General features: G+C 35.3%; 1 protein-coding gene across 1 annotated transcript; it reads left to right on the top strand.

Moving 5' to 3' along the window:
• Positions 1-31,238: 31,238 nt before the first annotated feature.
• LOC131061551 (MADS-box protein GGM13) lies at positions 31,239-45,622 on the top strand. The gene is made up of 8 exons (XM_057995284.1): positions 31,239-31,384; positions 44,199-44,265; positions 44,355-44,416; positions 44,498-44,597; positions 44,750-44,791; positions 44,883-44,927; positions 45,023-45,291; positions 45,586-45,622. The coding sequence occupies exons 1-8, from the start codon at positions 31,239-31,241 to the stop codon at positions 45,620-45,622; spliced, it is 768 nt and encodes a 255-aa protein (XP_057851267.1).
• Positions 45,623-72,089: the final 26,467 nt, after the last annotated feature.

Genomic DNA, 72,089 nt, shown 5'->3' with positions numbered 1-72,089 from the left:
GGTTGTGAACTACAAGCCACAAGAAAAAGTTGCATTTGGGCCAAGAAAACTTATTCCAAACCTGCTTCCACCAACAAACCTCAATATCGCCAAACAACTATTTGTTAAGCTACAAGTACCCTGCAGAAATAGAGTATCTACCAGACGGCTCACTACTCCAGGCCAGGACATCAGGTCCCCCCAAGAACTACACACCCTAGAAGCTAGAATTTGAGTCAACTTAGTTTGATCCCTCTCTGACCCACCCAATGGCCAATCAAAATAATCCTTCCATCTATAACCAACAACCAGACCAAAATGTTGGGCAATCTTATAGTACACAACTTTATCCCACCCAGCTGCAATAAAGCAGTCACAAAGATCTTGAAAATGTGATTACATGGAAAGAAGAGGGGGGTTACCATCCCAAGAATCCATCCAAAAGAGAGCTTCGTAGCCCCTGTGGAAAATCCAAATAAGACCTCTCTTAACCAGTTGAGCACTAGTCTTCAAAGTATTCCAAACCATAGATCTTTCACAGTGCTCCAAATGATACCAAGAAACATCAAAATAGTCAACTCCTAGTAAATACTTATGCATAAGAATACAGGCCATGCTCCAAAGAATACCAAGAAACATCGAAATAGTCAATTCTTAGTAAATACTTATGCATAAGAATACGGGCCCAAAGCTAATATTGATTGGTACACCAACATCAATATAACTTAGTTGCAAGAGCCTGCCCACTCAAGATAGAAGATAGAAGCCAAGACACAGACAAGTTCCCAGTTAATTGGGCTCTATTTGGAGTTTTGTAGAGTACCACTCCAAAGAAAATAGCGCGAGAAGGCTTTGAATTCCCTAAGAAAATACACAGGAGCTCTAAGGACCATGTTTTTTTTGTAAATAGGAAGGGCCTGGCCTGAATCACCGATTGATGAAGGGTCACTTGAGTAGCAATAGAAAGCCACTGATGGGTCCAATTATTCTTCCAATGTAACTTATCTAGAAAGTCCTACCAAAATAGCCTAGGTTGTCTTCCAATAGTAATAGGAATGCCCAGATAACGCATGGGGAGAGATCCAATTTAAAATCAAAGTGTGATAGCAATCCTCCTTTGGATAGGCTCTGGAGTATTAAAAAATAGATTGAAGATTTATGCTCATTGAATTTCTGACCTGAAGTGGCCAAATATATATCCGGAATTATCCTAAAGGTCTCAGCTTCATGTAGTCTCGCAATCCCCATAAGTGCAGTATCATCCATACACTGGAGATGAGAAAGCTTGGGCACCCCATTACTCCAACTCCAACCCTAAATATGATCTCAGGAAACTTGAGATTTAATCAATCTACAAAGGCCCTTAACCATAATTAAAAACAAATAGGGAGAAAGGGGATCCCCTTGATGAAGACCCCTAGAGGCTCCATTAAATAACTTAGAAGACTCCCCATTTAGAATAACAGAAAAAGAGGAAGACATGACACAACTCATAGTCTAGCTAACCCACTCTAGGCTAAAGCTAAAGGTAAGGAGAACCTTCCACAAAAAGTGCCACTGAACTCAATCATATGCTTTAGCCGTATCCAGTTTGATGAAAATAGATCTCACCCTGGAAATTCCCATAGAGTGAATGGCTTTAGAAGCAACAACTGCCCCATCCAGGATTTGTCTTCCAACTACAAAACCCCCTTGCTCATTTGAGATCACAGTTCCTAGCCATGGTTTAAGGCTCTCCCCATTCAATTTAGTAATAATTTTGTAGACCGCATTACATAGAGATATAGGCCGAAAGAAGTCTAACAGATTAGCCCCTTCTTTTTTAGGAATAAGAACAAGAAAATTAGAATTGAGGGCCCGAAGAATTTGTTTGCTAACAAAAGATTCCTGAACCACCTCTAACAAATCCAGATTAATAATATCCCAAAACTTAAAAATAATTCCACAAGAAATCCATCAGGGCCTGGACCCTTACCCTTATGCATCCCAAAAACAACCTCCTCCAATTCAAACATCGATACTAAATTCATGAGAGAAGAATTCATCACCTTGGTAACTAGAGAGGGAATACAAGCAAGGATCATGTTCTCCTCGTCCTCAGCAAGAGGTGAATAATCTAAAAAGAGAGCGGAATAGTATCGGGTAGCTTCATGAGACATATCATGCAGAGATGTCAACTGAATTCCATCTTAAGTAACCAAAGTAGATATGTATTTCTTGTTCTGACAGGCTTGCACAGACCTATGGAAAAATGTAGTATTCCTATCTCTTTCCTAAAGCCAGACAACCCTATCCTTTTGCTTCCAAAACATCTCCTCCCTAAGTTCCCATTCCTCTAGTTCTCTGACTGCATGAGACTCCTCTTTGTTGAAATCCTCTGAGAACACAAGATCTCAAATTTGACGAGTGACAGCAGCCAAACGATCATGAGCCTGCCTCTTCATAGCATAAAGATTACCAAAGCATTACCTATTCCATTTTTTAAGTTGTCATTTAACATATTGTAATTTCTTGACAAAAGAAAACATAGTAGTACCATAAGTTGGCCCACCATCTCCCCACAACTAGGCCATTAAATCTCAGAGGGAAGAGTCTCGAAGCCACATTAACTAAAACTTAAAGGGAGGATTATTAGGAATTGCAACTAAAGTAGTTGAAAATTTAATAGGCCAATGATTTGAACCCCTCTAATTGATAATTTTAGAAGTAGGACTCAAGCTACCTCCCACCCAAAATAGAAGACTAGAAATCTATCTAAGCATTCTGAGATAGCATCTTCTCCCCCCCTTCTATTATTCCATGTAAAAATCCCATTAGTTGGCTTGATATAAATTAAATGCAGGAGGTCCACATTCTCTCAAAAAATCTCAGAAGAAGGACCCAAACAAGTGAGCCCCCCCCCCCTTTTCTCTTCCACGCTTAGAACTGAATTAAAATCACCCATAAATACCCAAGGAAGGAAAGGAGCACCTGCTCTAATAGAACGGATATGAGACCAAAGCTTGATTTTTCTATAAAAGTCAATCGAAGCATACACATTAGTAACTAGAACCGTTTCTCCAGTCTCCAAGCTAGAGGCAACCATGGAGAGAGCAGAAGGGCTAGAAATCCACCAAAGAGGAACAATCTTCATCAGATCCCAAAAGAGATCCAAACCTCTAGAAATACCCAGGGAGACAATACATTGGCACTGCCCATGACACCAAATACTAGAAGCACAAAGAAACATAGAATCAATTGAGAGCTTAGTCTCCTGAATACAAAATATAGATGGAGAGTGAACTTCCACCAACTCATGAATAGCCTTTTTCTTGGGGTGCTATTCAATCCCCTGACATTCCATGAGAGAATAATCATTGAGAAGAGTAGGAGAAGTGAGCCTTGATGGGCTTAACAAGCCCAAAATCCACCAACAGCTCCCCAACTAGTTTAATCTTCTCTTGATCCTTCTTGTGACCCTCTTTTGAGGAAGTATCAAAAGAGACCTTCTTGAGGGGCCTCTGTTGTAGACCCAAAGTCTGAGAAGACACTTTACCTCTTCCAGATGCTTGCACTTCCTTAACCAAATCTACCAAAACAATATCATCCTATGAATTTGTGGGCTCACCTAAAGCCCCTAAGTAAGGACTTGTAGGAGACTTACCCTAATGTTGCCCAACACCCTGACTTGAGATAGAAAGTTCCTATTGCATAACCTCCCCATCCATACCAATCACACTAGAGGAGATCTCAATCGTAATCCCTCCCTCTAAGGTCATAGAATCCAATGCCTCAAATTGGTTAAAACCCTCATTAGCATGCCTATCTCTGTAGGGTCTGTTTTGCCCTCGACCCTTAGCCAAAGATTTAACAGGCAAAAAACCATCCTTATCAAGGCCATTTGTTTGCATTGGGGCAGAGGAAGAAGGAGACCCACCATGACCACTAGCAGAGCCTCTAGTCCCCTTATTAACTCATGAGCGTTGACATTGAAGATGCCCATACTCATGACATATCTGACAATGGAAAGGGGGAGATTTATAATCCAATTGTTGCACCCACTTAAATGAACCTAAGCAGATTTCCATAGAATCTGGCAATGGATTATTTAAATCAATTTCAACACAAATTCAAGCAAAGGAAATTACCTTCTTCTTAAGAAATTATTGAGAAATCTGTATTGGCATCACAATCAAAGTTGCAATCTGATGCAAAATATCTTCCATCCAAAACTCTAAAGGGAGTCGTGGCAAGCAAACCCAAACAAGAACCTTTGAGGGTAATTCCTTGACAGAATTGAAACTTGCATGTCAAGGTTTAACAACACAAGCCCACATGATTATAAAAAATAAGGTCCCCCCTCAAAAACCTGGTTGTGATCAGACATGCAGGAGAACACCACCAAGGAGTAGTTGTTCACAGCAAGCGTAATCTCTATGTCACTCTCCAACTTCTATGAACAGAAAATCCAAGCTTCCAGAGCCGACAAAGAAATACAAATCCCAAGAAAATTATAAATCAGAGCATGCTTACTCCAATACTTAACATCCTCCATAACCAATTCAAGAGGAATGACAAGAACGGGATGATCTTGAGTCCTCTAAAAATAACCATTCACCTTATTCAACTTAGAGCTCGCCCCAATATAAAAGGAGTCAGACCTCAATGCATGCAAGCCTTTAGAAGATCCATGGGATGGAACATCTCTAGCAACCACCAAAGAATTAGATAACCCTAGCTCTGCCATCATGACAGAAATGAAAAAAGAACCCGCAATGAGGACTACCAAACGAGAAAGACCAGTACTCAAGAACACTAGCTTCAACAAACCCCTCCAAACCCCAACACCTCAGCAAACACCTTCAAAACTCCAACACACCTTGGAAAACATCAAACCCCCACCCTCGTTGCACCTACTATCGCACCCACACATGCTATAAATATAGACATCAGCAAGGGCACAATAGCCCTAGCCCAGAAGAGCACTGCAGACCATTGTGCATCCTCCTCTTCGATTTCATCCATTATTGGTTTATATTCAGTTTCTTGAAGTTTACTAATTACCATCTCATTATTTTTTTCAATTCAAAAAATACATATATTAAAATAGTACAAGCAAATTACATTTTATAATATTGAGATTTCTAAATGGCAAGTCATTGTTAAAGTAAGAACAATTCAAGGATGTTTCTCACTATCTTGATCTCAATAGAAACTAGAATAAATTAAATGACTATGATTTTCTTTGAAGTGACAAAACCTTTTATTCCTATTTAGTTTGATCATTATGAACAATTTGGAGGTCTAAAGATTTATGAGATGACAAAGACCTCAACTCGAAAGCAGGTCAATTTTGATTGTCCTTTGCCTTGCCCATTAGAATTTCAATAAGGCTTGGACTTTATATTTGGATAAATTTTTAAAGCATATTGCGATATAAAATGTGTCTTATCTTCTCTATTTCAATCTTTGTATAGGGCCAAGAAGATTAAGAAATTGAAGAATGATTTTTTAAAATCATGAGAAAAATTTAACTGGTTTTTTTTAATTCTAAATATATGCCATTTATGATTTGTAACACATCCACAAGAAGAATGCAACACTTGATTGACCACGCTGATCTCTAGGACCACGAGGGGTCAAAGTAACTTCCAAGTTGTCAATTTATAGTATAATAATACAACTTGTACACCTTTTATGTACCACTTATTCATAGTCCACCTATTAAAATCTTATTTAATGCATTCAGACAATTTTCATGTGACTAATAAAGCATAAGTTGTAGTGACAATTATGAAAACTCAAATTTTCTTCAAAACGAAGTGTTCTTTTCCAAGTAAGCAAATTATTTTATAAGATAATAAAATATTCAATAGTTATAGCTAGACATAAGACTTGCGAGGCATTAATCATCCATTCTTAATAATTCCCCACTTATTTTATGTATTATAAAAATTAAAGGGGGTTCTAATAAAATGAACTAAATCTAGTGATTGATATCCATAGCTATCTTGGACTGTCTAAAATTATTTACACAATTATTTGATCTATATTACCATAATAATTCTATTTTTTATTTATAAGTTAAGGTTGTGACAAGAATTATTAAGGAATATCATATTGTCTTTGGATAAATATATATCTAACTATGCTTGGGTTGTTTTACCTTATTTAATATTTTCTCCAAAGTAATTAACTTGTCACATTAATTCATCAATATGTTTGTTATGGATTATAACTTGGCTACAAATGTATGACTATTTAGATTGGCCCAAGTTGATTCTCCTACTTTCTTTCTTGCTTGGTTATCAAAAATTACACTAGTCCATATTGGGCATACACTTACCTATTGTCAAGTTACTATAAAATTTAAGGATACAAGGTATCCCATTACTCAAAATCGATTCATTGATTACTGGGATACTTATATTTTTTAATACATATTCATTTTAACCATACACTAAAATAAACATTCGTCAATAAAAAAATTTCAAAAATATATATTTAGTTATTATTTCTCAAAGGTATTACATTATTTTTATGCTTTAGACATTTTCGGCATCCAAAGGGAAAGTATCTTAAATTTTTCATGGTTTTATTTTCATTACTCTCTGCTTGTGGTTATTGAACTACCAAAGGAATTTTTTGCTAAGAAACATCTCCTATTGTTTCAATATTCACACATGTATCTTTTGAGTCCATCCTAGTTTCAATTTGTAAATGGATTCACCTAAATTCATCGTGATCTAATAGAGTAAGTTAATTAATTTAATTAAAATGGTAGTAGTTAATTTCTTTTAGTTTGCATAGTTCAAAGTATAAGAGAAAGATATGATCATAGTTAATAAGAATAATCATCATAGATAGAGAAGTTCATGAAAATATTCTTAATAAAGACATGAATGACTTATACATGTGGGGATTGAATGGAGAAGGTTCCAAAGATATATAAAAAATATATTCGTACCTAATTGTTCAAGTGTAAGAAAATAATAATAATCTAGTAGTCAGACTGTTAATAGGCCAACTCGGGTTCATTCAGGACAAGGGAAGGAGAAGATGGTTGAATGGTCAAAACTGCCAGAAGGATAGCACAAATTAAATTTTGATGGTGCCTCAAAGGGAAACCCGAGCTCATTGGGAGTTGGTTGGGTGGCGAGGGATTGGGAAGGCAATATGCTTGCCTTGGGCGTGAGTAAACTTCCAGAGGGAATGAACAATGAGGTTGAAGCTCAAGAGGAAATTCAGGCTCTCAAAGCCGGAAAACAATTGGGGTTGTCAAAAATTCAACTTGAAGGAGACTCTCAAATTATAACTAATGCTATAAAAAATGGAGAAATAAATGTATGGCACCTAATATATATATATATATATATATATATATATATATATATATATATATCTTGTTAAAGAAATTATTTTCACCTTTGATGACTTCCAAATTACTCATGTTGTACGCTCAGAGAATGAGGTAGCTGACTCTCTTTCCAAGTGGGTGACCTCATCTAATGATGAGGCAGGGGAGCACATTTTTTAGGATTTTCAAGATTTTGTGCTCAATCCTTGGGAGGGTACAAACGCTTCCATTTGAAGGCATAATCAGTACAAGGATAGGTCCTTAGATGATGTGGTGAGGATTTAAAGGAGAGTATGTGCTACCTAGAGTTAAATGTGTTGGAAGTTGATGTGAGAGACAAGCGGCATTTGATGTGCATAATGGAGGCAACCTTTATGCTCTACACACCAAAATAGCAATTGGTCTTGCTAGTGAAAACCCTAGAGAAAAGGTTCAAATCGATATTTAAATATGAGGAGAAATCCTTTTTGTCAGCCATGGAGACACTCTTGGGGAAAGACTTCATCCAGACAAAGCATAGACATAGAACGAATGTGGATATCATTGTAATGGTTGTGTCTTGGGTGTGGCTTGGGGCTTGGAGATTGGCCGCAAGGATGAAATTGAATGGGTGATGAAAGTATTTGTGGGGGAGGATTGTGTTATGGTCTCCAGTCATTGCTTGCAAGAGCCATCATGAGAATCGGTTTTGACATCAAAGATGAGGAGCAAAAGGTGGAAAAAGATAGGGTTCATTTGTTTATGCCCTTCATCAGATTGAAAATTGGGGAGGATAAAGACTGGAGGCAGATAGAATCGACGATTGGGTGGAAGTTGTTGGTGAAGTTCTTGCATGCGGAAGAAGAGGAGAATGCTAGTGTAAAGTGGAAAATTGGGAGCTTAGCCAATTCGCCACTTGAAAGAAGAGGGAATTAACTAAGCTCAATTTTCACTTGGGAAGCACTTTACATTTAAAAGAGGGGAAATGAATCTACTAGATACAATTCTAAATGATGCAAGGATTGAATACTAAGTAGATTGATTGAGTTTGGAATATGGTTGACCCTCTTTTGTAAGTTGAACAAGTGTTAGAAATGAAGACAAAGTATGCAAAAATGGTGAGCTACAGATTCAAGATTCGCCCATGCACCTGGATCTGAGAAATTTGAGATGATTTGGAGCTACTCTGCAAAATCCAGCAAAAGTTGCAGGGACTGTATGTCCAAACAGGGGCACCCTCCTATCGGTCCTCCGAACTTTCTGAGCATCGAAAAGCATTTTTTTGTCTCTACAAATAAAGCTTAATTCCAGAAGTACAACTACACACCTACTTCCTACACACATAAAGAAGAAGAAAAGGGGTTGGGAATAGGGTTTGCCTAAGTCAAACCCCGGTTTGGAATCAACCTTGAATGAAATACTACAAATGCTTGAAATAAATAATGGAAAGTATACCTTCAGATCTACAATAGATGATAATGATGCTTTGCTTCTTAGATGTAATGACATATGTTGTATGAAATGGCATGAGCATGACAAAACCCTAACACACACACACATGCTTGCAAATGAATGGTGTCATGTTGCTCCAATGGATAGATGAAGAGTATGCAATCTTAAGGAATGAAACATGCTTGATGTAATCTCATTTCCTTATGATCGCTATCATGCATGTTCTTGCCTTATGATGATCGTGGATTAATTGATTGGCAAATGAAAGGGAAAAATCTCCTTATATACTTGCCTATTGTCAAATATTTAATTTTTCAACAGAGGCCGACATAGTGGATTTAGTTCCCACTCAGAATTGAAATAGGTTCAAGGGAGAAGGGCCTCAAGATAGGTCCTACCTAGGGAGGACCAGGGCGTGGCACCCTGATCCTACCCTAGTTTGGGCCAGGATCAAAGGGCTATGCAAGTTGTAAAGTGAAAAATGAAGTTTGGTTGCATAAAAGAGGCATAAACAGGTCCCGATCAAGCATGGGGAAAGAGATCGATAAGGTGGGGGCCCAAAATGTGGTCAAAATTGAAAGGGGTGCAATTTTAGGATGCTACATTTAGCCCCCACTTTAGCGGGAGTATCATCTTATGCAAATACTCACTGTAAAGTAGAAGAAGATGAGGAACGCGGAGCAAAATCACAAAAAGTATAAGATATCACTAATTTCAAGGAACTAAGCCCCCAATCTTAGGATCTTAACTCACTCAAACATATGCAAGGGAACACAAAACAAGACAAAAACCAAAGAGAAATAAAGACCCAAAAGTTGAAGACCAAAAACAAGACCTCAAGTCAACTAGCCGAAGAGACCTCGATATCAAAATGTCTCAACAACTAATATAATTATTGAAAATGCCATCTCATGAACACAATAATCACATAAAAGAGCAAAGTAAGCATCATCCATGAACTATCAATAGCAAAACTATGAGTTCATGAGAGGAAGAAGAGGGAGCATGAATACCCGCTAGATGCATTTATCCAGGTGATCCATGAGAAGAATTATGAGAGAGGACATGGAATACTCATCCCTAGATGTTTTTATCTAGGTGATCCATGGTGAGAAAGGACATGTGTAAATCACCCCTAGATATTTTTATCTAGGTGATCCATGGTGAGAAAGGACATGGACAACTCACCCCTAGATATATTTATCTAAGTAATCCTTGTGGGGAGGAGAGTAAGAATAGTCTAGCTATTTTTAGCTAGTTCCACCCATCCTCATGCATGTGTGCAAGTGATGTTTGGTTTCAAGTGTATAGCACCTTGTTTGAGAGTCTTTCCTCTATTTTTGAGTGTGCCTCAACCTGTTTAAGACATGTAATGTAAATGCAAATGCCAAGGGGTGATTGTGTGTCTACAAATGTTTAAATTCCAAGTGGCAAAGATACGTGTCTGGTTTCGAGGCCATCCCGTTTAAGACTTTGTTGTTTTTCAGTGATGTGTTAACCCCATCTAAGACATATATCAATTGATGTGTCTGGTTTCGAGTGTGAAGCATCTTGCTCTAAGAGTTTTTACTCTAGTTCTGAGAATGAAATCCGTTTAAGACATGCAAAAATGATATGCAAGAGAAAAGTGCAATATGATACAAAGGGAGCATTGTGGGTGCCCCCCCTTAAGATATCAACATAGTTTTATGTTGATATCTTAAGGAAGCTAGAGACAAGGATACCTTACCTTCAACACCAAGGAGATATCCTTTAGGAAACAATATCATAAATCCAAGCTAGAGAGCGAATACTCTTCAAGAAAGGATAAGATAGTTGAAAAAGAGATATCTTGCAACAAGTGTAAAGGGGATCCTTGGAGGAGAAGAGATATTTTCTCAAAATACATCTACCTCCAAGAGGGGCTATCTTGAACATCTTCTACCAAAAGAAGGGAAGGAGAACAATAATTCTTACCTTCCTCCTTTTTCTAGGTGAAAGGGATTCTTGATGAAGGATGACACACTTTTGACCCAATGTGAGGGGTAGGTTTATGATAGATATATATTTCTAAGTGGAGAAGGGGTTGTAGCCGAGGACTTACACCTCATGTATAAGAGAGAATCCTTGAGCAAACAATAACTTTACACAAGGAATGGCACCCAATCATGAACAAACACCACTCCACAAAGGAAAAGTATATCGTTAGAGAGGAGAGAGAGAGGAGGAGAAATAAATCATTTCCCCACCCAAGTGTAACGACAATGAGAAGAATTATGCAATTTTCGAAGGAGAGATTAGGCATAAGGAAATCCATAATAAACTTACATGAATGAATATCCAATGCAAGAAAAGACATTAGTTTATGTAAAATGCATCTCAAAAGAAGTGGTAATCTTCAAAGAGAGCGAGAGAAAGAAAGATCACACATTCCATTGAGGGATTATTCATGAGAGACATGTCATTGCAAGAAAGGATATCAATACATGAAAAATACAAACTCTAAAGGGAATAGTGATATATTAGATAGAAAGAGAGAGGTAGACAAAGTCATCCTTACCCCCCAAGCAAGAGGACAAAGAGGAAAATTATGCATCTTCCAAAGAGAGGTTATTCATAAAAGACAGGCCATCTCAAGCAAAGAAAGGATATCAATACATGAGAGACATGTCATTGCAAGAAAGGATATCAATACATGAAAAATACAAACTCTAAAGGGAATAGTGATATATTAGATAGAAAGAGAGAGGTAGACAAAGTCATCCTTACCCCCCAAGCAAGAGGACAAAGAGGAAAATTATGCATCTTCCAAAGAGAGGTTATTCATAAAAGACAGGCCATCTCAAGCAAAGAATAGGCCCTAACCAAGGAGAAAACTCTATGCAAGAAAAGGACATCAAGTGATATAACACAACACAAAAGAAGGGGTAATTTTCTATGAGAAAGGAAAGGGAAGAAGAAGGTTCACAAAAGTTCTCTAAGGAGAGATTATTCATAATAGATGCACCATACCAAGTAAGGAATAGGTCTTATCCAAGGAACAAACATGTGCTCGCATGAAGGATAATTCCATGCAAGAAAGGACATCAATTCATGAATAATAAAATCTTAAAGAAAATACTGAAACCTTTAGGAAGAGGAGAAAAGGGGAGGAGATCATGTTGCTACCCCAAGATATTTGAAATTAAAAAAGCACCACCTCTGATGACAAAGAACCACCAATTAAGTTAACTACTTGTGTCATAAGGTGAGGAACAACATGAGGGGGGAAAGGAGTGCTAAGGCACTACCTTTTCACCTAGAAAGAGAGCAAGATCTATTGAAAGACATATATGAGAACAATTGTATTTCTTTTGAACAAATTCCTTAAATGCTTTACACTTTCCAAGAAAATGATAACCACCATGATGAAAAAGAAAATATCCATTTCCTTCTTTATGTTTATTACTAAGATTCACAAAAGGAAAGACAACAATCTTATCATACTTCAATTTCCAAAATATTCTAGTTGCTAATCTTTCTTGATCATTAATAAATGTGGCTTCATTCTTTCGAGATTGAGGATAATAGTTATTATTAGAAGAAGGATTGTCTTCTATGATTTTAACTTTACTAATATATCTATAAGTTGTTTTATTGAATTTTGAAAATCGGGACAATCATCGGCATGGTGATCATGGGTTTGATGAAATGAACAAAAAGGAGTTTTTGAAGAAGATCTTTTACGATCACTAATGGCTTGTTGTCTTGCAAGATAATTTTTGAAGTCTTGAATCCTAAGGATTTATTCCATAGAAGATTTATTATCATTTCCTAGGCCTTCTGTGGTGATTTGTGAAGGAGGATTTATAGGGACTCGAATTCCTTATTCAAATTTTCCAAGTCCTTGTCCTCTAAAAGCTTGTTTTGATATTATGTTAAAGCCACTCCTATAAGAATATTTTAATTGAGAATGCGGGGGAACATTATAATAAATTTCTTTGAAGTTTGTAGTGTAAGGATGTTTAGAAGGGATTAAAGGATTAGTAGATGAAAAAGGAATATCTTGTAAAGGAGAATTTTCCTTTCTTTCATCATGTATATCCTTTTTGGTAGAATGGTAAGGAAGATCCTTATCATCTAAGGCCTCACCTTTGCTTAATGTTATGTGGGGAGAGAGATCATGAATTAAATGCATGACATCATCTTCTCTACAAATTTTTTGATGTTTAAGATAGGCTCTAGGAGAATAAGGAGGATCTAGAGATATGGAAGAACTAGTATTTTGACCTTGCCCCCCCTGCCCAAGGGTTTGTGTACTAGAAGAAGATGGGGCCATGTTTCTCTTCAATGCTTGTTCTCCATTTTGATAGGAGTATTATCTATTTCTTCATTTTCACTAGATACCCTAGGAGAGGTACAAGTATTAGGTTTCTCATTGTCAACTCTAGGATTAGGATCTACAAAAGATTTTAGGTGATCTATGTATGAAATGCATTTGTCCAAAAACATCGCCATAACACAAAATACATGAAAAATGAAAGCTTTGAGATCTAATTTATGAAAAGGAATCAACTTGGAAATTCGAAAAATGCAATATGTCCAAGTGCTATGAATGAATAGAAGTAACATGAAGTGAAAGAAACCATTATCCAACACATGATTATAATAAATATACATAAAAAGCAATGTAATCATATGTGAAATAGAAAATAGATCAAATCCATTAATTGCTATAAGTAATATTGAAATTTAAGTTCAAGCAAATTATTTTAAATAAATTAAGATTTTATAAATAAACCATTTAATTTATTTAAATTGATGAGATTCAAATGTGAAAATGAGAATTTGAATGTTGAAATTTGGAAATTAGAATTTGAATAATTCAAAACTTTAGAAAAATGATTATTCACTTTTTGAAAAATTATACAACCTTCTAGGAATTTGAAATTTATAATAAGGGTCTTGAAAATAACCTCTTAATTTAAATTTAAAATACCTACTAGAATATTTGAATTTAATTATAAAATTAGGGCTTTCTTAAATAACCTCTTAATTCTTTAAAATTTAAATTTGAAATTGTCCACAAGAGAATTGAATTTAAAATTAGGGTCTTGTAGAAAGAACCACTTAATTTAAAATTTAAATTTGAAAATAGATCTAAGATTGGAATTTGGAATTTGAAAAATGGAAAATGCACAAGATTAATTTAAATTTACAAATTAGGGTTTGTTTAATTAACCACTTAATTTTAAAATTAAAATTTGAAATTTGATCCAAGGTTGCAATTTTGAATTTTAATTTTAATTAGCAACCAAATTTGAAGACGGAAATTCAAAATTTAAACAACCCCACAAGCTCAATTTTTAGAAATTAGGGTTTTTGAAATTAACCACTTAATTTTAAAAATTGATTGTGAAATTTGACTTGTAGATGAAAATTTGAATTTGCAAATTGAATGAATGCTCAGATATGAAATAATTAATCCAAAATTATGCAAATCACGGGCTCAATTTTGAATTAAAAAATTAGGGCTTTAATGAAATCAACCTCTAAATTTTTAAAATTTGCAAAGAAATCAAACTTGTAAATGGAAATTTGAATTTTAAATTGCATACACTTAGATCTGAAAACAAAAATCAGAATTAATGGTGTAAGGAGTTGGGTTCACCAAAATGTAGAGTGGAAAATTAGGAGCTTAGCCAATTCACCACTTGAAAGAAGGGGGAATTACAATTGGGAGGGACTTTACATTGAAAAGAGGGGGAATGAATCTACTAGATCCAATCCTAAATGATGCAAGGACTAAATACTAAGTAGATTGATTGAGTTTGGAATATGGTTGACCCTCTTTTGTAAGTTGAATAAATGTTGGAAATGAAGACAAAGTATGTGAAAACAGCGAGCTACAAATTCGGGGTTCGGTCATGCACCTGGATCTGAGAAGTTTGAGATGATTCGGAGTTGCTCTGCGAAATCCAGCAAAAGTTGCAGGGACCATGTGTCTGGACAGGGGTACCCTCCTCTCGGTCCTCTGAACTTTCCACGCGTCGAAAAGGGTTTTTTTGTCTCTACGAATAAATTTTGAGGCCAAAAGTACAACTACGCACCTGCTTCCTACACTTAGAAAGAAGAAGAAAAGGGGTTGGGAATAGGGGTTTGCCTAAGTCAAACCCCGGTTTGGAATCAACCTTGAATGAAATACTGCAAATGCTTGAAATAAATTATGGAAAGGTATACCTTCAGATCTGCAATAGATGATAAATATGCTTTGCTTCTTAAATGAATCACATATGTTGTATGAAATGGCATGAATATGAAAAAACCCTAACACACACACACACATATTCTTGCAAATGAATGGTGTAATGTTGCTCCAATGGATAGATGAAGAGTATGCAGCCTTAAGGAATGAAGAATGTTTGATGTAGTCTCTTTGCCTTATGATTGTTATCATGTTCTTTCCTTATGATGATCATGGATTGATTGATTGGCAAATGAAAGGGAAAAATCTCCTTATATACTTGCCTATTGTCAAATATTTAATTTTTCGAAAGAGGCTGACATAGGGGATTTATTTCCTGCTCAAAATTGAAATAGGGCCAAGGGGGAAGGGTCTCAAGATAGGTCCTACCTAGGGAGGACTAGGGCGTGGTGCCCCGGTCCTACCCTAGCTTAGGCCAGGATCAAAGGGCTATGCAAGTTGTAAAGTGAAAAATGAAGTTTGGTTGCATAAAAGAGGCATAAACAAGTCTCGATCAAGCATGTGGAAAGAGAGCGGTAAGGTGAGGGCCCAAAATGCGGTCAAAATTGCAAGGGGTACAATTTTAGGACACTACGGTAAGAAGAGACTTGGGAAGTGGGTGGTGGGAGAAAAATGACCAAAGAGTGGAAAATTGGAAGTGTCAACAAGTGGTGACTTCTCTTTGGAGGAATTTTGGGTTGATGGTCCGATGGTAGGTTCGAGGGTTTGAAATTTTTGTCTGTAAATGTCTAATAGTATATCTTTCTGTCTATTTTAATATTTTGCATGCTCTTTGTCCAGATGTATAGTCGTTTAAGTTTGTGTTGTGAAGATGGTTTATATTTTTTTACTAAAAGTATGTAATAGGTGATGTTGAATATATGTAAGGAAGTTTGGGGGGTTTCTTGTTTTTGGGTTGCATTGGGGTTTAGGGTGGTCACTGGTTTTTGTAGATGGACCAGTGTATTTTGATGGACAACGATATCAATGTAAAAAAATTGTAATATTTTGTTTCATATATTAATAAAATATCATTATTACCGACCAAAAAAAAAGAATCCAGTAGCCATCTTCTATCTTTAATAAGTAAATAGTAACAATATAATTGATTTTACATTGGATAACAAAATCTAATGGAAAGGTTAATATTGATGAAAGTTTTAAATGTTCTTAGTTTTGAGGATGAAATGCACTATATATAATGCAAACATTTTTAGGCAAAGACTTTACATGTAATTGAATCATTGGATTGAGGATCAACTCCTAACCTTTTTATGGCAACTCTAACTAGAGGGGAGAAGACATAGAGTTAAACATGGTAAAAATAAAATTTAGAAATTAAACTGCAAAAAGAATAAAAGACAACAAGTCATGAATAGGCATTCATCCACTAGTTGACTAGAGCTTAAAAACAGACAATAAAATAACTTCACAAAATACTAGAATGCTTAAGATGGCCAACAATATATGTAACAAGGAGTCATAATTACCTGGATTAAGATCTTGATACATTGCATAGTGGAAAAATATTGAATTTAAATAAATAATGAATGAACAACATAAAAATATACATTAAGGATTCCTACATCCAAATAGTAGAGGGATGAAGAAATGAAAAGGGGAACACGTCTAAATAATTAGATGAACAAAGAAATAATATCATGTCTATAATCAAAGTGGACACAATTAATGGTGATGTAAATGGTAAAGAAAAACAAAACTTTTAAACTATCCACCATGATGTTTGAGATAAAAGAAGATATAACTACATATTGTTTAAAGCTACACAAAACAACAAGCTTCAATGATTTTTTTTTAGTTTTTGCTCAAAGATAAAAAAAAACCACAACACAAACCTATTGTAATAATCTAGCCTCCTAATATGTTTTATAAAATAGATCTATATTATCTATAGGAAGATATAGAAAATAGGGTTAAAAAAAGAAAAGAAAAGAAGGAGAAAAAGAATCTTATAGTAGATGTGTTTATATCCTTCACAGTTTTGTGTTGTAGTTACCTTTTGTGTTGTAGTTACCTAGTAAGAGACCTCTATAAAAAAATTTAGGTAGATAAATAAGATCAAAAAGTATGATATGAAGACATAGTCAACAAAATAAGTTTAATACAAGGTTTAAAAAAAATTATGACAAATGAAAACCTGGATGCAATAGAAGTGCATGAGGTAAGTACTAATTTGGATATTTCCCATTGTCCTTTTAAAGATAACTCATAGTATAAATATGTGTCAGTCTAACCCTAAATAATAAGAATACTTAAGTTATAGTCACAAGAATATGTGTCATTTCAAGGTGAATCATTGTGGTGAAACTACGATGAGATGTTTGTTATTTTTTTTAATTAAGAATAATCCTACCAAATAATTAGTGAGTGTCCCTAAGGGATTTGTGGTGGTAAGTTCATGGTTAAAACTACCAAACACAAAAATTTAAAATCATATTATTGGTGGCCAACAATAAACAAGGATTTGGAAATTATAATAAGGAGATATGATGTAGTCAAGATCGATTGTTCTATTGAATAAACTAATCGCACAACCAATACAATGATCAACAATAAAATAATATTCATAAAATAATATAAAAAAATCAAATTCTTATCATTTGGTTGACAAAATTTGTTACAAGAGTATAAATGGATCATTTTTTATCACAATCAACCTTTCTCAAACTTTCCAAGGGGCTCCTCAATGTGTATATCAGCATCATTTTATCCTTCAAGTAACCAAGAAGTTAAACCAATATTAAATCTAATGGTTATAGCAAATGAATTGTTCAAGAAATAAAAATTCCAATAGTATGGAGAATTTTCACAAACAATCGATTCAAAGAATAAATTCCACATGTTTAGTTGGTTGATGTGTTGGAGTGAGCTCCCAAGCCATGATCATGACTGCAAACTTCCACAGAAAGATACAAATAAATATTTCACCAAAAAATGAAATGATATATTGAGATGCTAAGATACTTTACAATGTACAATAACCTTGCTGAAAAAGGCAAGAGTGGAAGATGAGAGAACATAGGATGTGAGGGTGGGTAGAAGCCATCTACCCAAGTATAAATACTAAGTGTAGCTAAAACTATTAAATGCAATTGGTTACCTAAATTGGACTTAAGTAAATGTAAATAGGAAAAACTATTTACTCCAACACCCCCCTTAAGTGCAACTTAGGGAGAAAAATTATTATGCATGTGATGCAAGACTAATATGAGAATGCAATGAATGAGTCCTAGAAACGAAGGCCATGTTAGGTACCCATGCATGACTAATCATGGAACTAATCTCTCACAAACGGAGAAAAGGAGAAAAACTCATGGGGCAAAACTCCTCTCCAAGAAAGAGATAATACAAATATGATCAAGTGATGTATGGAGGTCTCAACATCAATACCCCCCAAGAACTGTATCCATCATGAAGATACAAATGATGCTCCCCCATAGGAGGGAAAGAGAGAGAGACTGTGTAGCTTCCCCTTTCTCCCTGCCTCCCCCTCTCCTCCCCATAACAAATGATCTCCTTCAAAATGGCAAGTGTCTAAAGATGATGCCATGCATACAAACAACTTGTCTCCCATAGGAAGAAACAAACCCATGTATAAATATAAGAATTCTTCCCAATCCCAAAGGGAAATAGTAGGAAGCTAAAGATGATGTCTCTAAATTGCTCATATCTCCTTGTCCATGTTGATGAAGTATCAATCCAATCAGGTACATGCCTAATCAATGAAGAAGTTGACAACCTATAACTGATGTGGAAATTGATGTAGATCAAGCTCCAAAGATGAAATCAAAACTGGATTAAGGAATCAAATAGATTTGTCCTCCATCAAATTTGAAAGATAAATTAGGTAAATTGACGTAATAAACGATGAAATCAATTGGATTAAGATGCTCCACTACAAAGGAAAATTAAGTGGATTGACCTGATCATGCGGAAAATTGGCCCTTGCTCACATACATGACCACCTGCTAAGAATGGGAAAAAGTTTTCTTAAAAAGAAAAATAGAACCTAGGGGCTAGCCCCTAAATTCCGATGTGCGGCGAGGGGTGCCACCAATGTGGTGTTGGAATATTGTTTAGTAATTCCTCCCAGTTGCATAGTTTTATGCTTTTAGTTTTTCAGCTTTATTTGGGATGATTATGCATAAAAGTTGTTTTAGTTTTTTAGTTTTAGTTTTTTGCTTTATTTCTAATAATACAAGTTTTCCAAAATCTAGATGTATCTAAAACCTCTATATAATGAGGCAGTTGTAATTCATTCTCCATCAGTTAGTCTGATCCTTGATCAGTTGATCAAGAAACTCATGTAATCTCTTGAATCAATAGAATAGTTTATTTGTGTTCCAATATTATATTTCTTTCATATAGATGGTAGGTTCGTGTGCCACCTCCACAGAACCATTCATCAAAGAAAACCACATCTACTCCACACACCACAAGGTCAACATAGTCCATACACCAAACAGCACATCACAACTGTGAGAGGATCGAGAGAATGAGCATGTGGTGAGCAAGGGTGAGATGGGCTATTTAAAGAGCAAAATATAACTATCTTCCCAAAGAAATGCCAACAAGCGCTATCCTTACACCCTAATTGGCAATAGAGAAATCAAAAGGCTCAAAGAAAGCTTTTGGTCGGGCTGAAAATCAAAGGCTCGTGCATGAGTTATCAAAAATTAATGGAAATATGATTTCTCAAAAAATACCACTTGAAGAGAATAAACTAGCACATGTGTAAGCATGAGAGTGTAGAGAGGGCACAGGGTGGAAAACTTGATATAAAGGAGAACAACTCAAATAAAGTCCTGGCACACTCCAATATGATGCGATTTGAAATGTCAAGAGCACCTCTGATACACGTAATGCAAATAAATCCACCAAATCACTACAAACTTCGATAATTACCTCTACCAAAAAATAAACGGCCAATATAATTTGCAAAAATATTGCACTACCAAAAATCAAAACTCTATTAATGTCATCCCACTACAAAATCAAAATAGATATATATTTTTTAAAGAAAAAAACTGTGATGGAGAAAACTTTGATGAAGCACGATTAATGCCTCAATATATAAACTAAGAGTGAAGTCTGAAATAGATGGTCATGATCCAAAGGAAATGGAAATGACGTGAATATATCATCGGTCTCCAACTCCTGGGACCCCAACAAAACTAGTGAAAAATATCAATGCTGGAAAGAGATGACTCTGTTATCATGTTGGAGTGATCACCATTGCAAACAACTTCCATAGAAAGAGAGATAAATATTTCAACAAAAAATGAAATGATATATTGAGATGTTTCGTTCACTTGACTTTACCTACAACTTCGCTATTGGTTAGTTGATTCCCACAAATGTAATAAAGCTATTTGAGATAGTTTACTAAACATAAAAGTTTAGTTCACTTGAGTTTAGTTGACCATCAAATTCTTTCAAATCGAATTGGCCATGCAATTCTCACATATTGGGTTGAATGAGTCAGAATCATTTGCGAAAATGTACTTTATAACTAGCTGAAAAGATGTTCTATTCAACTCTAGTCTCACAACCAATAACAATCAAAATATTGTAAAGCCATAACTTAGTCATTTTTAAGCCAATTTTAACCAAATGAGACCTACAGGTACCTATTAAGCTCCTCTACAAGATGACATCATTAGGTTGCTTAAAGTATTTTTGAAAATACTCTTGAAGCAACTAACTAAAATCAACACTACAAGAAGCTAAAGTCAACTATACTCAGAAATATTTTTGGTTGGTGTAGGATTGCTTGTGGAGTTGGATGCTCTAATGTCAAACGCACTGAATAAATGAAATGTTCCATAATTTTTTGACTTGTGAAAACTTTTCCAAGTCTACAATATTTATTTTTGGTGCAACCTAGGTGATGTTTTCATCCATGTATTAAATATTTATTTGGGACCACTTGTAAAGTTTTATGTAACTTTGGGTTTGATACTTTATGTGGGTTGCGTAGTGGAAAAGTATTTAATGTTTATAATCAAAAAATAAATGTGGGGTCAATGGTTTTGTGGACTCATGGCTTTGAGCACATAATTTTTCCTTATCACTTGGATGCATTTGTGTGAGCTTATGTCTATGTAAAATAAAACCACATGATTAGTGGTTTAAGGCTGCCTAGTTGGGGTTTTGACTTGGTTGTCATTATATTGAGTCTTCTTCTGAGGAGTGCATATGTGAAGCATGGCATGGGATGTGGATTAATGTTTGGAAACATGGAGGGTGTTCTAGATAATCTTGATGTTTTAGAAGTTTAAATGGAGGCTTTTTAAGTGTATTATAATGTTTTATCTTTGAATAATACATCAAGAACATGGATTCTTTTTTAGGCTAGATTTTTTCCTTTCTGAGGGGTATCTTAGGGTATAGCTTGTGTTATCTTATGATATGTCTTTAATCTTTGCATATAGTTATTATATATACTTGAATGCATGCTTTCCTCTCATGAGGTTATGTAGGGAATGAATTGATCATCCTAATTTATTTTCCTAATATTATTGATATGCTCACTATAACTTCCTATAATAAAATCAAGACCCTCTATACAAGATCCTACTCAAATGAATAAAAATACAAAAAATCCTCTACTCAAAACCTAGAACCTAAGGTGATCAATCTTTGATACCAAATGAAAGAAAGGAAGGTACATGGTAATATTTTGTACACTAATATTTTTAGGAGAGTGTTGTATTAATTTTAGTTTATTTTAACAATTACACAAAAATAAACATATTTAAATAAATAATAAATACCATCCACTTTTTTACATGGGAAAACTCTTATGAGAGAAAAAACCCACACTCCAAAATAGTTCAATCAATTATCTAGTTAACCATGACTATATTACACTTGTAGACTAAGCCTCACATGAGTATCACCAACCAAAGACCTAGAATAATTCTTACTACTTAATAGTCTATACAAAACTCTACACTCAACCTCCACCTTAAGAACTAAATACATAAGGCATACATTACATGAACCATCAAATAATAAGTAGAAACCCATGAGCTAAAACAACCCAAAAGTGACACCAAAATTATCCTCAAATCAAAAATTCTTTATGACAACTCATAATACATATCATAAGTTGGTCATTAAGTGTAATTCTCCTTTATATATTTTTTATGCATCTAATAGACTTTTACATTTTATAAGCAAACTTTTGTGCCCATATATTTTGATTCCTTGGGTTGATTGATCCCTATTTTATTTAAATTGAAGTACTCAAAGACCATCACCATAGGTAGTGTTGAATAACTATAAAATTTTATTTTTCTCAAAACTAATCCTATAAACTAGATATTTATTTTTTAAAATTTTATATCCAAAAATCACACCTTTTGTAATCTTGACATTAGGAGAAAGGTTGAGACGCCTTTCCCAACACTAGTATACATTTTTTTATCTTGCTCATATATAAATATAATAAGAAAGATTACATGTACTAATACTTTATAGCTAGGTAATATTTATGAGGGTGGATAAATCAAATCATGTCTCTATACTTGGGCCCACGATCTATTGATGTTGCCCAAGGGTATGTGTTTTCAAAAAATCCTATAAACTAGAAATTTATTTTTTTTAATTTTATATCCAAAAATCAACCTTTTGTAATCTTGACATTAGGAGAAAGGTTGAGACACCTTTCCCAACACTAGTATACATTTTTCTATCTTGCTTATATATAAATATAATATGAAATATTACATATACTAATACTCTATAGATAGGTAATATTTATAAGGGTGGATAAATCAAATCATGTCTCTATACTTGGGCCCACAACCTATTGATGTTGACCAAGGGTATGTGTTTTCAAATAGGAGTATGTGTAGATATATCCCTTCCTTATAATAATTCAATTAATCAAATACACAAAATTGATTTTAATGTATAAAAGGGGAATGGAAAGGGGATATTAGAGAATATATTAAATCATTTAACCCTAGATTCATAATTTGTGCCACCAAAAAGGAGAGGTAATGTAATGAGATGTTATGAAAAAGGATAACTTGTTATGAGTGAAATCATGTTCAATAAATGATATAGATGAAAGTAAAGAGAATATCTCATATACATTAGCAATATCACAAGAAAATATACATAAAGGGATCTATTTCCCATGGGGTTAATATATGCTAGGAAATACACAATTAGGGAATATTGATATAGTTTTCATCATAATCAAAGTCACGCAAAATTATGGGTACTAAAGGATGAAGGGCATACAAACATGTAGTGACAAAGCAATAATTTTTAAATCTTGAGTCAACATCAAAGAGACCTAAATGATCCTATACTTTATAGCATCCATAACTAATATTAGAGAGAGAAATTTGAAACACAATTGACATGGTAATGATGTGATAATATACCAATAGAGACATAATCTCGCAAATTATATTTTTCATTTATTTATGCTATTATAAGAGTAGCTTGGCTCCTCGAAAGGTGAAATAACACCCACAAAGAATCGTGTACACATGGGAATGCATATAAATTAATGCACACAAGATAGACAAGATATATACCTATAAAATACACACATGTATATACATGTGAGATAAAGACATAATTTACCTACTTGTTCGATGTCTCACCCACAAAGTCATTATCATCTCAATCCTAATTGAATTGGAACACAACATTAATAGGTGGTGAACATGATTTCATGGTAGATATGTGTGCAAAGAAAATGTCTCAATACGAATGGTTTAAATAATAATAGCCAAACAAGGCATAAACCAAACAAACACTCAGATTGGACAAAAGAGTGTAAAACACAAACATATAATTTAACAAAATTAAACTATATCAAACATCTTATTTTATAAATTTGCCTGCAATAGTTGATTGGATTTGTGCTCACTCATTATTTTGGCTGCATAAAGACGCTCAGTTGCAAAGGAAGTGATGTGGAGATAAAATGGCTAAGTGTTGATGCACAATAGTTGGCATGTGAGTGAATAACATTAATAAAGTTATAACATCAACTACCAAGTCAAAAATATAACCATCGCCTAAATATGCTAGTGTTTTAGGAAAATAACATGTCATTGGGCTATGGCTCTCTATAATACTAGTAGACATGAGGGGACTATGATCAATAAGCTAGGGAGAAAAATTACCTAATTAAAGAAATAAGATATCCAAGAGGTGGTGTTAGCTTGTTTTTTGGATAGAGAGATGGAGTAGGCTAGAGTTTAAATTTTAATGTGGCTAGAAGGTGGGAAGAAAGACAATATAAAGGCCAAAGGGTGTTATGTTAGGAAGGGTAGGTAATAGGCACAAGTAAATGGGATAAGGGATTCAACAAGGGAACTAATGATGACACATATATTAGGAAGGTTTAGGGGTTCAAATATAAGTGGAACATGGGGAGGTTGTGGGATAAAATGGAAAAGGGTAGATTGAAGAATAAAACGTTAATTATCTTAAATTTTTAATTAATTATTTTATGTTGAAGATTCTAGGTTGGATTAGAAGTAGGCTGGGTAGGAGGTCGTGTGTGGTTCCTAAGGTCAAGGAGATTTGGTAGGTTGAACTATAGAAGTTGATGTCCACATAGATAATATAAATTTAATAGTTCTTTACTTTTTCATAGAGATTTTGATTCTTTGTATAGTTTTTTATTAAGGCAAAAACAAGTTTTGAAGAGACCCGAAACACTTTACAAAAAGATTACAAATAATGTATAATTAAAGCCCAACAAAACTGAACAAACCCGAAAGACAACAGGACTAACAAAAAACAAGACACACAGAAAGAACCCCAACCCAACACCAGCAAAAAGCTAGCAAAACACCAGTAGAAGAACACAACAAATTTGAAATTATGACGGTCTTAAGAGTAATCATTATAAGAATAATCATTATAAACTTTTTCCAATATAGAGAAAAAAGAATAGGCCTTGATTTTGCACAAGATTGATCCATTTATTAAAATGTGTAATTGAATTAATCCAAACCATCCAAATGAAATCAAAACTAAATAGAAATTAGGATGGGTATGAAAATTTTACCATTACACTGCTATTTAAATAATTTTATTTAATTATATTGAAAATTTATAGGAATTATATTTTTTATTTTTCATAATTAAATGTACAATGTTAAAATATAAAATTAACTTTAAAATATAAAAAAAAAGAAAATATGATTCCAATTATATTCACATCATATGAAATAAAATAATTTGAAAGGAAAGTTGAACATGGACATCAAAAGATAAATTTTGACAACTAATATCAAAAAGTGATATGAAGATAATTTAATGAATTGAATATACAAATAAAGTTATGAATATTTTGTTATTAAAAATAATAAATATTAAAAAGTAATATTTTTTTTATATTAAATATCGAGAGTCCAAAAAAAGTTAGACCAAACGTTTATACAAGACTAGGGGACGGGGGGCAAGGCCTCAACCGCCAAAATGAGGAGCCAAAGAGAGGGCTATATACAATTATCTCTTGTAACCAAAAAAAGGAGACATATCAGAGTAAATCCCTATTGGAGAACCTCATCCAGGTCCTCCATCCATGTGGTCCAACCTTGTTCTCCTTCCATCCAGACCACCTTCTTTCTTGCTAGGATCTGGGAGCACATCTCAATCCTGTTGAAGGGAGGGGGCCTGTTGTCCTATAGATCCTTTATGAGTTTCTTCACTGCCTTGTCAAAGGAGACTTGGTTCTCGGCGAGCCTAGCCCATTCATAGCTGTCTTGCATCTCGTAGACAAACATGGTTGCTCTGCCATCCTTCAAAAATCACAGTAGCTTGTTTTTCTCGAGGTTCATAAGAAAACAGACCTGCACAGCAATTTTGTAATGTGTGAGTTTTTAAAAAAACTCAGTACGCTCCCTTGTAATACCTTGGAACTTCTCCTCATTTCTAAGTTTCCAAATAAACTAGAGAATGTAAGAAGATAAAATTTGCCACACTAAATTAGTATCCTTCCTCAGTCCATGAATAAAACTAGTAAGTATATCATAAGTGAAAACAGATTCTATGATAGCAATTCCAAACAAAAGCCACACTTCTCTAGCAAAGGGACAGTCAAAGAAGATGTGATGCGCAGTCTCAGGTTTTCTGAAGACAGAACACTAGTCATATGCAACTGATTTATTCCTAATCGGTAATCTATCTAGCATAAAATGCCATTTGAAACATTTGATCTTAGGGGGGATGGGGAACCGCCAAAGCTTCTCAAACGTTTTCTACCAAGTATGCGAGGTATGATTTACATACCACAGAGTGTTGATATGTTCAATTACTGCGGTGTCACTATTGAGCAAGGTATAGATAGATTTGGCTTTGATCTGAGGGAGGGTGGAGCCATCCTTCCAAAGGAATGTTAGGTACCTATGGGCGTCTATTTGGGTGTTCTTTGGGAGATCAAGGGGAGCGCAAGCAGTTTTAATCATATTGTATGTCTTCTTATGTGAAGCAAGGAGATCATATTTAGTACTAAGAGCCTCCCAGATGATAAGATTATCATGTTCTAGAATAACCATAATGTACTTGATTCCTTTATTATGCCAAAGCTTAGCAGAGCAGCCTTGGGATAAGGCAAGGGTTTTGGAGTTATGATGCAGGTTCCACCATATTGACCTTTCACCGTGGAGGGTATTGTCACAATTGAAGCTCGAGTTGTTAATGAGACCACGCACATGCTCCCAGGCTTTCCAGATGGATTTAAACACCTAGGTGCCTTGGACCAACACAGGGAAACCACCTGCAATTAAGTCACTGAAGGGGAGGGCTTTCCAAGTTTTGGCTTTTTTAGGAACACCGTTTTGTATGTTGTTTCTAATGAGGATTTTCCAAGGTTCTTGACCTTCCAATGAGTGAAAAATCCATTTGGCAGCAAGGGAGATACCTTGCAGCATGAGATCCTTGAGGCCCAGCCCACCCATATTTTTATCCAAGTGGCACCATGACCACTTGACCACGTGAGCTTTTCTTTTACCCTTCCCATCAGACCATAAGAACCGTTTGATGGCCTTTTGGATTTCAAAGACTTGGTAATTGTTGAACATCCATACTGAGGCGTAGTATATGTTGTATGAGGATAGGATCTTTTGGTAGACTTGAATCCTGCCAGCAAGGGAGAGGACCCTATTGTCCCACTTGTTGAGTTTATTGTCTATCTTACCCTTGACCCAACCCCACATGTCCTTAAGAGAGGGAGATACAGAGAAGGGAATGCCAAGGTAACAGACTAATTTATTAGGTCCTCCCCACGCATAGCCAAACTGGTGAAGCTAGTCCAGAGGATTATCTTTCCATCCAAGTAGAATGGATTTGGTGTTAGATATCCGGGCTCCTGAAGCTCTACCGAAAATGTCAATTTTTTTATTAAGGGAATCAATATTGTTCTTTGAGAGTTTCAGGAAGAGCGAGGTGTCATTAGCAAACTGGATGTTGATCAGTTCAAAGTTGTCAGGCATAGCAATGCCTTAGACACAGGGGGATAGGGTGTCATCTCTAAGGAGATAATACAGGGCATCGAAAGCAATGACAAACTGAGCAGGGGCAAGGGGGCAGCCCTGCCTAATTGATCTGGACAGGGGAATAGGCTGGGAAAGGGTCCCATTGACTTCAATCAGGGCAGAAGAATCCTTGAGGAGGATTCAAACATAGTTACAGAATTCTCTAGGAAAGCCAAAGGCTGAGAGCATCATGAGGATGAAGTCCCATTCCACCCTGTCATACGCTTTCTCAAAGTCGACAAGGAACATGGAGGCATCTTGGTTTGAGGTTATGGCCCACTCCATGGACTCCCTACTCGTTACAAGATTCTCCAAGATGTATTTGCCTCTAATGAAGCCTGTTTGGGTGGAGTAGATGAATTTGGGGAGGATCTTCTCAAGGCAAGAGGCTAAGGCTTTGGCCAGGATTTTGTAGGAGACGTTGAGGAGGGTAATTGGTCTCCAATTTTTAATTAGGGCTTTGTCCCCTTCCTTTGGTACAAGCTTAATAATAGCCCTATTTATGAACTCCCCCAGGGTGCCAGTGGCAAGGACTTCATCGTAGATGTCCAATAGGTCATTCGAGATCCAGTCAATATTAGTTTTGTAGAATTCAACAGGAAGTCCATCAGGGCCTGGGGCCTTGCTATCCTTGAGAGACTTAATGGCATCCTTGATTTCTTGCACGGTTATCTTATCTTTAAGGAGGTTGGCTTCGTCCTCAGAGATTCTATTAGGAATAATTGTTCTACATTTGGTACGGGCCTCTATTGAGGACTCATTATCCTCAGAGGTAAACAAGGTTTTGTAAAATAGTTCAAAGGCTTCTTTGATGTCATTTATATCTAGGAGTTCCTTATCATCAATAGTTATTCTATCTATTTTCTCCCTAGTCTGTTTTTGTTTAAGCAGTTTAAAGAATATTTTGGAGCCCTTATCACCAAACTGGAGCCAGTGGTTGCGGGCTCAGATGAAGGCACCTCTGATTTTAACCTATTGGTGCTTCCTGAGAATATCTCTAGCTTCGGAGACCTTCTTGGCCAGGATAGGGGAAGAAGGTTGGAGTTGAATTTCATGTTCTAGGGAGTGAAGCTGATGGGTAAGAGTTTTTTCTATGAATCTAAAATCCTTGGCTTTTTTTTGCCCAATGGTTTGGAGAAGACTCTGCCAGGAGGAAATGTTCCTCTTCCATCTGAGCATGTGGGATTGGGGGAAATGTGGCTGCAAGTTGAAGAGTCTAATAAGTTTGATGGCATTTATGACATCCTCATCTTGCAGCAAGGAGGTGTTAAGCAAGAATTTCTTATAACGAGGATGGCTAGGGGTGATGGAGTTCCTGATGTTGATGATGGCTAGAATAGGGAAGTGGTCAGATAGGGTAGTTGGTAAGACTGCAACCGCGTTCCCAAATTGATTGGGGGAAAAGGAGAAAAAGTCCTTATTAGCATAGAATCTATCTAGCCTGAAGTAGATCCTATTAGTGTTTTGCTGAAAGTTGCACCAAGTGTGCCATAGGTTAGGGGTGTTAGTTTTAGTGCCTTCCAGGGGGTCAAACAATTGAAAGTGTTGCTTCAACATGTCCCAATGAGGTCTTTCTGAGTTTTTCCATTCAAACGAAAGACCCCCAGCCTTGTCATTTTGAGATTCAATCATATTAAAATCCCCCACCATGATCCAGGGAATATTTGGGAGGGAGGTTAGCCAATTCTAGAGGGAAGTTCTTTCCTTATAGTCATTGGATGCATAAGTGGAACATATGCCAAAGCAAGAACCCTTAATATCTAGGGTAACCCAAGCTACTCTATTACAGGGGGAGGTCCCTTCATCCTTGAGGTACATTGTCCATTTAGGGGCGATAAGAAGACCAACTCCTTCTTTTCCTCTCAGGTGGTTGGTATAGACTTTGATTGCATCTCTCTAGATGAAGTCAAGTGTGGTGTCGAGGGAGAATCCAACAAATTTAAGTTCTTGTAACATTAGTAAATCTAGGTTTTTATGATGATCCAAAAATCTTTTAATCAAAAATTTCCTATCAGGCGACTCAAGGCCTCGAATGTTCCAAGATATGTATTTCATCAAAGTGGGGGATTTGGGGGGGGCTGGTAGGGAGACCGTTGTTGGTCCCCAAATTTCTTCTTGTTTTTGGAGCCCACAGGCCTACCTTTTTTTTTATTTAGGGAGTACCCTTTCATAAGGTCCTCATCATCTTCACTGGTTTCAGGAAGTTCAGCTCTACTATCTGTATTTCCTACTATGTCGGACCCAGACAACTGGGAACCTGGAAAGCCAGGGAGCATAGTGCTAGTTCTAGTTTCCTCCAAACCCTTATTAGCATAAATAACTTCTATAATATGATTGTCCTCTAGTTCTTTGAGCATAGATGTAGTCAAGGGAATGATGGTGTTAGTGTCTGGAATAAGCCCTGCAAGTGAAGAGGAGACCAATTGAATGGGGGTATCAGAACTGAGCATCATTGCAGGGTTATTACCAATGCTAGCACCATCCTCCCCACGATTGGGGTTTTCCAGGTTTTTTACCATATTTCTAACCATAGAATTAACAAGTGATGGATCAGGGTCCTGGGGTTTAGGAGGGGTAACTTTACATCTTCTTTTCCTTGAAGAAACAAGTTGAAAACCATTTGAGGGGGTTTCTACAAGATTTTGAGAGGGGTCGGAAACAGGGATGAGGAGTCTGGGTGTTGCAGGTGCAAAATCGGGCTTGAGAGGGTTAACCTTATTAGGAGTGGGATCAGGATCTGTGGACCTCTCGTTAGCAGAGCGGGGAGGGGAAGATTGTAGATCATTAATAGTTTTAGGGTTTTCAGTAGTTTCCCCTAAGTTATGTTTTTGCTTCCTACGATTAATAATTGGGCAATTTTTACGAATATGCCCTTCTTTCTTGCAAAGAAAACATGCATTCAACCCTCCAAGCATTTCAATCGGGCAGAAGAATGTGTCTCCATTGATATCTAAATTTAAGGATGGTGGAATGTCGATTCCGGGCTTGATTGAGACAAGCATTCTTGCATCTAGATTGGGCACCAACCGAGCAGTTTCATCTATCCGAATAACTTTGCCAAATGGTTCCAATAATTGGGGAAGGAAGCGCCACAAAAAAGGGGGGACATCCTTGAGGATGACCCATCTGGGCGAGGATAATGCGAGGACTTCCTCATTAACTGCCTCTGGAGACCAAGCTAGGGCTCAAAAGGAGGTATTCCCAACCGTCTAGTACTGACGTTTAAGTGCTTCCAATTGGGCATTATGCGAATTAAAGAAAATGAGAAAGAGACCTCTCTGTATTTGTCTACAGAATGTGATTTTAAGCCTTAGTTTGAGATTCCATAGATTGTGAAACCAGTCATCTACAAATTTCCTCGGTGGGCATTTTTGAGCATCAACACATGCAAAAAAGATGGCAGTGTCACATAACCTACGCTTTTCTAAAGCAATTTCAATGCTTGGCGAAATGCAGAAAGGATCTGAGGTATTGCAAGGGGACTTACCATCCTTACTGGGTCCTTCGTCTGCAGGAGTCATAAGGAAGTGCGTCGACGATCGGACTCCATTTGCAGGCGGGGCAACGGTCTCAGCGAACAACTTTTCTAGGGCTGGTAATGTCTACGGAATGGTTTTAGGGTTATTAACACTAAGCCAATCTGACTCCGACTCCATGGTGACCCAGGGTTAAGATCACGCGAGGTGGGTGGAAGGGTGGAGTTAGATGTAATAAATTTTGTAGAGCAAAATATATGAAAGACAGAGTAAAAATGGAGCAAGTGGGAGAAAAGCAAACCAAGTGGAGGAGATTAACTCCTCCACGTAGACGCCAAGGTACTCCGACGGCACCTGCAAGCCTCAGTTCTACTTCCTTCTTCAAGTCGCGAATGAAGGCACCGAAAAAGTGCCTTAAAAAGTAATATGAGATTTAATGAATTGAATATACAAATAAAGCTATGAATAACTGAATATACAAATAAAGCTGTGAATCTTTTGTAATTATAAATAATAAATAATAACAGTTAATTTATGAAGAAATAAATTGAACATAAAAATTAAATTATTTATTTTTCTTATTAAAAATAATTAAAAAGAATTAATATAAAGAAAAAAAGTTAAGTATAAAAGGAAAACTAATTATTCTTTATTAGATTTTATTTTAACAAAAAAAAAAACATTAAAGTATGAATTGAATAGAAGCTATTTCTTTTATAGGAAAAAAATCTTCAATCATAATCAATAGTAAAAAATAATACAAAAAATTGAGTTGAACATGAAAATAGTCATTTAGAAACAAACAAAAATAAAATGAGATAATTAATTATAAAACTAAAATGTAAGCATGACTTATAGATGGAAAGAAAACTAAAGATGGTAAGGAGCGCAGTGAATAAATTTAGGAGGATTACAACCTGACCCTCGTTTAGTTTGGAAAAGTAATTCAGACACCCTAAGCACAACATACAAGCTATTTACTTTATTTGAGATGAAAATAGAGGTATGATTTTAATTCATTAGAAATGGTGGATAAATGAGATTAGTTGGAAGATGAAGCATAAGACACAATGAGGGTGAGAAAACTATGAGGATTGTTCTAAGATGAGCCCCCTCGTGTGAAGGAATTCCTCACTCTCCTTCCTTATTTCTTTGTCTTGACAATTAGGTATCATGAGCCACCACACAAGTGCTTCCATGTTTTCTCAAGAGATAGGCTTCTTGTTCATCTCCAATCTAATCTTCCAAATGCCAATCACAGATCTCTAGTTGATGGTTTGCTTGGTATGCAAGACATAGTAGATTGTACTAACTTCCTCCACTACACTTTCTAATGTTGAGTTCTACTACCCGTGGGTTAAAATCCTTCTTACAAAAAGGTGAGCCAACACTTTCCTCTATGGCATTGAAGCAGTCACCAGTGATGAGGAACCTTAAAGAGATCAATCTGGATCGGTCAGCAGGAGTAAACACAACAAAAATACAAAGATATGATGGAGGCAATGCAGAACAGATTGTTTAATTGCATGAAATTTAATTACAACAAACCAGGTTACAACATACCAGCTCACAGGCCTAGTAGAATATAGGTCACAATCGGGACCTTGAATCTTATGATATAAATCTTCTACACATAGTCTAGCTACTTGATTCTCTAATAGATTACATTCTAATGCATAATTACAAATATATATATCGATCCAAAGGATCCAGTCGGCCCAAAAGGGATCAAAACTCGAAGGACAAGACCTAATGTGCAAAAAAAACACAAGGTCGACCTCCGCCAAGAGATTCCTCTAGAAAATCCAAAGGATGAAGTATAGATCATGAGACAAGGTTGGCCACATGCCAAGGAACATCAGAATCAACGCCCAAGGATCCGCAAGCTTCAAAATGGGTTCCGGTAGATTACCAGAATAGGTCAAGGAAACTGGTAATGAAGGAACAACCAATAACAGGAAACTATCATGGAAACCGGTAGTGATATCTAGTCGGAAAATGATCCAAATGTGATGCGGTTTGGAAGTAAGAAGGATGATCAATTCTTCAAGTAGAATCCAACTCCACAAGGTCCAGTGAGCCAAAATCGGGACACACAGAAAGGAAAACTGATACTGGAAATAGAAAGGAAAAATGTTTTTGTTTGATGCAATATTTCTATGAACTGGGGATGCTCTTGCATCAGACATCCGGGGTTATTAAAAAAAGTGAGCCTCTCACTTTGTCGGGGTCAGAGGGAAACCAAGGCGGTCTACCTCTGCCTAAGAAATCCAAGATGAATCTTCAATTGGTATGTCCTTCCACTTCATAAGATATTCTTTATACTCCCTGCTTCGGGTACTACGCCCAATCCTACTGTCCAAAATCTCTTCAATTTGATCTAGTTCCTTTTGGGGTAACTGTTTCTCCAAGTTTGCAACATTATTCTGAATGAATTTTGGTTCATGGTACTCATGAAGATCTGCAATATTGAATATTGGTGAAATACTTAGACTATCTGGTAACTCCACTTCATATGCATTTCCAGAACTAAACTTCCTCAAAATCCTACAAGGTCCAAACTTCTTCATCAGAAACCTGTTATAAGTTCCAACTAGGAATCTCTCTTTTCTTTGATATACCATCACTTCATCGCCAACTTCAAATTCCTTATGTCTCCTCTTCTCATCTGCCTTCTCCTTATACTTGTTGTTCATGTCTTCCAAATGTTGCTTAACCTAAATATACAATGTTGCCATGTGATCTGCAAAGTCTTCTACTTCTGAACTCTTTCGGTCTTCACTACCAATGTCTCTCGATTCTAATATACCTCTAGGATGCACTCCGGAAAATATCTCAAAAGGTGTTTTTCTGATACTTCTATTCACTGAATTGTTGTAGGCAAACTCTACTTGTGCAAGAATCAAATCCCAACTTCTAGTTTTATCTCCCACTAAACATCTTAACAAATTTCCCAAACTCCGGTTAACAATTTATGTCTGTGGATGAAAAGTACAACTGAACTTCAAATCTATCTTCATCTTCTTCCAAAATATTCTCCAAAAATATCCAACAAACTTAGTATCTCTATCTGAAACTATGCTCTTATGTAATCCATGCAATCTCACCACTTCCTTGAAAAATAGGTCTGCTACATGCAATGCATCTGATGTCTTCTTACAAGGTATGAAATGATCCATCTTCGAGAATCTATCCACTACCACAAATATAGAATCATTCCCTCTCGATGTCTTAGGCAATCCAAGTACAAAATCCATGCCTATATCCTCCCAAGGTCTTACTGGTACTGTCAAAGGTTTATACAATCCCACATTCTGACTAACTCTACAACATTGTACATATCTCTACAGCTTGACAAACTCTACAACTTTGCACATATCTCTTAACATCCTTATGAATCTAAAGCCAAAAGTACTGTTCACTCACCAATGCTATTATCTTGTCAATGCCAAAATGTCCAGCTAATCCTCCCCTGTGTTTCTCCTTTATCAGATTCTCCCTCATAAAACTCTTAGGTATGCACAGTTGAACTCCTCTGAATAACATCCCATCCTGAATGCAATAATCCAACCATTTTCTTATGTCTACCATAACCGGTTCTCTAAATACTTTCAAAGGTTCTGCGAAATTCGGGTCATCATCATACAAGATCTTCAAATCCTAATACTATCACTCTCATCTTTGTCAGCAAATTCCTTCTCCTACACAATGCATCAGCAACTTCGTTAGATTTCCTACTTCTATGCCTCAACACAAAGGTGTAACTCTGCAATAATTCTACCCATCTCATATGTCTCTGATTCAACTTACTTTGACTATTCAAATACTACAAAGCTTGATGATTTGTATACAACACAAACTCCTTAGGCAACAAGTAATGTCTCCACTTCTTCAAGGCTTGAACTATGACATAAAATTCCTGATCATATAGTGAATATCTCCTCCAGGCATCATTCAATTTCTCACTAAAATATGCTTCTTCTCTTCCTTCTTGACTCAAGACTGCTCCTATTGTTATTCCACTTGCATCACAATCCACTTGAAATACTTAATTGAAATTCAGTAAAGCCAACACAGGTTGCTCAGTTACTTTCTACTTCAACAGTTCAAAACTCTTGTTTGCTCCGGTGGTCCACTTGAATTCCTTTCGATCTCCTCTCATGGTCTTAGTCATAGGGTTACAAACTGAACTGAAATTTCTGATAAACTTCCAGTAAAAACTAGCCAATCCATGAAATGATCTTACCTCTCCAATGCTTTCCAATGTAGGCCATTCAACAATTGCTTTCACTTTTTTAGGGTCCATCTTCAAACCATCATCAAATATCACAAATCCCAAATAGACTAACTCATCCTTCATGAAAGTGCACTTCTTGATATTGATCAGCAACTTCTCTTCTCTCAATCTCTGCAAAACTTGTCTTAACTGCAATAAATGCTCCTCTTTTGTCTTACTGAAAATCAGAATGTCATCCAAATACACAATAACAAACTTACCCAAGGAATTCTTCAATTCCTCATTCATCAGCCTCATGAAAGTACTCGGTGCATTAGTCAATCCAAAAGGCATCACCAACCATTCATACAGTCCTTCATTTGTCTTAAATGTTGTCTTCCACTCATCACCTTCTCTGATCCTAATCTGAGGATATCCACTCTTCAAATCTATCTTTGTAAAGTGTTTTTCTCAACTCAAATAGTCCATTATGTCATCCATCCTAGGCAAAGGAAACAAGTATTTCACTATGATCTTGTTTATTGCTCTTGAAATGGTACACATTCTCTATTCTCCAATGTTCTTAGGTGCTAATATTGCTGGTATTACACAAGGGCTCAAACTTTCCCTGATCAAACCTTTCTTCAATAGCTCTTGCACTTGTCTATCCAGTTCTTCATTATCTACTGGTGTCAACCAATGTGCAGCTTTGTTAGGCAAACTAGCTCCGGGAACCAAGTCTGTGCAATGACTAATACTTCTCATAGGTGGCAATCAATCACAGACATTATTTGAAATGATGTCCTCATATTATGTCAGCAAATCTCTTATCTCTTTCGGGTTTTCTCCTTCCGATTTTGGTCTCTTAGTCTTCTTAGGAATTAAGGCAAAGCACACATTCTCGTGCCTCAGTCCATCCATGAATTTCATTCTAGATACCAAACAAATTCTATCATTCGTATAGACTTCATTCTTCAAAGGTTCCTCCAAAGGTAACAAGGTTTTCTTCATCCCATTGGCCACAATAGTGTATGTATTCTTTATCCCATCATGCACTGCATGTCTATCAAACTGTCAAGGTCTACCCAACAAAAGATGAAAAATATCCATAGGCATAATATCACACAAGACTTCATCATGATAATTCCCAGTTTTCAATTTCACCAAACATTGTTCACTTACTAACAACTTATGTTCATCTTGGATCCATGCTATCTGATAAGTCTTAGGGTGTTTCAATCTCTCCAATTTCAACTTATTCACCATCTCTTCTGAAACAAGATTATCTAAACTACCACTATCAATAACAACTTTACAACACTTATTAGATACCTTACATCTGGTCTTGAACAGATTCTTCCTCTGCAAGGGCTCTTCATCTCCTCCGATATGACACAAATCTCTCCTCATCATCAATAGTTCTCCATCTTTTGGTTTATTGTCTGATCCAGTGGGGTTTTCTTCCACTACTGCTTCTCTTTTGGTAGTTTTTGTCTTCTTACACTCGAATGCATGATGTCCTTCTCCTCCACACTTAAAGAAGATTCCTCTGAATGTCCTCTTCTCTTGTCTTTTAAAATTCTGATTTCGGTAATCATCGGGTTCTCTCCTCCGGTAGAAATTTCTATCATCCTTCCAGTATGAATTACCCTCTTTGCTCACTTCCTTGTCCTTGTTCTGATCTGTACTGGTTCCTCTTCCTTCGATATATCCTCTTCCTCCTTGAAATCTTCCTCCGGTAAACCTTCCACCTCTATCTTTGTCTTTGCTCATGTCTTTTGTTTAACTTATCTTCTGCCTTTAGGGCATACTGGTAAGCCTCTTCAATGGTCTCCAATTTGATCATACTCAATTTATCTTATATAGACATCCGCAATCCATTCAAATACCTTGCAACTTGTTCAACTTCATCATCAACATGTTCAGATCTGATATTCAACTTGTAAAATGCTTCGGTGTACTCCTTCACACTAGATTCCTTTTGTCTCAAATTTTGCAACTTCCAGAACAAATTCACCTGTTAATTTGCCACTACAAATTTTTATTTCAACTTAGCAATCATCTGATCCCGTGTCTTAATATTCTCTTTACCTCTTCTGTGTCGGTCAACTTGCAAATGTTCCCACCAAAGAGATGCATGACCTTTCAACCGGGTACGGGCATATTTCACCTTCCTCTCTTTTGTAATGTTTTCAAAATCGAAATACTTCTTCATCTCTGAGATCCAATCCATCAATTCATCTAAATCTAACTTCTCATCATATTCCAGTGGGGTAAAATGAGGTTTAGTATTCGCCCTACTCAAAACCCTCAAAAACCTTTCCTCATCGGGATCAACCACCAATAGGTTTGCTTGTTTTGTCGGGGCTTCTTCTCCTTCATCTTCACTTACATCTTCAATATGTCGGCCTCTTCTTTGTTCTATCTCTGCAGCTTCTAACCGAGCTGCTATTCCTTGCAACATCTCCATCACAGCAGGGTCGGCATTCCCACGCGCTCCACCATTCCTAGCTACTATCTGCACCATCGTTCACACTAGTCCTCTGCAACTGTAGGTCGGATCCGCAATCTGCCACCCTACAACAAAAAATTTAGGACACGCAACCTCCAAAACAAAACTTCACTCTGATACCATTTGAAGCAGTCACCGATGAGGAGGAACCTTAAAGAAATCAATTTGGATCGGTCAGCAGGAGTAAACACAACGAAAACACAAAGATATGATGGAGGCAATACAAAACAGATTGTTTTGTTGCATGAAATTTGATTACAACCAACCGGTAACAACTGGGTTACAACATACTAACTCATGGCCTGCTAGAATAGGTCACAATCAGGACCTTGGATCTTATGATCTATCTTCTACGCATAGTCTAGCTACTTGATTCTTTAATTGATTAAATTCTAATGCGTAATTACAAATATATATATATATATATATATATATATATATATATATATATATATATCGATCTAAAGGATCCAGTTGGCCCAAAAGGGATCAAAACCTGAAGGACAAGACCTAACATGCAAAAAAAACATTGGCCTCCACCAAGAGATTCCTCCGGAAAATCCAAAGGATGAAATGTAGATCACGGGACAAGGTCGGCCACAAGCCAAGGAACATCAAAATCAACGCCCAAGGCTCCACAAGCTTTGGAATGGGTTTTGATAGATCATCAAAATAGGTCCAAGCAACCGGTAACAAAGGAACAACTGGTAACAGGAAACTGTCATGGAAATCGATAGTGATATCTTGCCGGAAAATGATCTAAATGCGATGCGGTTTGGAAGCAAGAAGGATGATCAAGTCTTCAAGTAGAATCCAACTCCACAAGGTCCGGTGAGCCAAAACCGGGACACACAGAAAGGAAAACATAAACTGCAAACAGATAGAAAAAATGTTTTTGTTTGATGCAAGATTGTTATGAACCGGGGATGCTCCTGCATCAGGCATCCAACTTAGAAAATAGATCCGCTCCTTCATTTATTATAGAAACTCTTACTATAAACCAGTAGATTCATTGTGGACCAAATGTAGGAAAATGGCCATGGATAGGAAGGGACTCTTGCTCACCTCCAAACCCCAAGAAAACTCCATCAGATCATATTCTAAAATCACCTCTATGTTGCTTCCTTAATTTGTAGTTAGGATGTAAAAATGTGTGGGAAGAAGTACAACATCTTTGTTGTGGATGAGGATACAGATTTGAAATTAGAAATAAAACTTAAACATCACACTAAATATCACCTAGAAAGTTATAAGAATGAAACAAAAAATAGAATGGAGAATGGAAGGTTAAGTGGGCCCACCATATACCACCTAAGTGTGTAACGCTTAGAGTGTGTTAGTTAAACCTAGCTATATGTCTTTAGAAGAAACTTTCTTTTCAAATGTATGAAACCTGTCATTAGAAAATTAAGGTTTACATTTAATAAATTAGTTGTTAGTTTGGTTAGTTGGATGGGAAGTTTTTCCCATAACAAGAAAATAATGGCTTTCTAGAGCCAATGTATTTCATATAATAGAATTGTGAAAGATTATTTAATAAAATTCTTATTTAAATTTGTTTGCAATGTAAATATTTTTCTATTATTGTTGTTCAATGTTGGTATTAGAGCAATTATAATCTCAGGCTTAGCAAAAATGGAAAGGTGGGCTTGGAGGGTCCGTATGGAGAGGTTTCTTGACCTCTTCATTTCTTAAAGAGGTCATTGACTTGTTGTATGTTGACTCACTATCTTGTAGAGTCCATATTTGATTTTTAGCAAATCATGGCATTCTATTTGATTGGTGAAGTTTGCAGTGACATAAGTGTGAGATTCACAAATTAATTGTTTTTGAATTTTTTTTCTTTTAAGGTAGTTATGTTTAAAGGTGATCACAAGAGACCAATCGCCTACTTTGAACTTACATATTGTTGATTAAAAGAGCACATTTAAGATGTAGATTTGGTCATTAAAGTTGAGTGTGTGAAGAATTGTTACATTTCTATTGTGTGGAGACCTGAATGGGAATCGAAGCTCCATTGCAAACATAAAGCATTTGTTTTTATCAAAATGGTGCCTCTATTTCTAATCTCTTTGCTATTTTTATTATTATTGTGTGCAAAAAAAAATTCATTTGCAAATGACTTATACCTGATTGATGCATGAGTATTTTGGAAAAGTAGGCTGAAATATTCATCAAGGCATTGAACTTTATGTATGGTGTTACACAGCCACAAAAAGAGTACAAAAATGAAGTGCCTTGCTTGGTGCAAATTGTACAAATCCAGGAATCAATGAGATTAAAAATAAGCACAAGATTATACGAATATGACAAAAATCAACCAAATGTATTAGCTTATGAGCACATATAAATAGGAAGTATAAAAGGCACCCTCCATGAAATGAGGATGGGACTCCTCAAACATGGAGTGGTTGCGGGTTGCCTACCACAAAGGTAGCCTGAGGTGTCGAAACAGAGTTGACACCTCTCTAACAACTCCTAACCGATTTGGCATATTGCATGAACAAGTGTCAAGCATAAATGGACAACTAAGTAGGCTCAATAAGCCTAAGTATAAACTATACACTAACACCCCCCTTTAAGCATAACTTAGGAGGATGAGAAGAGAAATGGGACCCAGATACTAGCCTGGCGAGGTACCCATGTACAGTGAAATCTCTCATAAACAGAGAAAGATAGAAAACCTAGTGGGAAAAAACTATCCTCCAAAAAAGAGATAAGAAGAGAAGATCATGAAGCCCTCCCTCAAAGTAGAATCTCCTACAAAGAAGCTAATGTTGCTCCAAGAATGTCAAAGTGTGACACAACCAAGTACTAATGTCAATGAAGAATGATCAATGAATCACTCACTACAACAAAATGAATATCAAGCATGGAGACACCTAGTTTGAGCATCAGTTGAATACTCATCAATGGTAGATTGATACAATCTAAGTCTCGTTAGAGCCATGCACCAAGTCTCACAAGATATTCCTAATCTACGAAGTACAAGAGGATTACATAAAATTTGTCATTAATGACAAAGTACAAAGATGTGTGGAACTTTTTATTAAAGTGTGTTACAACATAGCTCTTACAAGAGAATCCATATGGTGTGTAGCACCAGAATCTATAATCAATGGAGATAACGATGATGATGATGTAGAAACTAAGGCATTGCCTTTGAATTTCTCTTTGTCCTTAGTGTTTTCCTAATTTGAAGAAGATGCTTTGACAAAATCAGTTACCCAATATTATTCTTTTTTAGTAGAAAAATAAGGTGCTCAATCTAGTTTTTCATGCACTAGTGTTCTTCATGACAATTTTTCATACAAAAGGAACATTTAACTTTCTCAATAGTTGATTTACTTTGTTGAGAAGAGTTATCTTTTTTGAAGTTGTCAATTTTATCTTATTTCTTCCCTTTGTTTCCCTTTTTAGTGTTTTGTTGCTTTTCATTTCCTGCAATTAGAACTTGAGGCTTAGTAGATTTCAAGGCGCCCATTTGAATTAACTTTTCTTGCTCCCTTGATAAATCAGAAATGAAGTCATCTAGTGTGGGAATTTTCCATGAGCTACCAAGAGCTCTTTTAGTAGAATAAAAAGTAGAGACAAACACAGAAAATTAACCTAGTTTGGAAAGTACAAAAAGGATTAATTGATCCTCTTTCTTATCAATTCCACAATCTTTTAATTGCAACTTTAAATATTTGAATCTAGCGAAAAAATACTCTTGACTTCTAAGTTTATCAATTGTCCCAAATAGTTTTTTTAGAGCTTCCCAAACTTCATTGGGTGTTTTCAAGTTCTCAACATGAAATACTAATTTAGGAGATAGATTGAAACACAAGAAACCAAATGCTTGGTCACACTTATTGAAATACTTTTCTTTGTCCTTAGCTGCATTAGGTTTTTTTTTGTTCCCATTGTTACCCTAAATAAGCCTTTATTCTTAAGTACAAGAATTACTTTCAACTTCCAATCATGATAATTGAAAGGTGTTAGAGGTTGTATAGGCACATTAGAATCCATGTTGCTAGACTTAGATTGTTGCTTTTGTAGAATGCGAAAATGAAGAAAGCACTTCTTGAGGAAGGGATAAAAATAGACCACACACAACACCCCCCTTGGTTATATTTTTGTCCCCCCCTGTTTTTGACAATTTAGAAGGAGTGCTTTGTAACCAAAACCCCCAAAAAACACATAAATTGGAACTTTATAATGAGAGTGTGGGAATCTTCTTGTTGGATTCGTGGAAAACAACCATGCACTTTTACAAAAAGAAGCACTCGATTTTGAGTTGCCTATCAAAAGTTACGAGCAAAAAAAATTTTGCCTTGTTACAAAATTAAACCTCATCCGAAAAAAAAAAATCAATTTTAAGAAAATTTGCCAAAAAATCTGGAGTCCATTAAACCCCCTTGGGTTGGAAAGAACCAAGGGCTAAAGTCCAAAAAATTTGTTGTGTGCGAGGGTTGCACGGGTCGGTAGAGGACCACACTATGAGCACCGCGAGGGACATGGGTTACACTAAGGTGCAAGGGTGTCCCGCTTGTACTGAGTCGTGCATGAAGCCCTCGCCTTGCAGTCTGACTTGCCTCAATACACAGGCGTCATTTGTGTATTCGGCTCTTGCCTTAAAAAAACTCAAACCACTCTGATACCATGTACAAATCTAGGAATAAATGAAATTAAAAATAAGCACAAGATTACACGAATATGATAAAAATCGACCAAATGTATTAGCTTATGAGCACATATAAATAGGAAGAAGAAAAGGTACCCGATCTCCATGAAATGAGGATAGTACTCCTCAAACAAAGGTAGCATGAGGTTTCGAAACTGAGTCGACGCCTCTCTGACAACTCCTAACCAAATTGACATCTTGCATGAACAAGTATCAAGCGTAAATGGATGACTAAGTAGGCTTGATAAGCCTAAGTGCATCTATACACTAACACAAATAAACATTGATCTCCAAATTAATGGCGATTTAGATACGACCACCACACTAGAAGACCCCAGTCAACATGCTAGATATCATTGTTTCAAACATACTCATGTCACCAAGATTTTTTATTTCATCGATTCTTGGGGAAGAAAAGAAGATGATCCTATTGTTCTCTTGATTTTCTTATATTTTTGTTTATTCCAATATCTTCAAAAAGTGGTATACAAATAATTTAAGCAACAAATAAAAGAAGAAAAGAACGAGTATAGCATGAGTATAGAAAAGTTTGTAGCAATGACTTAGGTCATAGTCATTAATATTTTTCTTTATTGTTTGTAGCAATGACTTAGTTGTGTTTTATGATAATGGGCTTTTCAAGATTACAAACAATTTGACTCAAGTTTGGAATGCCTATTGATGGGATAAGCATGAGTATAGCAAAGAAGAAGGCCATTAAAGAACTATATAAAAGTTGCTACCAGTTCAATAGACAGAGAGGTGACTCTAGATTTGCTTATACTTTTTCTTATTCCAATGTATTGAAAAAAGTGGTACACATAATCTTGTTGATATCAAGGTCGTTGGAAAACTATATATGTGTATCTTTTATTAAGTTAAGGAATTAAACAATTTTAATTGAAGGTTGCAAGAAATGGAAGTGGGAGGACATCTATCATCCCGAGCTAGCTTCTCGTTCAAGGATGATGCATTGCATGAGAAGCATCTTTTCATTGCTAGTCCTTTCAAGAGCAAGAGGGGGTGTGCAATGAGTTGTTGGTTTGTGGATGGTTGAATCCACAAACTTGGTGGATTGTTGTTGTTTTCTGGATAGTTGAATACATAAACTTGGTGAGTTGTTGTTGGTGTTTTGGATAGTTGAATTCACAAACAAATTATGGATAACTTTGTGTGTTAGTTTGAAATCAGAACATTTGTCTAGACATGAGGAGTTTGGGTTGATATTGATGTTGAGTTGGGTAATCAAAACATTTGCCCAAACATGAGGAGTTTGGGTTTATATTGATGTTAAGTTGGGTAATCAAAACATTTCCTCAGACATGAGGAGTTTGGATTGATGTCGATGTAGCGTTGGATAATCAAGACATTCACCTGGACAAAAAAAGTTTGGATTGATGTTTGTTGCAAAATTGGATAATCAGATCATTTGCTTAGACAAAGAAGTTTAAGTTGATGCTAATTCAATTTCTTTTCTGTTTTTCCTTTTTCATAATGTGTTTAAGGGAAATTGTTAGGAAAGTCAAATTTACATCTAATAAATTATTTGTTAGGTTAGATAGTTGAGTGGGAAGTTATTCAACAGAAAAATAATATAAAGCCAATGTATTAGATATAATAGACCAGCCAAAATTATAATAAAATTTTTATTTATTTAATATTATTTGCAATGTAAATCTTTTTTTTCTGTTATTGTTGTTCAACAACCTGTAATACAAGTCTAAGAAACTATAAGAAATTGTTTCCCTTTTATAATTGCCTTTTTTAGAAGGGACTGAATTTCTATTTATAATTTGATTTTTGACTGGACTGAGATGTATGGTAAATGTGATTGTTAACAGCATGAGGAAGATCATAGAGAGATATCAGAAAGCATCAGGAGCTCGCCTTTCCGATTTCGATAATCAGGTTTACTTTTACTTTCATTATGCACTGCATATGCGATGAAGGGATAAATAATGATAATCTAGTGTTTGGATTTCCATTTGTTTGCACAGCATCTGTTCTGCGAGATGTCAAGAATGAAGAATGAGAACGAAAAACTTCAAGCCGATATCAGGTGACAACAAGACATGTATATGCCTCTATCACCCTGAATGTATATATGATTATTAACGATATGTTTTAACAATTCCAACAGGCATCTCATGGGCGAAGATCTCGAGTTTTTGCCAATTGCGGAGCTGCATCAGTTGGAACAGCAACTCGAACTCTCTGCCAATCGTGTTCGTGCTAGAAAGGCGAGAGCATTAAAATATATCTAATTCTGAATTTTTTCAACTGTTTAAACGACATTGTTTACCGAAAATCTCATCTTTTCCATGCATTTTTAGCAGCTGTAGAAACTATTGATTATTGAGCTCATGTGCAACTCATATTTTAATGAAAACAGAGTCAACTGTGGCATCAACAAGTAGATAACCTACGAAGAAAGGTAGTAAGATTTTCTGTGTTCCTCATAATTCCTATTCCAATTCTGGGTGTGTTCACAGCTGGCGATGGCCATATTGTTGTTTATTGTGTAGGAGAGGCAACTGGAGGAGCAAAAGAGTCAACTAATTTGCCGACTAGTAAGCAATCCAAACTTGATTTCTGCAATCTGCAAATTTTGTATTGATTGATTTTGAAAAGACAATGAATATGGGTTGGTAATTGGTAATGATAGGTGGCAGAGCAAGCAGCAGTGGAAGGGGCTGCTGCAGAGTGTGCAATGATGGATATGGGAGTGTTGTATGGAGGGGAATCAAGCAGAAATGCCGCACCTGCACCACTTCATTACAATATGATCAATACCAATACGAATGCGAATACAATGCAGCTTCAAATGCAGATGCAGATGCAGATGCAGATGCAAGGAGCGGCTGCTTTTCGTCTGCAGCCAACTCAGCCCAATCTCCAGGACAACCCAATGCAGCGACCACCTCTTCAACTCTGGTAACATACTATATCATCATATTGCTCCTTCCTACTTCTACTTTTCAACACTCCTTACAACATATACTATCAATGTTGTGGCAGATCAGTTTCAGCAGTACTAATGCATCTAAGGTGGAAGATGAAGCATCTCGTTACAACATATAATGAATTAGCACTGCAACTACTTATAAACATAGAATGAATGATTCACATCATTATTATATATCCATTATACTAGTTTGAAACCGATTGGCATCATGTCAATTCCTGTAGCACTATGACATGACAGACTCTCAATCTGTTTAATGACAGGTATATTGCCTTTCTCTTAGCAGAGGACGTTAAGTAGCTCTTATTAGCTTCAAGTTCATTTCTTTTCTTGTGTTCCTAGTTTTAGAAACACTACTGTTGACCATGACTAGTATTTAAATACAAAATACAATTATATGTTATTGAAAGGACTTTACATAGATCAATGGCGTATATATCTCTACCTTTTTTATTTTAACGAGCACGTGTTTACTTATTTTGGTGTGTGTGTGTGTGACATAGATCAATCACGTAAACATCTCTACCTGTTTTATTTTAACGAGCATGCATGTGTTTACTGTGTGTGTGTGGCTGGCAATGGAGTCCATCTCTCAACTCTTTTGTGTGTGCGGAGAATTTAGTGATAATAAGGCCTCCCAACATAAATGGATAAGCAATCCTAGCACAATAGTGAATGGGAAAATCAAGATTTCTCCAATCTAGAAAATAGCTCTCGAAAAAGATAAATGTGCAATTAGAAACATATTATAGAATGGGGAAGCATGGTGCATCCCGCTAGTTCATCAAGAACATGTTGTTTCTTCTCATTGGTTGGTTGAACGTATGCTCTTATTTATTATGAGTGTAGTAGATCGGGTGTGATTCCCTATCTATCAAATTCATCAATCTGTTTCATTGTTATGCCTACTATTCTATGGTGGGCAAGCATTGAATCAAAAGAGGTTGCCAGAATGATACCTAGATCCCGAAACTCGAAGGTGATAGCCCACCCAACCCTATAGATTGGATGCTCCTTCTTGTTATTGTTCCTCAGCCGTCCCTCCCATTGTTGGAATAAGCAGCCCGCCCTACCTGCACTGATGGATATTTGTCCAATCCGCTTCTCTACTTTATTCCATTCATTAGGGAGTCATTATCTGGCTCTCTCAACTATAACTCCCACATTAATCTACCTCATGCTTGAATTACCCATCCGAATTATACGGCAAGTTATTCTAGCAAGTTGCTCACCTTCGTGAGTAGTAGGGGGTGTGATATGGTAGCATAATATGCAAACAATAAGAATAGGAGTCAAGTATGCATGAGAAGTAGCATAAGTACGATAGCATAAAAAGGCAAATTTATCATAAAAATGTGATAATGTTTATTTAATGGAAGATAGGAACATGTGGGGATAATCATGGAGAGGAAAATCTAGAAAATGTCATGGTAAGGATATGCATTATGATGTATATTAAAGTAGTGAGAAATTTATGTGGTAGCTATGAGAAAACATAAGAATAAGTGAGTTACTTAAGGAAACAATCATAAATAAGGAATATATGCAAACAAGAACATAAAAACTCAAATATGTCAAGTAAGAAGGAAGGAAATACCCCTAAGTGGAAAAGGATCAATGTATGAAATTGATATGTGAAAGCAGAAAAACCAAGACATAAGGAAGAGGCCAAAATGTAAATAAGAAATATGAGTATTGAGGTATATAGTTTATAAGGAACCTTATGAACCATCATCATCCTCATCCTAAGACCAAAATGCATCTTCTTAATGTTTTTTTATTCTTGTATTTTATTCTTCAATTTGCTTCTTGTATCATATTTATCTCTTATTTAAACTCCTTTATAAACTCTTTAATAATTCATTTTACATTAAGTGGTTTTTATTTTACTTCTTGTGTCCTCAATATGGCATGCATTATGGTAAATAATACTCATATTTGAATATTTAATGCAATAATATACTTGAGATAGGGATGTGGGCTCACAAGGATGCTTAGTATTTATCTTCCTTTTATCTATAAGATCTAGATATTGTATACTATATCGGAATGCATCTATATATAGAATTTTTATGTATGTGTTGATATGATCAAAAGTACTTAGCCTTATATGGTGAAAATGTAACCGTTATAAGTGATGGTCAAATGTGGGTATTTTTAGGTGTTCACCTAATGGCTTGCATGACTCTCTTACAATATTTGTTCTTAATAAGATGTATTATATAATACAGTTTTTTTTAAATAATTTGACAAGGTACTTCATTATAATAAGGAAATCTATGAATTTATTTTAGTGAAAGAGAAGTGATTTATGATTATTATTATTTTTTAATTTTAAATATTGGTAGTTCATATAGTTGCTAGAGCTCCTAGTATACAAGAATCTAAATAAGAAAGCTCAGCAATAAAATTAAATATTAGAGATGATGTTGGAAAGTGTAAACCACTTGATTTTACTATTATTACTACATCTATGATCTTATAAACTATTTTTTATACTATTGTATGGTAATTCATGTCTCTATTATTTAGTCTTTTTATGTCATATTTTCTCATATTATTGTTGAGAAATTTACTATTTTCTCATTTGATTAAGTTTATAAGAGTTTCATCTTTGGGTAGCTCTTATTTATAATCCATCTTTTTTTATACATTAATAGAATTTGGTGCATTCACATGTGAGTCTTTATTGATATTAAATAATAAGTTGTAGAAAAATTTACAACCCTTTAAACATGGAACTTTGAATATAAAAAAGAAAAAACATCTAAACCTACTCACCTAAAACTTAAGACAAAAATCCAAACTAGAAACTAGATAGATTATAATTAAAACTACAAATAGAAAATGACCATCCTATAGACATATACAAATAGAATATTATAACATTAAGAAAAAAATAAGAGGACACAATATTGTAAACAAAAACCCCCAAATTATATCCCAAGAGTTGATGGAATCAACCACATTCACAATATTCTTTTTCTATTTCATTAATAAATTTTCATTGATATTGCAATAATTTTGGAAACTCGTCCAAATATTTATTTCTATAGAGAAGAAGTAAATAAATAAATAAGAAAGAATTTATCATTTTAATGTTTGTTATGTATGGGAGAAAATAATCTCAACAACATAAAGATTATTATAGAATCACATGTGTATGGTTCTCTAACCACTACATATTGAATGGCAATGCTAATCAATTTTAACTATGAAAGATAATCTAATGATTGACCTCAATGATCTATGTTTTATTTATTGTGTGTTAGTGGCACATGGGTCTCCAAGGAGAAAATAAATATTGTGAAAGAAAGAGATAGTTCACCACTGGTTTAAAAAGGCGGCATGTCAGTTGGAAGACTCACAATAGTTTTATTTAATATTTTGATGGTTAAAACTTAAAATGAAGAAAGGATATATTTAACAATATACTCAATATAGTTATATTATAGGTAGTTTATATAGGTATGGTTAAAATCAATTTGTGTTTCTCAACTACTTAGTAAGCATATGTGTTTTATTGTATATATCAACCATATAACTAATTCTAACAGTAACACTATTTTTTTTATAAAAATATTCCTATAATTTGTATAATATATGAATTGTACTCCTTCACTCTTCTTTGGGGGAAAGATCTTAGCATGGCCAACTAATATACTATTAAATTATTATTTTTTACAAAAATATATCTTAGTTACAAGTTATACCTAGAATAACCAATTCCACTGAATTGTTGTTCTCAAATGAAACTATATATGCAAAGGGGTCAAAATTAATGAAAGGACTATGTATTTCAAGTGCCCAAGATTATGTCAACTCCAATAGTCACAATTCCAGAATTACCAATTATGAAGATTTCTTAAAGTGTTTAGAGGTTCCAGGTCAACCTTATGATTCTCTAGTCCAACTTGTGTAATGCTCCCATGGAATCCACACCTCTAAATGCATCCCTAATAACTAGTAAATTCTCTTGTGGGATTCGATGGCTTATTTTTGCCACTACATCTAACCCAAGTTTGAATTGTAGTTAAGTAAAAAATTATTCTACTAACAAGTTATTATTTTCATTAATTGATTAGGTTTCTATAAATTAGATAGAAAATAATCTATTCTACCTCAATTCCTTAATGGCCACCTTTACCTTTACAAGGGACAATTGAAAATGTTTGATAAAAAATTCTAGATGGATCAAAAAATGCATCTCCCTATGAATATCAAACAAGAAGAAGATAGGTTCCATGACCTCAAATGCCAAAATTTGTAGAGTAAAATGTAGGAAAAAATTATGTATAAGTGTTTGACTACTTACCTCTTCATAAAGTCATTTACAACTAAATTAAATAAAAAATATTTCCTTCATGTTGAATTTAAAAGTAGGTGAGTATATAATTATTAGACTACATATGTAGTAATCATATTTATTCATGAAGTGAAAAATAGGTGTAAAAAGGAAATTATTTATTTATTTATGTGATGAGATGGAACAAGGAATTAATTAAATTTATTATGATTATTTAATTGTGTTGTTACGACTGTCCAATTTTGCTAGTTGTTGTGCTTTGGAAGTGCTCTAAGTCTCTTGTATGCAATAGGGTTTCTAAAATTTTGCCTAAGTGTTAAGAGAAGCATTTTTACCTTGGGTGTGTCTCCCTTCTCTAATTTTTTGTTGACCCACTAAACCGGTCGGCAAGGTCTTAAGCCATGACTTCGAGCCTATTGTATCATTTGCTGACCAGACCCTTGTGTTAGAATTGAAATTCTCCATCAGTTACGTATTTCTTTTATATTCTAATGTCTTGACCTAGGCCTTAAATTTCCTAGTGGCTAAGTCCCTCACAGTCCTCCCAACCCTTAAGTATTTCTTAAAATCCCCACATGCTCAATTATATCACTTAAGTTTTCATTTCCTCTCACCCACGTGTAGGGGAAGAGCACCAGTAGCCATCATAGCTAACTTCGCGCACCCACAGATCCTAAACGATATATCGAATTTTAATTTTTTTTTTGGGTTGTCTTCATATGCGACTTAACTTCTTAAACCTATTGATCTGGCTTCTGGGTAGTAACGATCCAATCTCTATGGGTCATTATGCATCGAAAGGTCAAAAAGTGGTCATTTCAAAGTGTTGACCGATACCTGACCTCTTTTGCGCCAATACCCGCACACCAAAACACCATTATCCATTTGTAAAATACCTAAAAGCTAATATATTTTTCACCTTTTTATAAAAAAAATTATGATATGCATATAATTAAAAATAATGATAAATGTAAACAAGTTTAAAATGGGTGGTCAAAAAACATGTTGACCACCCATAACCCCCTTCTCGCGGAGGTATGGTGGCCCCACGTGGCACGAACTCCTGCTATCTTTTTTGCCCTAAAAACTTAGGGAAATAAATTGTTTCCCTAACATTTGCACTCGCAATTTAGGAAAATTGTTTCCGTCGATGACCTCCTCTACAACCTCTGCCTTCGGCAGCCCCCTCTGCAACCTTGGCCTTCGGCGGCCTCCTCCGCAACCTCGGCTCCCAGGTAACGATAACTCATCCATATTGCATATTGGATGTCCAATAACGGTTTTGCTCCTTCGCAGCTGCATTATGCTTTGCCTATTGATGATTTCTTCGTATGCTCTGTTAATGCATATCTCTTCATTTACTTCGAAACCCCTTCATTATTTTTCATTTCATTTTTTCGTTGCGTTGTTAAATGGTGTTTCTCTGTTTATAATACCGAAATCATTACAGTAAATACGAAAAAAATTGATTATTGTTCATAATAGTTTGAAACCCCTTCATTACTTATCATTTCCTTTTATGGGTGCGATGTTAAATGGTGTCTCTCTGTTTATAATGCCGAAATCATTATAGTGAATGCAAAAAAGTTTGATTATTGTTTATCATTGTTTGAAACCCCTTCATTATTTATCATTTTCTTTTATGGGTACGTTGTTAAATGATGCCTCTCTATTTATAATGCTGAAATCATTACAATAAATGCGAAAAAAAATGATTATTGTTTATAATTGTTTGAAACCCCTTTCATTATTTATCATTTCCTTTTGTGGTTGTGTTGTTAAACGTTGTCTCTCTATTTATAATGCCGAAATCATTACAGTGAATGGGAAAAAAATTGATTATTGTTCATAATAGTTCAAAATCTCTTCATTATTTATCGTTTCCTTTTATGGGTGGGCTATTAAATGGTGTCTCTCTATTGATAATGCCGAAATCATTATAGTGAATGCGAAAAAAATTGATTATTGTTCATAATAGTTCGAAACCCCTTCATTATTTATCGTTTCCTTTTATGGGTGGGCTGTTAAATGGTGTCTCTCTGTTTATAATGTCGAAATCATTACAGTGCCTGCAAAAATTATTGATTATTGTTCATATTAATTTGAAACCCCTTCATTATTTATCGTTTCCTTTTATGGGTGGGCTGTTAAATGGTGTCTCTCTGTTTATAATGCCAAAATCATTATAGTGACTGCGAAAATAATTGATTGTTGTTTATAATTGTTCAAAACCCCTTCATTTTTTATCATTTCTTTTTATGAGTGCGTTGTTAAATCATGTGTCTTTGTTTGTAATGCAGAAATCAGTACAGTGAATGCGAAAATAATTGATTATAGTTCAGAATTCTTCGAAACCCCTTCATTATTTATCATTTCCTTGTATGGGTGCATTGTTAAATGGTGTCTCTCTGTTTATAATGCCGAAATCATTACAGTGCATGCAAAAATAATTGATTATTGTTCATAATTATTTGAAACTCTTCATTATTTATCATTTCTTTTTATGGGTGCGATGTTAAATGGTGTGTTTCTGTTTATAATGCCAAAATCATTACAGTGAATACAAAAATAATTGACTATTGTTCATAATTGTTTGAAACCCCTTCATTATTTATCATTTCCTTGTATGGGTGTGTTGTTAAATGGTGTCTCTCTGTTTATAATGCCGAAATCATTACAGTGAATGCGAAAATAATTGACTATTGTTCATAATTGTTTGAAACCCCTTCATTATTTATCATTTTTCTTTTATGGTTGCGTTGTTAAACGTTGTCTCTCTATTTATAATGCCGAAATCATTACAATGAATGCGAAAATAATTTATTATTGTTCATAATTGTTCGAAACCCCTTCATTATTTATCATTTTCTTTTATGGTTGCATTGTTAAATGTTGTCTCTTTGTTTATACTGCCGAAATCATTACAGTGAATGCGGAAATAAATGGACTATTGTTCATAATTGTTCAAAACCCCTTTATTATTTGGCATTACATATATACAAACACGCGCATATATATATATATATATATATATAGATATATATATATATATATATATATATATATATATATATATATATATATATGCGTGTGTGTGTGTGCTCTTAAATGGTTAATGGGTGTGCTGTTAAATGGTGTCTCTCTGTTTATAATGCCGAAATCATTACAGTGAATGCGAAAATAATTGATTATTGTTCATAATTGTTCGAAACCCCTTCATTATTTATCATTTTCTTTTATGGCTACATTGTTAAATGTTGTCTCTCTGTTTATACTGTCGAAATCATTACAGTGAATGCAGAAATAAATGGACTATTGTTCATAATTGTTCAAAACCCCTTTATTATTTACCATTACATATATACACACACACGCATATATATATATATATATATATATATATATATATATATGCGTGTGTGTGTGTGTGTTGTTAAATGGTTAATGGGTGTGCTGTTAAATGGTGTGTCTTTGTTTATAATGCCGAAATCATTACAGTGAATGCAAAAAAAAATGATTATTGTTCATAATTAATCGAAACCCCTTCATTATTTATCATTTCATTTTATGGGTGCACAGTTAAATGGTGTCTCTCTTTTTATAATGTCAAAATCATTACAGAGAATGCAAAAAAGATTGATTATTGTTCATAATTATTCGAAACCCCTTCATTATTTTTCATTACATATATACAGATACACACACACACATGTGTGTGTGTGTGGGGGGGTGGGGGGGGGTGTACACGTGGCATGAACTCCCGCTATCCTTTTCGCCCTAAAAACTTAGGGAAATGAAGATTTTTGTGGCATTTTCATTGTTTGCTTTGCCTTCAATTTGTTAATATATTCACTATAAATAATATTATCAGGCATACCATGTAGTACTTCCATTAAATTTCATATGAGAAATACAATAACATCATTCAGCCATTTACTCATTTTGTTTTCAGCTATATGGTTATTGTCTATATTATCATGCATACAGAAATAGAGACACAATACCATTTTATTTTGTTCAAAGATATTCAATGATGAGTTACAGAAATAGATTTGTTTTTCATCATTTATCTCAATGGGATTGAGGGGTTAATTTCAATGATCTCTGTTTGTATATATATTTATACGGTAGCATTTTTTTTGTTGTTGAAAGATGTTCAATGATGTAATTGTTCTCTATCTAGTAGAATATCAACAATATCCAATTTTCAATCACATCACAGTTCACTATCTCATGCTTCTAGTTTCTCTCCTTATTATATAATGTTTCAAGTTTTGTACCTATATATATATATATATATATATATATATATATATATAGACACACACACACACACACACACACACACACACACACACACACACACACACACAGTTACATACTTATAACTCCTGCATGGCTCTTTTGAGTTCTCTGGCTATATGGTTAATGTTATATAGTGTTTCAAGTTTTGTACCTATGTCTGTGTGTCTATATATATATATATATAGATAGACACACATCACAGTTACATACTTACAACTCTTGCATGGCTTTTTTGAGTTCTCCGGCTATATGGTTATTGTCTATATTATCATGCATACACAAATAGAGACACAATACCATTTTATTTTGTTGAAAGATGTTCAATGATGAGTTACAGAAATAGATTTGTTTTTCATCATTTCTCTCAATGGCATTGAGGGTTTCATTTCAATGATCGGTCTCTCTTTATATATTTATACGGTACCATTTATTTTTTGAAAATCATGTTCAATGATGGAATTGTTCACTATCTAATAGAACATCAGCAATATCCAGTTTTCAATCACATCACAGTTACATATTTTGTTCCTGCATCTCATGCTTATAGTTTGTCTCCTTGTTATATACACTTTCAAGTTCTCTGCCTATATGGTTATTGTCCATATATATGTACACACACACACACACACACACACACACACACACACACACATATATATATATATACAACTGTACATGTACGTACATATACATGTATATGTATACATGAAGAAACACACAATAGCATAATATATTCTATAACGATGGTTGATGCGAGTTCTCTGGCTATATGGTTATTGTCCATATATATATATATGGACAATAACCATATAGCCATAGAACTTGTTGTAATCAACAATAGTTTCCTTATTCAAGGGCGATCATTTAGATTGGTACACATTGAATAAGTAAATTCCTTCTACAGTTCATCATATATTGCTATTTTTTGTAGGCGTGCTAGAGCATCGAGGGAAGAACCATACTTGTGGAAGATCATCATATCAATGTAAATGTGTTTATTAACACACTTCAATTCTTTGGAGATTATGCCTTTAATGCTTACATTTTATATTAATTTGTGTAGATATCTTAGGTAGTTATGCATTTCTTATTAAATGTGTTTCTTAACACACCTTAGTTTGTTTTGCATTTTGTTGTGATTGTTATGGCAGGCAATGATTTAGGACTCACTATGTCAAAGACAACAAGCATGCCTCTCAGGTAAAGTCCATATGACTTTACTTTGGCAATGATCTAGTAGACAATGCAATTTGTGAATTGTTTATGTTTCAATTTTTGAATTGTTTATGTTTCAATTTGTTTTAATTTCTCACTTAGTTCGTATGTTTCAATCTTCTCTTTGTTGGAATTGTACTTTCGCAATGATCTAGTAGACAATGCAATTTCTGATTTGCTTATGTTTCAAATTCAGAATTTTGTTTTTTTTTAATTTGTTTAAATTCCTCACTTAGTTCATATGATTCAATCTTCTCTTTTTTTTATCTGTACTTTGGAAATGATCTAGTAGACAATGCAATTTCTTATTTATTTATGTTTCAATTTCTGAATTGTTTGTGTTTCAATTTGTTTAAATTCCTCACTTAGTGCAGTAGAAAAAGGAAGTGCCCTATTGTTTGTATTTCAATTTGTTTAAATTCCTCACTTTTTGAATTGTTTGTGTTTCAATTTCTGAATTATTTGTGTTTCAATGATCAAATGGAAGTGCCCTATTTAAGGAAAAGAACCAGACAAAGAATTGTCTTATATTGCCTTAAAAGATGTCTTGTTAGATACTGCCAAGAATGATAACTTGGCAGCTAACAAGATATCTTTTAAGGCAGTAGAAAATAGTTCTTTGTCTGGTGCCTTTTTACAAATGGGACACTTCCTTTTATTATTTCGAGGCATTGACCTAGTAGACATATTACACACTGCAATTTATATATGATGACTGCAATTTGAATACTTATAATATGATGACTACAACTTGAATATTTATAAGTGTTCAAATTTCTCACTATCAAAAGAGGACATATCAGTGGCATGTGAATAATCAAATGTCATTGATATGGCCTTTTTGATAGTGAGTAATTTGAACACTTATGTGGCCTTTTTTGATAGTGAGAAATATACGAGATCAATTCAACTGATATATGAGAAATATCACATCACAGAAAACAAACATATCAGATTTACAACAACACCATCAATTCATTGGAATATCCATCTGATATATCTGAAAACAATGGAGTTTTGAACACATTGCAAAATATGGCAGTATGTCATTCTATAATCACATCACAGTTATATCGAAACTCAAAATCTGCTCTCCATTTGGGTATTAATCACATCACGGGTATATCAATTCTCCATTTGGGTATTAAATGGAGGAGGTGTGACAAATCCAACCCCAACGGACTGTGGCCTACTAGGGTCTGGCCCACCAGAATTGTTTTCTTCGTTGTGAGAGGTTTGTAAGCAACTTGCTATTTGAGTAAGGAATGCCTGGTTTACACCTGAAGTAAGTTGCATGGTGTTTGAGGGTCCAGGTGCAATCCCAACCTGCATAGTATTAATAGCTTCAAAGGTTGGGGACAAGAGGTTCATCATTTTCATGAGAATTGGGTGTCGGATGGGTAGAGGTTCTGCCACTGTGGCAACATCTTTTGTCCTCTTCGCACGCTTGGTTGCCTTTTTAGCTTTCATTCTCTCCTTCTCAAGCTTTGCTTCTGCATCTTTCTTTTCCTTGTCTTGGGAATCCTACAATTTTTTGGCCTATTTTTCCACCCTCATAGCCTCCTTTTCTATCGCTTATGCTTCACGTTGTGCCTTCCTTTGTCTCATCTGCTCTTTCTTTCGCTCTACCAATTCCTCTTCTCTTTTCCTTCCAGCCTCTTTATCTTTTTCCGTTTGAATGTACTCATCAGATGTCAAGATCTGTGACTAGCTACTAAGACGTAGAACCCCTTTCTTACCTCCACGTGAAGATTGGTTCATTCTCTGCACTGGAAGTCTTAAGAATTGGTTGATTTGCCTTGGCTGTTGTTGCCCATCATCTTGTGTGCATGGTACAAACTCAAGTTCATCTTCACTTATGTGAACTTCATCTTCACCATCAACACCATCTTGTTGCTCCCAGTTGACTGCATTGGTGAAGTAATGAATGACATTTGCTGGATCAATTTTTGGCAGACTAGGCATGGAAAGCGTTTCATCATCACAGTTGGTTGCATCTTGGGTCCACTCTGGTATGTCAGCTTTTGTTGGCAAAGTCATGCATGTTGATGTATTTTTAAAACCCTCATTTGGTTGGCTGGTTTGTGGGGGCAGACCTACTTTGGCAGTTTCTGGTGTCAAACTTGTACCCTCAACCGTTGCTTGTGTTCCACTATGGAGCTCTACAAAATCTTGAATCTGTTCCTCATTAAAACTTGCCAATCACAAGCACGCTTCCACTGCCATATACTCTGGTTCTTCATCCCTTGAAGCAGCATCATGTTCTGTTCCAACCTCAAATGCCTCACTTGGTCTCATATCATTCTGTAATGCATTTTGGTTAAGTGGCCAAATCCTTGTCCTACGGAAGCCACTGATTATATTGGTCGATGTCAATGCTTGGGCAAAGGCCTTGCTCATAAGAGTTGCCAACTCTTCCCTTCCAATTTCAATTTGTGGGAACTTAGACATCCATATACTCCTTTGTTGTTTGAAATAATTTTTGAAAGGTGAGAATACATAGACATCAAGTGGCTGCAGTTTGTGGCTTGTATGAGCCGGAAGGGTCACCAAATCAATACCTATCTGCCTTGCTTCTTCAATTGTCTTGAAGCATGGCTACCATGACCATCGAAGATCAGTAGGGCCCTATGTGAGGGTGAAACTCCACCAGGGACTAAACATGCAAAATGTTCCAGCCAATTTAAGAATAGCTCCTTTGTCATCCATGCATGTTCTTGGACTGCCATGCATGGTCCTAGCTTGCAGTTTGCTATGTAGTTTCGGATATGCCTCTTAGATTTGAACAAATAAAATCCAGGAATGTTGAAACCACATGCACTAACACATGCCAAAACAGTGGTCCACTCTCTACTCTTTGAAAGTAGGTGTGGTACACACCTCTGCCCCAATTTGGCTATCACTCTCATTCCACAATTCCTCCCAACTTGCACACCAGTCTCATCACAATTCCAAATCTGACTACTACCATAGTGATTGAGGTTGTACATTAACTCCAAGTTTTCATAGAAAGAGGAAACAATAGAAGGTCGAAGTATAATAACCCTATCAGAGTCCACTCCTTCTGTTGTTCTCATCGTCAAATCAGGGTGCCTTCATCTAAAACCTGCCCACCATGACCTCCCTGGCATTCTGTTTTTGAATGGATTGGGCCTATTCTCAGTAATTTGTACAACACTTGATTGAAGTTGACTAATTTGGAGACCGTGACCAATTTCAGGCATATCTTTGTACCATTGAACAACTACATCCTCCTCCTCTGTTGATAAAATGGTGTGTGGACCCCTCACAGTCGTAGTTGTGGTTCCCATCAGCCATGCCCTCAAAGAAGCAATGGGGATACCATATTTGATTGATGTGCCTGTTAGGGTTTCAAGCAGATCCGAAGCAAATATGAACTAACAATTATATGCAGATTTAAATACAAAAAGATAAAGAAATAAAACATGACACAGATAACACAGAGATTTAACGTGGTTCACCCAGAATGGGTTACGTCCACCATACACAGTCGTCCAATCTTTCTTATTATCCAGCAAAAATAGTACATCAACCTTCCAATGCCTTAAGCATCCCAGCTGCTTATAACATGCGTTTTTAGGGCAACAAACAAAGTCGGCCTTTTTAGGGTTTTATTACAATGTCGATTTTCATCAACGAAAAAACGGCAAAAAAAAAATTTCTCGGGGGCTGCCGCCCCCGAACCCCCGCTTTTCTCAGGGGTTGCCACCCCCAAACCCCTGCCCGAGGCCCAACCCGGCCCCAGACCCTGGCGAGGATACGTACTGAGTGTGTAGTACTTTACTGATCAGTCGCCACATTTCAACAGTGCCTCTAAGAGACATGTACCTGTCTTCTATGCATGAAATTGCCTCTTTCATGTCAGATATGCTCCATTTTGGTTTAGGATCCTTTGAGGCCACCTCTACTTGTGGTGTTTGTGGAATATGATTAGAATCTGCAGTAGGATGGTCATGTATAGCAGCAGTATCCACATCAGTTGCATTGTTAGGTGAGTGGTCATCTACAGCAGGAGTCGGTGGGTCTTCATTTTGGACAAAATTATCTTTAGCAGGGAAGTGCACCCCATGAGTGACTCTAACTGTTCGACGTCTAACAGACTTGTTTCCCTTTCTACCTCGTGCCATTATGTTCAGTGAACTTGCAACAGATCATTTCCATGAAACCCTTAATGTCATTGAAATAAATGATGAAAAACAAATCTATTTGTGTAACTCATCATTGAACAAAATAAAATGGTACTGTGTCTCTATTTCTGTATGCATGAAAATATAGACAATAACCATATAGCCAAAGAACTCAAAAAATCCATGCAGGAGTTCAGTATGTAACTGCGATGTGATTGAAAATTGGATATTGTTGATATTGTATTAGATAGTGAACACATCATTGAACATCTTTCAACAAAAAAAAAATGGTACAGTATAAATATATATACAGAGAGAGATCATTGAAATGAAACCCTCAATGCCATTGAGATAAATGATGAAAAACAAATCTATTTCTGTAACTCATCATTGAACATCTTTCAACAACAAAAAAAATGCTACCGTATAAATATATAGAGAGAAACAGATCATTGAAATGAAACCCTCAATACCATTGAGATAAATGAAGAAAAACAAATCTATTTCTGTAACTCATCATTGAACATCTTTCAACAAAAAAAAAATGCTACCGTATAAATATATAGAGAGAGACAGAACATTGAAATGAAACCATCAATGCCATTGAGATAAATTATGAAAAACAAATCTATTTCTGTAACTCATCATTGAACATCTTTCAACAACAACAAAAAATGCTACTGTATAAATATATATAGAGAGACAGATCATTGAAACGAAACCCTCAATGCCATTGAGATAAATGATGGAAAACAAATCTATCTCTGTAACTCATCATTGAACATCTTTCAACAAAAAAAAAATGGTACAATATAAATATATAGAGAGAGAGAGATCATTGAAATGAAACCCTCAATACCATTGAGATAAATGATGAAAAACAAATATATTTTTGTAACTCATCATTGAACATCTTTCAACAAAAAAAAATGGTACAGCATAAATATATATACAGAGAGAGATCATTGAAATAAAACCCTCAATGCCATTGAGATAAATGATGAAAAACAAATCTATTTCTGTAACTCATAATTGAACATCTTCAACAACAACAAAAAATGCTACCGTATAGAGAGACAGATCATTGAAATGAAACCATCAATGCCATTGAGATAAATGATGAAAAACAAATCTATTTCTGTAACTCATCATTGAACATCTTTCAACAACAAAAAAAACGCTACCGTATAAATATATAGAGAGAGACAGATCATTGAAATGAAACCCTCAATGCCATTGAGATAAATGATGGAAAACAAATCTATTTCTGTAACTCATCATTGAACATCTTTCAACAACAAAAAAAAATGCTACCGTATAAATATATATAGAGAGACAGATCATTGAAATGAAACCCTCAATGCCATTGAGATAAATGATGGAAAATGAATCTATTTCTGTAACTCATCATTGAACATCTTTCAACAACCAAAAAAATGCTACCGTATAAATATATAGAGAGAGACAGATCATTGAAATGAAACCCTCAATGCCATTGAGATAAATGATGGAAAACAAATCTATTTCTGTAACTCATCATTGAACATCAAGGGAAACAAAAAAAAATGGTATTGTGTCTCTATTTCTGTATGCATGAAAATATAGACAATAACCATATAGCTAGAGAACTCAAAAAAGCCATGCAGGAGTTCAACATGTAACTATGATGTGTGTGTGTGTGTGTGTGTGTGTGTGTGTGTGTGTGTGTGTGTGTGTGTGTGTGTGTGTGTGTGTGTGTGTGTAGACACACACAGACATAGGTACAGAACTTGAAACCTTATATAACAAGGAGAAAAACTACAAGCACGAGATGCATGAGTGGAAGATGTAATTGTGATGTGATTAAAAAGTGGTTATTGTTGATATAGTACGAAGATGCAGATTCATTTCTCAAATGAGTAAATGGTTGCATGGTGTTGTTGTATTTCTCATATGAAATTTAATGGAAGTACTACATGATATGCCTGATAATATTATTTACAGTGAGTATATTAACAAATTGAAGGGAGAGCAAACAATGAAAATGCCACAAAAAATCTTCATTTCCCTATGTTTTGAGGGCAAAAAAGATAGCGGGAGTTTGTGCAACATGGGCCCATAACGTGTCCGTGGGAAGGATGTTATGGGTGTTCAACATAATTTTTTGACCACCCATTTTAAACTCTGCAATAAAAGTTGTTTGGCCTGGTATATATATATATCTGTGTGTGTGTGTGTGTGTGTGTGTGTGTGTGTGTGTGTGTGTGTGTGTGTGTGTGTGTGTGTGTGTGTGTGTGTGTGTGTGTGTGTGTGTATACCCAATATATAGTCACTGTAAGTAATAGTATCAGGCATACACATTGTTGTAATATAAATAATGAAGGGGTTTCGAACAATTATGAACAATAATCAATTTTTTTCGCATTCACTGTAATGATTTTGGCATTATAAACAGAGAGACACCATTTAACAGTGCACCCATAAAAGGAAATGATAAATAATGAAGGGGTTTTGAAGAAAACGAAAAGATATTCAGTTGGTTTGAAATGAAATTGTAAACCGCATACAAAGAAATCATCAATAGACAAAGCATAATGCAGCTACGAAGGAGGTAAACCATCATTGGACATCCAATATGGCTGTTAATATTATTTACAGTGACTATATTGAAAGAAATGCTAGTTTATATTATTTACAGTGACTATATTGAAAGAAATGATGGTTTATTGAAAACAATATAATTTGAATTGAAAGATTTATAGCATTTAGTTAATAGTATCCATTGAACGCAGGGAATTTAGTTACTTTCTGTGTACCAACCTGAATGTGCGCCCTTGAGTAAGGAATGTGCAAAGGGTATTTGCAAAGCTCAGGAATATGAAATGAATTGGATTGTAGTGAAAGTGACACAGAAAATTTTGTCTTATAATATAATTCAAATGTGCAATGCATTCAATTGTGGTAGCTAGCTATTTTCAATTTTGAATTTTTGTGGGAAACAGTCGGTCATGTCATATTAAATATGCAGTCCTCCATTGCTTCAAATTATTCAATTTTCTTCCCTGCTTTGAATGAAACTTGGTTTTTTAAATTGGATTTTATGCAAATTCTTGGATATCGAGGAGCCTTACACTAGTTGTTGCAAATGCAGGTACCAAATGCAGATCCATTTAATGCATGAAGTTGTGAAGTGATATTTGGAAGGAAGTACACTTGACTGTCTAAGAAGTTTACAATTGATTGTTTTTATGTCATGTAATGCACCAATAGTTGTGCATATGTAATTGTAATTGGAGTACATTTGTAGTCTTAAGCCACTTGCATAAAGTGGCAAATGTAAACATTAAGTTTTTTAAAAAATAAAAATGTTTATTATTTGTGCAAGATGTTTTGTATTAAAATAGGAAATGTACCAGTAGTTGTTTTTTTTTTTACTTTTTGGTTTTCAACTACTAATTCATTTGTGAACATGTATTGGTGTTAAAATAAATATTTACTAGTATTTTTTTATTTATTTACTAACAATTTTTTTTTATGTTTTGGGGGGTCAACATGGTATTAAGGTGATGGTTATTGGAACTATTTCAGCTATTGGTACTCTTCCCCTAGTCTTTTCTTAGACCCTAAATGCAATGTGGGATGGAGGGGAAGAATCTTGTGGTTACATTTATTCATATCTCGCAGCCCCACGAGGATGTCACAATAGTTGAAATAGCACCGCAAGGTGGCGGGGAAAGTAGTTTGCGTTATACAGTTTGCTTTCCCTCTACCCTACGTTGTTGAATTCAAGATTAAGGAAGCACCACAGGATAGATGGGGAAAGCCTACTATTGAAAATGTCATCCCTCGGCCCCACAGGAGAAAATTCAAAGATTACATAGCCATGACGGATAGAGGGGAAACATAGATAGAATAAAAGTGTCCCCCTCTTCCCTGCAGGGGGAAACAAAGAAGAAAATGAGACCCACGAGCTAACGGAGTGGATAAACAAGGGAATAAGTGTTCCCCTCTACTCTGCGGCATTGAAATAAGAAGGTAAAGGTGGTGAGGGATGGAGGGGCTAGAGAAATAAAAGAAAAAAGGAAGGTGACAAAGACAGAAAGGTTGCCACATCAATGAATCAGAGGAGGTCAAAATTTCATAGATCAGTCGTCCATTGCAATATCAAGGGTTGAGTTCAAATTTTGAGGCCACCAACTTAAAACATTTCCATGATGTGAATTAATGGAAACAAGACTCAACGTTGCCTGTAGAGTTTAAGATCTTAATTTCACAATTCATTTTCTCACACTACAATCAAGAGATCAAGTGAACAAGGTTTTCAAGTGAGGAGTGCAATTTTACAGTGATTGAATCACCTAGCAGAGCTTTAAAAAAAAACAAGTAATGCAATCATCGTTGTTGCTTCCAAAATTTGGTCTATAGAATTTGAAGTGAATTGATCAATAGGGTAATAGATTTCGCAAAGTAAAAAAAATACAAACCCTAGGTAAGACAATCGGTCCAAAGAGGAAGACTGTAATTGAGCCAACTATGGGAAAGAATCCTCAACAGGGTGAAAGCTCAAAACCCAAAAGAAGAAAACCTATTGAAACTCCAAAACCTACAAAAACCCCATAGCCTATAGAGAACCCACCTATGGTAGTAGTAACTGCATAAACCCTAGACCATCAAGTTATAGAGCAATTGGCAGAAATTGAGAGCAAGAAGAAAGAAGTTAGGGGTTTACACAAGGACTTGGTCAAAAAATTTAGGGGACCATGCAAGACAACCTGGAGAGGGTCTTTATGATAAATGCAGTAAATGTGGAGATGTTGTAACCGAAGAGAGAGGGTGGGAAATTTTTTGGTTCTTTATGAGAAATAGAGACAAGGATATACTAGTGTCAAATCCCTAGACTCTGGACCTTAGCAAATTGGTAGTACCAAATGTTTTTTGTGGAACCTGAATTAATTATATTTCTATCAAGAAGATATCATCCTAAGTCCATGACCATCAGGACTACAGAAGGAAACATTATGTTGAACATAAGAAAAGAGGCTAAAGTATCTTGTTTTGACCTAAATAGAGAAGCATTAGGGCAAATCAACTTGACCAAATTTGAAGATGAATACAATAGAAATAAGTTGATTCTCAGGAGGGATGAATTTCCCAAGTACAGGAAGAGGATGTACCAAGGCATGACAATTTATGTGTTATAATCAAAGCAGGAGCCTTTTAATTTGATTGCCTTTGAGCACTACGTTTCTAGAACTTATTATGCATTGTCCCAATTTTTGGGAATAGATGCACAAAGAACAAAGATGCTTTTACATTTGATGTTGATGGTAATGAGAATCCAACATTCTCATGTGAATGAGCTGTATAATTTTGCCACTCATCTTCAAGACCAATTACATACAAGATTGATAAGGATGAAGGGTAATCAATCTACAACTTAGTTTTGAAGTTGCATTACTCCCTCTTGTGTCACCTTATTCTTTTTCAAAACAAGACAAAATGGAGCTCAAGTCTCAAACTTGCAATGAGTGATTCTAATGGTGAGTGGTGGCCAGTACAAATATGGACATGGATTTGGGATAAATGGTCCTAGAGGTCTGATTATGTTGTATTTTTTTATCATTTTATTATGAAATTTTTGAGATGGTGTGACCTAGAATGCTAGAGACTACTATAAATACTTGAGAGGGCTCTAACAACCAAAGATAAGAGGTCAGCAAATGAGAAATTGCTAGAGAATGTATTTTCTCATAATTTTGGTGATTTTTTCTTCTTTGTTGAATACATAATGATGAGAATGTATGGGTGCCCCCAAGCACCACATCAGTTACCAATTGTTGTCCCTCCAAGATTGGCATTCATGTAATTTTTGTGGCAAATAATGTGGATAAAGAAGCAATGGGTTGAGCTAGAAAGAAAGGGGACTCATCTTCCTAGATACATCCAGTATAATAATTTTGTTGTAGGGTGTGAATCCTTGGAGAAGGTTTGGGTTTTTCTAAATGGCAACTATTGTCTTCAAAGTGGGAAGGTAGGAGAGTCTGATCTAGAAGGATACATCACCCACTTGAGAGTAAACAAAATGAAAAGAAAAGTTGTCCCCTATGAGTCTTTTAAATTTGAAGATTTAGCAAGAAATTGCAACCCTCGGCAAATTTTAAATAACAAGAAAAAGTGGGCAATTTTAGAAAATCTTGAAAGGGAGAAAAGGCAAAGAGATCCTCAATTCAAGGGTTTCCATGCAAATGTTAAAATAACACCTTGAGAATGCAGTTGAAACTGCAAAATGATTGTATACTCAAGCCCAAGCTCAAAGAGAGTCATCAAGATCAATGGAGGAAAGGCCCGCATACCAACCACCCAATCTTGTGGTGGTTGTAGGAAAAGGAAAGAAAATCATGGGCCAAGAGCAACACAAAATTGATCCTGGTCCTCAAACAAATCCACCTCTTGAAATGGCTGCAACAAAGCAGATAAAAAGTGTAGAAATTGATGATGATGAAGAGGAAATGGATCAGCCTCTCCCTTCCCCTCCACATGACATGTTCCATGATGAGGAAGATATACAAGAGCCCATGGATGATGAAAGGGCTAAGGGTGGGACATTTTCTAGATCTTTCGTGGCAACAAAGACAAGGATATATCAGTGTCAAATCCCTAGACTCTAGACCTTGGTAAAATGGTAGTACTGAATGTTTTTGTGGAACTTGAATTGATTAGATTTATGGTAAGAAGATATCATCTTGAGTCCATGATCATTACGACTACGAAAGGAAACATTATGATGGACATAAGCAAAGAGGCTATAGTATCTTGTTTTGACCTAAATAGAGAAGCATTAAGGGAAACCAACTTGACCAAATTTGAAGATGAATACAATAGAAATAAGTTGATTCTTAGGAGGGATTAAATCCCTAGGTACAGAAAGAGGATGTACCAAGTCATGAGAAATTATGTGTTACAATTAGAGTAAAAGCCTTTTTATTTGATTACCTTTGAGCACTACTTTGTTAGAACTTATTATTCATTGTGCCAAATTTTGGGAATAGATGAACAAAGAACAAAGATGCATGTACTTTTGATGTTGATTTCAATGAGAATCCAACATTTTCATGTGAATAAGTTGTATGATTTTACCACTTATCTTCAAGAGATATAAGATAAAGGATTTATAAGTGTGAAGGGTAATCAATCTACAGTGGTTTTCAAGCATTACAACCTATCGTGTCACCTTATTCTTTTTCAAGAAAAGACATAATGGAGCCCAAGTCTCAAATTGGCAATGAGTGATTCTAACGGTGAGTGGTGGCCAGTATAGAGATGGACTTAGATTTAGGATAAAGGATCTTTGAGGTCTAATTATGTTGCACTCTTTGATCATTTTGTTATGAAAGTTTTGAGATGGTGTGGCCTAGGATATCAAAGACTCAAAAAAAATTGAGAGGGCTCTAAGAGCCAAAGAAAAGAGGTTGACGAATGTGCAATTTCCAGAGAATGCCTTTTCTCACAATTTTGGTGATTTTTCCTTCTTTGTTGAATAAACAATGATGAGAGTGTATGGGTGCCCCCAAGCACCACATCGTCTACCAATTGTTGTCCCTCCAAGCTTGACATTCATGGATTTTTTGTGGCAGATAATGTGGATGGAGAAGCAATGGGTTGAACTAGAAAGAAAGGGGACTCATCTCCCCAGATAGATCTAGTACAATGATTTTATTGTAAGGTGTGAATCCTTGGAGAAGGTTTAGGATTTCCTAAAAGGAAACTACCACCTTCAAAGTGGGAAGGTAAGAGAGTATGATCTAGAAGGATACATCACCCATTTGAGAGTAAATAAATTGAAAAGAAAATTTGTTCCCCATGATTATTTTGAATTTGAAGATTTAGCAAGAAATTGCAGCCCTCGGCAAATTCTAAATAACAGGAAAAAGTGGAAAATTTTGGAAAAGATTGAAAGGGAGAAAAGGCAGAGAGAACTTGAATTCAAGGGTTTCTATGCAAATGTTAAAAATGATACCTTGAGAATGGAGTTGAAACTATAAAATTTTGAATAATTTTATACTCAAGCCCAGGCTCAAGGAGAGCCATCAAGATCAATGGAGGAAAGGCACACATGCCAACCACCAAAGCCAGTGGTGATTGTAGGCAAAGGAAAGCAAATTATGGGCCAAGAGAAATACAAAATTTAGCCTGGTCCTCAAACAAATCGACCTCTTGAAAAGGCTGCAATAGAGTAGATAAAAATTGTAGAAATTGATGATGAAGAAGAGGAAATGCATCAACCTCTCCCTTCCCCTCCACATGATATGTTCCATGATGAGGAAGATACACAAGAGCCCATGGATTCTGAAAGGGCTATTATGTCAAATGTCATTCCATTCGAGAAGGTAGAAAATGAAAGAATGATTGCATCCTTACAATTTATTTTTGATGATGATTTCATTAAAACTCTCAAATTCCAAAGTTTCTGGTTGCAAGCTAAATTGAAGGAATTGTCAGATGAAGAGGTAGCCAATGTTGATCAAGAGATTATTGATTTTACTCCTAATGAATCCAAAATAATGGTCAAGGAGAGCAAGATGTTATTAGTCCCAGATTGGGACCTAAAAGAAATTTTTGTTCTTGATCATGTAATAAAGCAGGAGGATCCTACCTTTGCAAAATAATTCAGTACTAATAAGGGCATAAGAGGGAAAGGGTATAAACCCAACATCAAGACTCTAGCCCAATGGTACAAGGCCCCAAGAACCAATAAGCTTAGGTTGTTGATAAGTGTAGAAGAGTAGTTGAAGGGTGCTATGATAAGAACACTAAAAGACACCTCTTCTCTAGAGGCAACTATTGTTGTAGCTCACTCAACTCTCTTTGCACAAGTTGTGGTTGAGGAAGAGGAGAAGAGACATGAGCCCCTAAAAATAAGGTATGTTGCCTTGATTAAAACCTATAATGATCTTTGTATGGAGAATTTCAGATTGACGAAAGAGATGGCAAAGAAAGAATCAGAGGCATCTTCTTCTTCTATTGTGGTGATTGAGCACCAGACTCCTCTTCCTCAGGAACCAAGTGAGAAAAAAAAAATTGTCACCAAAGATAATATTGCCTCCATCTCCCAATATTAATTTGAGAAGCTCAAAGATGAAAATAAGGCATTAGGTCAAATAATGAAAATGAGGGAGAGGATGTTGGCCAATGTAGAAATGAGAGCCAAAGAGAAATCTCTGCAAGTAATGATAGGAATGATTTTGCATTTATCACAAATAGTTTTGAATAAATTGGCTGAGGTCAACATGTCATATCAGACATTATTCCAAGTTTTGAAGCAATGTAAGGAGTTCATTATAGTTTTTAATCCATAGAGTGATACCTAGCAACCACATGCTTGGGTTTTGAGAGAATTGTACATGGCAACTAGGAACCTATCAGCAGCTCCATCAGTTATCGGTGCTACGTGGAAAATATTTGGAATTTTGACCAAATAGTTTTAGTATATTGAAGGTAAGGAGTTAGTTGATAAATAAAAGATAGATTCATTTAAATCCCTCCAACATTGGACAATTCCAAAAAAAATGGATGAATGTAAGGAGGTCTAGGGCCTTGATGTGTGGAAAACGGATCTTAAAAAGGCAATACAGGTAGCTATCAATAAAATTGTTGAAGGGGATCAACTCCAAATGTCTACATACCATTTAGTTACTGATAAAGTCATTAAGATTGATATTTTGTACAGGAAGTTTATTGCGAAGGTAAAGAATGTAATTGACAGCAAGTGTAGGGAAACCTCGAGTAGAATTCAAGAGAATCAGAGTTTCAAGTGGCCCATCAACCTTAAAATTGAACAATGACACTAGCAGTATTGCACCATTGAAGACGAATGAGTAGAAAAACATAGTTCTAGGAGGGAAATACTATGTTTGTCACATAATTTAGTTGCATACATAGGAGCCTTGCCAAATAATCCAGATCATGGGTATCCTACAAAGATTTAGAGTAGCTAATTATGTTGGAAGCATATATATTTTTGGTCATATATTCTCCAATGTCTTGGTCAGTCTACAAGGTGTGTCTTCAATTATTATTATTTTATTTCTTCTTCAGCTTCATCATCAACAACAACGTTAGCAAAAAAAATGTCTTCAAGTTAAGTAGGCACCCGACAGTGCACACATCAACATCATGCCACATCACTAAATTTTGTAGCGGCAATTTAGTAAAGAGTAGTTATATTTGCATTTCCCTTCTTTTGGAGTGCAAATAATTTTTTCTTATATGATGTAAACAAAAGGTACTTAGAATATTCTCATATAGGCAAATTAAATTTTGACATGTCAGTAAATTCAACTGAATCTATTTTTGCTCCCTTCTTTTCTATAAAAGGGAATTCAAGGCCAGTTGAAAGGCATTCTGATATTCCAAATTTTGTAATGCAGTGGGTAGAATAGCGAGTTGCAATTTTGAGTAACACAATGTTGGAAATTTATTGTTTATGAACTCTTTTTTATGGAATGTACCAATCATGTTTGAAAAGCAATAAAGATTATCACAAGTTGTCTCCTATTCTTGTTTTCTCATTTCATATGAATCATTTGTGTTAAGGAAAGAAACATTTGTCTCTAGAATTTGTATTGTGGATGTGAGATGTACTTGTAGATTCTTTATAAGGGAAGGATTAAATTACGTATGTATTTTTCAATGAATTGAGGAACATAATAGTGATCTATAAGGAGAATTTGTAATGATTTACTATCCAACATTTGTGTCAGGCATAAATGTTTGATCTCCAATCAGTTTCAAGTCTTTTAAGTATCATAAAAAATTTTAGAACTGCTACATTCTGACTTTGTTACCTCGATTAGGCACCTCTATTTGAAAAATTCAAGTGAATTCCAGATACCATTCAAAATATTGTTGATCATTTTCCCTTTTCTATTCGTAGGAGTAGGAGTAGGCTAGAATTTGCTCCCAACTATGCATGAAAACATCTGATAACTATGAACTAAGCCAATCTAAAGTTGAATTTATGCATTCTGTTGAAAATGTGTTGGGAGTAAATTTGCATTGTTGCAATATCAGTTCATCTTATCACTAATTCTTTAAATATTGCAAAGGGTCACCCCCTAGGTCCTGTAGAGCCTAAAGTGCAAGAGATCATTCAATATTTGATTGAGGTCTCATCCATTGGTCACTGATCTGAGTTCTTGTTCATAGAACTTGACTTATTCTTAGGTGAATTCAGGTATTCAGTTGGAAACACCAACATGTGGAAGAACTTAGTTGAAGGGGACTTGTCCTAGGAAATGTGAACTTGGTCAATTAGGACTAGATGATGAAATTTATTAATTAGGACTAGGTGGTGTGGGAAATATTTTAGGTGTCTACATTTTGCCCCTCTTTAATATAATGTGACTACTTGGCATTGTGACAAATAAGCATATTTAAAGTAAGACGAAATGAAGCTTTGGTGGCAATTTTCCCTAATTTCTTCCTCAAGATATTTGTGTGAAATGGAGTAGAGGATCTCTTTTGAAAAGATAAGAGATGATAATAAAATGTGTCATCATGCATAAAAGATGACTAAAGAGAGATCATATTGGGATGATATACATGTCATGAATAAATACTAGATGATGTATTAGGAATAGGAATATTTGATTCATGTTGCTAGGATGATTGGATGATAAACTTCTAGTTTGCATGGATGTACATGTTAGATGATGGAATATCACAAGGATGTAAGGAAACAAGATGACACATGATTTTGGACTATTTCATGTGCAAAGAACAACCTTTTATTTTTTGTAGCACTTAGCATTATGCACCATGTGTATAAGGTTTGACACACAAACAAAGAAGCAGAAACATAAATAGACTAAAATAATCCCTAGGCCACCTAATCCTTATCAATCAATTCCATCACCTAGACCAAGTCCCCATCACATAGTCCTAATAGACCAAGTCCATATTTCCAAGTACAAGTCCCCTTCACCTAATATCTTCCAAACTTAATTAGATAATCATATTATTTGAGTAATCCCCTTTTCCAAATCATCTCATAAACAATATAAATAATCAGTTACCCTTTTTCACCTATTTTCCCCCTCACATGTGGCTAAGATAATTAAATACTTTTCCTAATGGTTCTATTATTCTCTCCACCAACCCTAAGAATATATCTTTCCTAGATGCACATGTCCTTCATATCTCCAATGATGGATATCACTTACTAAACTTAGTAAATTCATCCTAGCCATTCACAATCTAACAACCTCCATCCCCACCCCTCACTTCCTCCTTGTTCTAGGGAAATCATCTCAACCATCCTCCACTAGTGATCTTGTCATAAAATCTTGAAACCATCCATTCCTCCTAAAATTCTATAAATTGAGGTACTCTTTCACTCATTTCAAAATCCGTCATCACTTGAGCTAAGTACATGTTAAATCAAGTAGTACTCAAGCAAAGGACTATCTACATATCAACTAGTCAAGGAGAACATCATTAAAACATGGAAGATTTGGAACATTTGAATTTGATTTTTAATGGTGTTGTAATGGTTGCACTTTTTCTATGAGCTCTGCTTTTAGAATTTTTTCTTTATTTTGAATAGTGACTCGCATGTTAGTTTGTTTTTGTTTCACATTTCAAATATTTGAGATTACAAGACCAATACTTTAGTAAACATGTTGTTAGAATTTATTTACCAATTGATCAAATTAGAAATTAGAATAATCCAAATGGAGCAAATTGAGTCTAACACAATATTTTTTAAAAATAAAAAAAATAGTTATGCCAACAATTTATCTTGAAAAATAAAATC

The sequence above is a fragment of the Cryptomeria japonica genome, chromosome 8 (assembly GCF_030272615.1).
Source record: "Cryptomeria japonica chromosome 8, Sugi_1.0, whole genome shotgun sequence".
Classification (NCBI taxonomy): domain Eukaryota; kingdom Viridiplantae; phylum Streptophyta; class Pinopsida; order Cupressales; family Cupressaceae; genus Cryptomeria; species Cryptomeria japonica.
The sequence above is the reverse complement of the archived record's forward strand: the minus strand, read 5'-3'. Positions and strand labels throughout refer to the sequence as shown.

Excerpts from the sequence above, each read along its gene's own strand:
- LOC131061551 (XM_057995284.1), top strand. The coding sequence starts at position 31,239 with ATGGAGCAAGTGGGAGAAAAGCAAACCAAGTGGAGGAGATTAACTCCT. Across the intron at positions 31,385-44,198 it reads CCGAAAAAGTGCCTTAAAAA|CATGAGGAAGATCATAGAGA; the intron begins GTAATATGAGAT and ends GATTGTTAACAG. Across the intron at positions 44,266-44,354 it reads TTTCCGATTTCGATAATCAG|CATCTGTTCTGCGAGATGTC; the intron begins GTTTACTTTTAC and ends TTGTTTGCACAG.